This window comes from Helianthus annuus, chromosome 17, assembly GCF_002127325.2.
Source record: "Helianthus annuus cultivar XRQ/B chromosome 17, HanXRQr2.0-SUNRISE, whole genome shotgun sequence".
Lineage (NCBI taxonomy): Eukaryota > Viridiplantae > Streptophyta > Magnoliopsida > Asterales > Asteraceae > Helianthus > Helianthus annuus.
In genome coordinates, this window is record NC_035449.2 from 128450646 (window position 1) to 128522734 (window position 72089).

Sequence of the window (72089 nt, forward strand, 5' to 3'; positions counted from 1 at the left end):
AAAGGACAGGGAGAAAATTCCCAGGGTTACATGGGAATTTAAAAGTGGGGTTGGATAAGTCAAAAATAAAGTGCTATAAGTGCAACAGGCTAGGTCACTTTGCTAGGGAATGTAGGAGTCAAACCACTGGTCCAATAGTTACTCATCCTAGCTCAAACCCTAGACCACAAAACCAAAGCCATGTGCACTATTCCCATTATACCCCTGCTACCCATGTAAACACTGCTCATTATGCAAACCCTGTTCCATTACATTATGTTCAAACCGCTGTCCCACAAATTCAGTATATTCAAGCTCATGTCCCTCAGGTTCAAGTGCAACCAGTTGCACCACAACAAGCTGCACCACCAACAGTGGTTCAACCAGATCAGCAAAGCTTCTTTACACAAGGCTTTGTTGACTGGAGCAGCTTACCTAAGGAATTAGGTGATGAAAATTTTGCATTCTATGCTGCTGATGATTCTTTCAATGATGATTTCTGTTTCATGGCATTAGAGTCAATACAGGAAGAGCTAGAAATAGAAGATGGACAGTCAAGTGCTGAAACAGTGGATGAAGTTGCTGAAGCAGTGGTTACTGCTGTGGATGATTAAATACTTTTGGAAGAAAATTCAGAACCTCTGTTGGAACCACTGTCTGACCCTTGGTCTGAAGATAAAAAAAAAAGAAAAGCATGGGGAAAAGAAAGAGAGGGTGATTGATGAGGAAGAGCATGTTTGTGATTGTGCCATGATGGCTGCAGCTAAGGTATCATCTCAGGTTCTTGAAAATCTGTGTTCAAACAAATGCATTATAGCATTTGCTAACATTAAAGAGGTGAATGAAAACCTTAGGGATAGAGTATTGAATGATGAGGTCAAATTTGAAAAGTCTTTAAAAGAACTTAAAAACAAATTGGCTGAAAAAGACAAAGAAATCTGCAGCTTAAAAGAAGAGCAAAGCACAACCAAGAACCAACTCTAAAGTATGATAGAAAAATATCAGGTTTGCAAAAAGGAGTTGGAATCCACCCAAATCACTTGTGAGAAATGGGTGGAGTCCTGCAAAGGTTATGAGGTCATGCTTGAAAAACAGATTAAAAGCAATGTGAAATTTGGTGTTGGGTTTAGAAAACATGATGAATTTGAAAACAATGCTTCAAAAGAATCTGTTCAATCCATTGTTGAATTTATTCCCACAAACAAGGATGGCCAAGAGGTTAAACTAACTGACAAACTCGGTAACAAAATAACTCTGGAAAGATCTGTTGGGTCCTCAACTTTTTAGGAAATTGAGAAATACCAATTTAAACCCACACGGTCTGATAAGTGTGACATCCTTGAAAACTTTAAACCAATGGATTTCACAACCACTGATGGTGTAAAAGCTCTGTAACACCCCGAAAGACGGGTTTGGTAATTAAACCCTGTTAATGCTAAGAACGGGTAAAATACCATTAGTGGTAAAAATTAACCTGGTGAAAACTAGGACTTGAATAAATAATTTTATGTTAATAAAATTGAAAAGAGAATAAACACTGTGAGAAAACGAAGTGTATATAAAGCCCGAGTTAACGGGACTTAAGAATACTACGGGTTATGACTTCCCCAAACCCATTAAGTAACTAGGGATATCAACCTAGTTGGTTAAGTATTGTTAAAACAATAAGAGAAACAAGAAATAGATAACCCTTTTAATAACTTGGGTAAATTAGAGGGGCTAAACATGGACAAATGAAATTGAGTTTTAATTAAATCAAATATTAAAACATAAAACACACACATGCGTGTGTGTTTCCTGCGAATTCAACCAGAGCCAAGAAAGGCTCTCATGTTCCAACCCTAAACTTCAGAAATCCATCAAATTGAAAGGGGAAATCAAGCCCAAATCGAAATCCAAGCACAAATTAGTGATCACCTTAGTAAAGGGATCATAAGGTATGTGAAATTTTACTATTTGGTTCCATCTCAAATTCTGGATGAACACATAAGATTCGAAATTTGTGCTTGCATGATTGTTGTTTTGATGAAATTGGAATGAAATCATGTCTAGGAGGTAACCCTAGCCATTAGCTTGTTGAATGTTGCTCATCATGATGAAGTTCATAATCACCAATATGGGTGTTTAGTGGGTTTTGTAGAAATATGTTAAACACTAGGATTTCGATTGTCACTCTAGTGTATTTTGATCTCTATGAAGTAAGTCTAGGTGTTGTTATGCATGCTAGACATAAGAACTTGTGAATGATGTTAAAACTTGGGTAAATAACTAGTCATGAAAAATGGATTGTTGATTTTATAGAATATGCCCACAAGGTGTTTGTTAAAATGCCTAAGTGAACGTTTATATGTTGAAAGTACGAATCAAGCGCGTAATTGCCTAAATTGACTAATTACGTGAAATATGGGTTAAAACGGGTTTTAATCATAATGTTGATTTGACTTAATTGTGTAAACCAAGTGATCAATAAGTAGTTAACTTTTGATAAGCTAAGTTAACTAATCATGAAGTCGAATAGTAGTTTTGGCATGAAACCCGTAAAATGAAATAGTCATAAGTAAAGATGACTAATCTAATCATCTTACGGATTATAATAATAGTTTGACACTCTCTACGAGCTAGGTGGAGGCTTGGGAAAGAAGCGGTCAAACGAATCAAGCACGAGAAGAAAAAAAAAAAACGTATTCGGGTGCGAGGTAAGTATGGCTTACACTAGTCTTGTATTTTAGAATATCCTCTTATCGTATTAGTTACAAATAAGATAAATACATAAATTGCGGTATGATGTTCCGGTGTGTAGACGCACGGAACAAGTTAGATAAGCATGACAAGAAACCATGCTGATGGATTAGAAAAGACTTAAAATCAGTAATTCGATTACTTTATGACAAATGGAAATGAAACGTTGGAATGGTTGCCTTATAGGGAAAACCAAAACAAACAATAAGGGTAAAACGGTAAATTGGTCACGCGTTGACCATAATTATTGATTTTGAAAGGCACCGTATGACGTAAGCTATGATAGGCAAAAAAAAAGCGTTAGGGAACGGTCAATAGGTGAAATGACCGCACGGTGTAAACCGGGGCGAGTCGTATAGATGAGTTGGTAATAAATGCCATCTCGTCAACCTAACCGGTCACTTAGACCGAACGGGTCAAAAGGTGAAGATATCACCTCTTGACAATAACGACTAATGATTATTGTCGAGTTATATTATTTCAGGAGTAAATGTGAAATGGGTATTAGCAACGCCATGGATTAGCGGTTATAAAAGCAAGGTATTAAAAACGGGTTGATATATTGATCCGCGCCAGGTATGTGAAAAAGGGTAACACTCATTTAGAATATGTGGTTCAACGAGTGCTATTAGAAGTCAAAATAAACATTTGGTTACTTGATAAGTAAACCGAATGTTTAATATAGTGAACATTGCGTTGGGAAGCTTAATGACTTTTCAAACAAAATCATAAGTTAAAAGAGGGATTGCGGGTCGAATATACTTCCAAAAGTCCTTCATCGTAAATGATTGGCTAAACGGACTAAAACGCCCTTATAAGCTAAATTGGACAAACTACCTTTAAAGGTAGTTTTGAAACCAGTTTTACGATCAAGTAAGTAATTGAAATAAGTATTAAGTCGCAAAGGATGTAAACCTTTGGTCAAATGACTCCATACGAGTCTTTGTCGTGAATTTAGTAATCCAACGAAAAAAAAAACTCGGATTATATAGATTTCCCCCTTAAGTCCACCACAAATAAGTTTGTGGTGGAAGATCACTTGATAAGAAATGTTGTATGTTAATGCTAGAAATGAATGAGAGCGTTTCATGATCAAAATATGCATAAACACCCTTAACGGGTCAAAATATGCATATGAGCGTAAACGGGTTTAAGATACGTAAGGAACCCGTGACTTGAACCTAATATGATAGGAATTATTGAAATTCTGATTACCGTGAGAATAAGGATCAAACAAACATGTTTCGTTTGATAAAAACATGAATGGGTCAAAATTACGGCAAATTGGAAAAGCTGGATGCAGAGTCCACCGTAAATTACGGTGCCACCGTAATTTACGGTGGAGATGAAAAGTCTTACGGTAGTCTTCTACTGGTTTACGGTAGGGGCATGTAAAACCAGTGGCCACCGTAAATTACGGTGCCACCGTAATTTACGGTGGAGGTCTGGTTGAAATCGTTGTTTTGTTATCAATTGTTTCTCGGACCCGTTTAGACACGTTTAAAACCCTGTATGACTAAGCATTTCATGTTTATGAAATGTAGGTACACTATGGGATGCTGGAAGACGATCAAACTGAAGAACCGAACACAATAAAGACTCATGCTTCCGCACATTGCCTCGTTGTAAATTTTGACGACGGACCCAATCACGTTCGTAGAATAGCTTAAGAATTGTAAAAGTTTTAATTTACTCGGAATTTCCTAAGGATACATAACACTAAATACTTGTCTGTATTCGTAATTTATACGAAAACCTTTAAAATAATAACTAGAGTGTTACAAGTTGGTAATCAGAGCTCATGGTTAAAGAGTAAGGTGTGTTCGGTTCGAGGCTTGATCGCAAATCCGGTAAGTGTATGTATGTTAATCGTTTAGCGTATTAAAGTGTTGTAAACAACACATAGGGTTATCGTGAAATACACGTTACCCCAAATTAAATGATAGATATGGTTAACAACATTTCGTGCGTTGACACATATAGTACAAAAGCCTTGTACTATGATACGGGCATTTAGTAAAGTTGACATTACTAACTTTGTGAATGTCTTGATTGAAGGACACTTACATTTAAAGATGGCAAAGGTTAAACAAATGCAAGATGTGATAGAGGAACAGTCCGAGGCATGACAAGAGGAACATGCCCATCAAGGACTAAATCGCGTAACGACCGCGAACAAGGCTAATGGCAAGAGAAGCCCGTTAGGGCAAGCATTATCAGGTGCACGTTTTAAATCATTGCATAAATAGTAATATGCAACAGATATGTAGAGATTGAAAGTTGCATATGTAGATTGAAAACTTGGAAAGACCTGAATAGAAAACCTATCCGGGATATTGTTTCCAAGAAAAACAGATAGAGGTATTACTTACATAGGGCGTGATGTGAAAACTGTAAAAAGGTCATGCGCGTCATGTGTTAATCGCTTACTCTGGCCAAGTAAGTAGCGGCATATGATACCATGAACTTCTTATGGCGGACACGTTTACATCCGATGTAGTAAGGGCAGGGTGAATGGGACTAATTGAAAAGTACCCAAATGAATCAGATAAGCAAAATATTTGATAATAATGTAAACGCACAACCAAGTGACGGGTGTGACAACCGGTGATTTACGGCCCTTAATTACGTGATTAACAAGCGATTAACGCGACAATAATTAGTGTCTACAAAGCAAATTAATGTAATTAGGCCTTTGGAAGTGCCCAGGAACGTTTATCCGACTTTACAGTGAGCGAACGGTGGTTTACAGAGCAGCTTGTGAAACGTTAAACGGTAACGGGTTGAAACCGTACAGAATACTGACAACGCCGACAAATATTAAATTTTTACGATAAATTTCAGCTCCTAAATTAAATTTTAGTGATTACAGTGAAACCGGATCGAAAAACGGATTTAAACAGTGAACGGCGTCTTCTACGGAATTTTCGCGAATTTGTACCCTAAGCGACGATCAAGCACGTCACACGCACTACCGACACTACGTTGCGTCTATTTAATTTAAAACAACAAATTTCGACATTTTTATGACGTCGGATTTTGACAACGGGTCTCGTATGAATTACGGACCACTTACACACGAAATGGGCTCGTGGGCCCTGGGCCCAAGCCCAAAAATCCGCAAGCCTAAACCTACAAATAATATATTAGATCTTTACTACAAGTTTTTCTTGTAAATCTTACCAAAATCTTTTAAAATCTATACAAAATCTGAATAAAATCTATTCAAGATTTTTAAAATCTCTATGGATCTTAATACCCAAGACATAAGAAAATAACATTGGACATTACCCACAAAAGTGCTTATAAAACCCCACCTCCTCTCGATTGTATTCACAGAAAACACAAGGAGCTCACCTTCACAAACCCACAATACACACATATGAACCCTGTGCCTTACCCTCTCTCTCTATCTACAGTATACACAAACAAACAATATACATACAGACACACACACACTCGAACCCCTCCCTCTCTCGTTTACACACCGGTGACCGGAGAACGGAGCTCCGACCGGCCACCGGCCTTTTTGTTTCTCCGACACTCACACCCGGCTCCCCTCTCTTCTCCGACGAAACAACCGGCAAGGAGCCGGTGGCTCCGACCACTAAAATACCCCCACCCCCTGCTTCGACATGGGTAACCGACCACCACCACCACCATCACGGTGGTGGTGCGACAACAAAACGAAGAGAGAGAAAGAGAGGCGATGAGAGAGAGGCGATGAGGGAGAGAGAGAGAAGCACCGAGAGAGAGAAAGGGCGAGCAGAAGAGGGTGACGTCGGAAGACGGCACCGCCGTCTGTGGCGGAGCGACGGCGGGGCATGGCGGCGACGGCGACAGTGGTAAGTGTTTACTCAGTTTGTTTTGATTTTGATTCGAGTTCTGGTTAAGTTCCGTCTCGCGTACAGTTCGGGTTCCGGGTCAGATTCAAGAGGATGGCTCGGTTCAGTTTCAAATAGATGGTTCGGGGTCGAGGTTTGGTTCGGATCAGTTTCAGACTTCATGTTCAGCAAGTCAACAATTTCGATTCGAGTCTAGCCGCTTCGGGTCAGTTGCGGTCAACAAGTCAAACCGAGTCAACCCACTGACTCGGTCAACTCAGCTGGTCAAACTGTGGGTCAACTCAGCTGGTCAAACTGCGGGTCAACTCAGTCTACGAAAGCAGCGCGAAAGTTTTGGTAAAGATTTTAGCATCGCGATTAATATTTACATTGTTTTGATTTAACGAGCTCGAACCGAACAAACGACGAATCATTAATTGAGTATTTACTTGGATTTGCTTATTGTTTCGTTTATATAATTTGGTTATATAAAAATTACCGAATAGCTGATTGCTTTTTGAAAATCGACACTTTAGTTGTCAGGGCCGTCCAAAATCAGAGGAAACTCTGCCCGTTTTTCGAGAAAATCCGCAAACACAAAAGGCGTTTTATTATAAAACGAAACTATCGGATCCAAACAACCTTTTATGAAAACAAATAAAAATATATACTTACTTTCGACGACATTACATAATCTACAAAGCATGTTTATAACATTTCGACAAACCGCGTTACAAAATAACCAAACTTGATGGTTTTATAAAATAAATATATTCAGTTATATTTATTTCCAAACAACGAACAACTCGGATTCTTTTCAAAATAAATATAGTTATATATTTATTCCAAATATCGTACAACACGAATTCTTTTACAAAAATAAATATGGGTTATATATTTATTTTCAAACATAACAACTCGACGATTCCTCTATAAGATAAATATAACTCTTCATATTTATTTTATACGCCTAAACGGCATATACGTATATTTTTGACAAATATACACAAGACGTGATATATATAATACAAGTTATTATATATTATTTTCATACGAAACGCGATACGAGTTTGTTATATGATATTTTCATAGAAATATTCTTTTTATACACGTACGACTACTCGAGACGTCTAGCGCGATGATAACGATATATTTATATTTATATAAATATTTATTTATTTATTTATTTTAAGTCTCTCGGAAACTAAGTCTTTTTCAAGACTTATTAAATTGCTGCTAACATTAAACGAGACTTAACACGTATAACTTAATCTTTTCCATTAAGTTAACAACATACCGTTGAATCGTTCGATTAACGATTTGGTAGAGCTCGGTAACACGTAGTTACCGTTTTTGGTTAGAAACTTATTAGATATTCCATGTTAGGAATATTGTAGAATGCACGCTAGCAAGTCAAGCCTTGGAAACGACATCGCAAAGTCGTATATAGCTAGCTTTGCACAGGAATATTCAGGCGAGTTCATAACCCCCACTTTTTACTACTGTTTTACATTCTTTTTGTAAATGTTTTCGGGGTGGAAAGACATGCACAATTTTCAGAAACATACAAAGTTTTGAACAAACGCAAAACTCGTATTTCTAAATCATATCACGAATGGATTTCGAGGAACTCAAATGATTTACGAAAGGTTTATACTAAACATACCGGTTTTTACAAAACAAATGCTTATTTTCGAAATATGAATGATTTTTCATAACTAAGGAGTCAGTCAGGGTGGCTGGGAAGGTTCAGTCAGGGTGGCTGGGAAAGTTCGGTCAGGGTGGCTGGGAAAGTTCAGTCAGGGTGGCTGGGAAAGTTCAGTCAGGGTGGCTGGGAAAGCTCAGTCAGGGTGGCTGGGGAGGTTCAGCCAGGGTGGCTGAGGTGGAATATATGTTACAGTAATTACGAGTAATTTTTACATGGTATGGTTAACGTAAGGAGGTGTTATACGATCATGTGAGTGGATAGGAACAACATGGGGCCATTAGTCCTCATGGAGGGACCGAGGGACAGGAGCGGTAGATCTATCTGGGTGTAGCGAGCCCAGCCCCCGGCCAAACTAGAAACGGACCGTGGGGTGACTTTGTCCACATACTTTGCCGTGGCGAAATCTGCTAGGTTTGAGTCTCCCTATTTGCACTTCACATATGTCAGTGGCCTTGCAAACCATTGGTGATCACAAGTCCTCTTACACTGCTACATACCAGGGATTTTATACTTACGGAAACTTCTTGTTCATACAAATTAACTACCATGTTTTATACAAATACAAAGAATTATGGGGGTATGGAGTCAAAGTCAGGGTGGGCATTGACGGTTATGCGAACATTACAAAGACAAGGCTTTACAAATACATGGTTTTATGAACATAACGTGTTACAAACACAACGTTTCCATATAACTTGGCAAGAAAATGATTTTTAAATTCATTTTCTCAATACTATTTCAAAAACCGGTTACCAAAGATTTATTTCAAACCTTTCACAACTCAAAAGATTTATTTCAGATCTTTTACAAACAAACTATGAACTCGCTCAACTTTATGTTGATTTTTTTTTCGCATGTTCTTTCTCAGGTTGCATTTCTAAGACAAAGCACGGTTGGAATAGGAGGACCATGAAGAGTCGAGTACTTAGTGGGCGTTCAGTTTCTAGAAAGACTTAGCTTATTTGCTTCCTCTGTGCAATGAAGATACCAGTCCAGTCACGCCAATGCTCTGATAATTTCGGGGTGTGACAGATTGGTATCAGAGCTATAGGTTACAGCGAATTAGGTTTCTGTTGTGATACCTAGGCTCTAACCTCACCTTTCCCCCTGGAGACTTAGATCATTGAGACGTTGAATACATACAGAACGCCTAGTACTCGAATATGGTCTCCAACCGTTGCTGAAAAACAAACAGTCAAAATTTTGTCTCCAAACACACGCTATTGTGGTGTTTTGCACACACAGTGCATAAAACAATTACATACAGTACACAACACTCTGAGAGTTTAGGAAACATGCATTTAAAACCTTCGGAAAAGGGAATTCAGTCTGAGAGGCTGGGAGGATAGTCTAGTGGGACTAGAAGATTCAGTCTGGGAGGCTGGAAGGATAGTCTAGTGGGACTAGGAGATTCAGTCTGGGAGGACTGGAAGGGCAGTCTAGTGGGACTAGGAGATTCAGTCTGGGAGGCTGAAGGATAGTCTAGTAGGACTAGGAGATTCAGTCTGAGAGGCTGGAAGGATAGTCTAGTGGGACTAGAGGATTCAGTCTGAGAGGCTGGAAGGATAGTCTAGTGGGACTAGAAGATTCAGTCTGAGAGGCTGGGAGGATAGTCTAGTGGGACTCGGAGATTCAGTCTGGGAGGCTGGAAGGATAGTCTAGTGGGACTAGGAGATTCAGTCTGAGAGGCTGGAAGGATAGTCTAGTGGGACTAGAGGATTCAGTCTGAGAGGCTGGGAGGATAGACTAGTGGGACTAGGGGAATTACTTGATTGCTTATTGATGACTAACATGCTTATTTGATTATATGATCGATTATTGGTGCATGGTCATCACGTAGGAACCGCGAATATTAACTCGGGCACACACTCTTATCCATATTGTCTATGATATTTTAACTTCCCGAGCAGGCAGCCTACGCATAACAAAACGCTAGCGCACGAGAACACATGGAACTCGATTTTTACGTCAACGGATGTCGGGGTACATCACCGTGGCACACGACGCTAGTGCGCAAGTATACGTGAAATTTAAGCCTACATCAACGGAGGTTGAAGTACGGCACATACGACTATCGAGGCGAGGCCTTTGAAAAGACGCGATAGCGCAATTCAACGACGACGCTAGATTCCTGTCAGCAGGAGAACTAACGGCCAGGAAACGACAACTTGTCACACGATCCTGCAACGACACGAATCACTCCAAGGAAAAGACGTATGTCTCCACATCCCCCCCATTTCGGTTAACGATGAATACGATATGTTCGACATTCCATGGTAATGTCACCTAACAATTGGTCGTCACACGAAACCCCAGGTAAAGTCCTCAAAATTTCTTTTATTGAAGTTTCGACTTTTACATTTACTGAGTAGATTTTCGTATCTCTACTCCTCTTAAGGGTCATTGTATCACGATCATTTCTTTACGAGTTACATACATGGTTTTTCGTTGTGACCATGCCGAAAGTTTTCTTGTTGATACATATGTTTATTGTCGGATTGCGCTAAAACCAAGTTCAATTGTTTGAACTTGTCCATTACACACGTTCGATTCAAAACACCATATGATGTATTGAAAACATCATATACAAAAATCGTTTTAACAAATGTTTTATTTGTTCCGAGTCGAAGTAAACTTGTTTGACATTCGACTCCACTAAATTGTTTGTTGATTTCGACACCTTATGGTGGTATCTTTCACTTATTTGAAGCTTGCGCTAAACTCGTTTAGACATCTCATGCACGGATTTAAATATTACTTATTGATTGCTTTAAATCCGCTTTGATTTATCATAATTTAAACAGTCTTAACACAATCGTGTGATAAGACAAGGGTACACAAAATTCGTTTCATATTCCGGTGTACCTTCTAACGGTCCTTTCAACATTGATCGAATGTTTTGCGATATTCATTGCTTCTTCATCTTCGATCAAGAACATTATTTGGTTGATGTTTCATTTTCAATTGAAAGTTCTATGATGTCATTTGAAACAAACTTTCAGATTCCCTTACTACGCATTCATTTGACCTCAAACACGGTGAAATTGTTTGATCACCGCTAATATTGGATTGTTTAAATCATTACGACACCTTGTGGTGTTGGTACAAACTTGTAGCTTGGGCTAATCATGATCGATCGTTTCGTGCAAAACATAGGTGATACTTGTTCGATCACCGATATTATTGAATTGTTTCATTCATTGCGACACCTTGAGGCGTCGGTATAACTTGCAGCTTGTGCTGATCACAATCGAGCGTTTCATGCAAACTATTATATTTGAGATGGTTGATTCTAAGTTCATCCAGTGGATGTTATTGCTTCCAGAACTCGTTTACATGTTATAAACGTTCATATGGAATTCGATTGGTCGAAGTTCCTGTTCATTGTTGGATCCTGCTAACTTAGTCACACTAGTGACTGTATCTATACATCTTGTTTCCCTTGACATCAACTTTTGAAACACACTTCTGAAGAGATAACCTATTCTAAATTTCGAGGACGAAATTTCTGTAACAGGGGGAGAATGTGACAACCGGTGATTTACGGCCCTTAATTACGTGATTAACAAGCGATTAACGCGACAATAATTAGTGTCTACAAAGCAAATTAATGTAATTAGGCCTTTGGAAGTGCCCAGGAACGTTTATCCGACTTTACAGTGAGCGAACGGTGGTTTACAGAGCAGCTTGTGAAACGTTAAACGGTAACGGGTTGAAACCGTACAGAATACTGACAACGCCGACAAATATTAAATTTTTACGATAAATTTCAGCTCCTAAATTAAATTTTAGTGATTACAGTGAAACCGGATCGAAAAACGGATTTAAACAGTGAACGGCGTCTTCTACGGAATTTTCGCGAATTTGTACCCTAAGCGACGATCAAGCACGTCACACGCACTACCGACACTACGTTGCGTCTATTTAATTTAAAACAACAAATTTCGACATTTTTATGACGTCGGATTTTGACAACGGGTCTCGTATGAATTACGGACCACTTACACACGAAATGGGCTCGTGGGCCCTGGGCCCAAGCCCAAAAATCCGCAAGCCTAAACCTACAAATAATATATTAGATCTTTACTACAAGTTTTTCTTGTAAATCTTACCAAAATCTTTTAAAATCTATACAAAATCTGAATAAAATCTATTCAAGATTTTTAAAATCTCTATGGATCTTAATACCCAAGACATAAGAAAATAACATTGGACATTACCCACAAAAGTGCTTATAAAACCCCACCTCCTCTCGATTGTATTCACAGAAAACACAAGGAGCTCACCTTCACAAACCCACAATACACACATATGAACCCTGTGCCTTACCCTCTCTCTCTCTCTCTACAGTATACACAAACAAACAATATACATACAGACACACACACACACTCGAACCCCTCCCTCTCTCGTTTACACACCGGTGACCGGAGAACGGAGCTCCGACCGGCCACCGGCCTTTTTGTTTCTCCGACACTCACACCCGGCTCCCCTCTCTTCTCCGACGAAACAACCGGCAAGGAGCCGGTGGCTCCGACCACTAAAATACCCCCACCCCCTGCTTCGACATGGGTAACCGACCACCACCACCACCATCACGGTGGTGGTGCGACAACAAAACGAAGAGAGAGAAAGAGAGGCGATGAGAGAGAGGCGATGAGGGAGAGAGAGAAGCACCGAGAGAGAGAAAGGGCGAGCAGAAGAGGGTGACGTCGGAAGACGGCACCGCCGTCTGTGGCGGAGCGACGGCGGGGCATTACGGCGACGGCGACAGTGGTAAGTGTTTACTCAGTTTGTTTTGATTTTGATTCGAGTTCTGGTTAAGTTCCGTCTCGCGTACAGTTCGGGTTCCGGGTCAGATTCAAGAGGATGGCTCGGTTCAGTTTCAAATAGATGGTTCGGGGTCGAGGTTTGGTTCGGATCAGTTTCAGACTTCATGTTCAGCAAGTCAACAATTTCGATTCGAGTCTAGCCGCTTCGGGTCAGTTGCGGTCAACAAGTCAAACCGAGTCAACCCACTGACTCGGTCAACTCAGCTGGTCAAACTGTGGGTCAACTCAGCTGGTCAAACTACGGGTCAACTCAGTCTACGAAAGCAGCGCGAAAGTTTTGGTAAAGATTTTAGCATCGCGATTAATATTTACATTGTTTTGATTTAACGAGCTCGAACCGAACAAACGACGAATCATTAATTGAGTATTTACTTGGATTTGCTTATTGTTTCGTTTATATAATTTGGTTATATAAAAATTACCGAATAGCTGATTGCTTTTTGAAAATCGACACTTTAGTTGTCAGGGCCGTCCAAAATCAGAGGAAACTCTGCCCGTTTTTCGAGAAAATCCGCAAACACAAAAGGCGTTTTATTATAAAACGAAACTATCGGATCCAAACAACCTTTTATGAAAACAAATACAAATATATACTTACTTTCGACGACATTACATAATCTACAAAGCATGTTTATAACATTTCGACAAACCGCGTTACAAAATAACCAAACTTGATGGTTTTATAAAATAAATATATTCAGTTATATTTATTTCCAAACAACGAACAACTCGGATTCTTTTCAAAATAAATATAGTTATATATTTATTCCAAATATCGTACAACACGAATTCTTTTACAAAAATAAATATGGGTTATATATTTATTTTCAAACATAACAACTCGACGATTCCTCTATAAGATAAATATAACTCTTCATATTTATTTTATACGCCTAAACGGCATATACGTATATTTTTGACAAATATACACAAGACGTGATATATATAATACAAGTTATTATATATTATTTTCATACGAAACGCGATACGAGTTTGTTATATGATATTTTCATAGAAATATTCTTTTTATACACGTACGACTACTCGAGACGTCTAGCGCGATGATAACGATATATTTATATTTATATAAATATTTATTTATTTATTTATTTTAAGTCTCTCGGAAACTAAGTCTTTTTCAAGACTTATTAAATTGCTGCTAACATTAAACGAGACTTAACACGTATAACTTAATCTTTTCCATTAAGTTAACAACATACCGTTGAATCGTTCGATTAACGATTTGGTAGAGCTCGGTAACACGTAGTTACCGTTTTTGCTTAGAAACTTATTAGATATTCCATGTTAGGAATATTGTAGAATGCACGCTTGCAAGTCAAGCCTTGGAAACGACATCGCAAAGTCGTATATAGCTAGCTTTGCACAGGAATATTCAGGCGAGTTCATAACCCCCACTTTTTACTACTGTTTTACATTCTTCTTGTAAATGTTTTCGGGGTGGAAAGACATGCACAATTTTCAGAAACATACAAAGTTTTGAACAAACGCAAAACTCGTATTTCTAAATCATATCACGAATGGATTTCGAGGAACTCAAATGATTTACGAAAGGTTTATACTAAACATACCGGTTTTTACAAAACAAATGCTTATTTTCGAAATATGAATGATTTTTCATAACTAAGGAGTCAGTCAGGGTGGCTGGGAAGGTTCAGTCAGGGTGGCTGGGAAAGTTCGGTCAGGGTGGCTGGGAAAGTTCAGTCAGGGTGGCTGGGAAAGTTCAGTCAGGGTGGCTGGGAAAGCTCAGTCAGGGTGGCTGGGGAGGTTCAGCCAGGGTGGCTGAGGTGGAATATATGTTACAGTAATTACGAGTAATTTTTACATGGTATGGTTAACGTAAGGAGGTGTTATACGATCATGTGAGTGGATAGGAACAACATGGGGCCATTAGTCCTCATGGAGGGACCGAGGGACAAGAGCGGTAGATCTATCTGGGTGTAGCGAGCCCAGCCCCCGGCCAAACTAGAAACGGACCGTGGGGTGACTTTGTCCACATACTTTGCCGTGGCGAAATCTGCTAGGTTTGAGTCTCCCTATTTGCACTTCACATATGTCAGTGGCCTTGCAAACCATTGGTGATCACAAGTCCTCTTACACTGCTACATACCAGGGATTTTATACTTACGGAAACTTCTTGTTCATACAAATTAACTACCATGTTTTATACAAATACAAAGAATTATGGGGGTATGGAGTCAAAGTCAGGGTGGGCATTGACGGTTATGCGAACATTACAAAGACAAGGCTTTACAAATACATGGTTTTATGAACATAACGTGTTACAAACACAACGTTTCCATATAACTTGGCAAGAAAATGATTTTTAAATTCATTTTCTCAATACTATTTCAAAAACCGGTTACCAAAGATTTATTTCAAACCTTTCACAACTCAAAAGATTTATTTCAGATCTTTTACAAACAAACTATGAACTCGCTCAACTTTATGTTGATTTTTTTTTCGCATGTTCTTTCTCAGGTTGCATTTCTAAGACAAAGCACGGTTGGAATAGGAGGACCATGAAGAGTCGAGTACTTAGTGGGCGTTCAGTTTCTAGAAAGACTTAGCTTATTTGCTTCCTCTGTGCAATGAAGATACCAGTCCAGTCACGCCAATGCTCTGATAATTTCGGGGTGTGACAACGGGAGCGTATTACATTAGGATAATGAGCCCGGGTGAAGGGACAAACAAGCACGTAAAATGATTTAGACAAGCATTGGGAGGGAGTGTACTTACACTCGAACCCAGAAAACATCAAGCATGTAAAATGATTTAGACAAGTATTGGGAGGGAGTGTACTTACACTCAAACCCAGAAAACATCAAGCATGTAAAATGATTTAGACAAGTATTGGGAGGGAGTGTACTTACACTCGAACCCAGAAAACATCAAGCATGTAAAACGATTTAGACAAATATTGGGAGGGAGTGATACTTACACTCGAACCTGGAGAATGTAAACATGTAAGATAAAGTTAGAATATAAAAACCGAAGCGAGGTCTTAATGCATACCGGGAGGGTTGCAATAATAACAATTTCGGTAAAACACCCGGTGGATGGGTAAGAATTAAACACATGCGTAAACCAAGAGACGTGAACACGGGTTGAAAGATCAAAGTAACGTGGATTACGAGTTATGACTATAAAATCTCGTATATAGAAATTGTGAGTAAATATGTTCAACTATTCGAAGTCGAATGGGTCGAATAAAGAATAAAGTTGATTGTTTATAAGTGATGGATTTCACATTAATAGGTCAAACATGTTGAATACAATATAACGCCGAATGGCACAAATGAGCACTAGCCAGATAAAGGTAGTGTTAAATGCAAGAGAATAATGAGCCCGACAATGGGACATAATCAAACACGAATGTATGTAAACTGGATAATGGTAAGCATAAGATAAACCGACGCATAAATGACGTGAGAAATCATAAAGTCGGAAAATGTGCCCGAAAAGAAACGAATGTAGCCTTAGACTACGGTCAAGGTCAAAGATAATATCAAAACGATAATAAATGATGTTAAGCAAAAACATGGTGCCTTAACGCCGTATGCGTATATAAATGTATACACATTTGAAGGAAGACTCGAATAAAAGATGATCTACGGGATCATCATAACCTACGAGGTATTAATTAGAGCAAAAGGTCTACGGGGCCAAAACGACCCACGGGTCATGATTGGAAAGAAGTTATAAGGACTTCGCCTTAAAGAGGTGAATGTCTAATAAAAAAAATATATATATATATATAGCCCATAAGGCTAAGTGATAAACCTACGGGTTAGATGGAATAAAGCAAGGGAACAAGTTATGATTCCCCGCGTAAAATGTGAACGGAAAAAGAATAAATCATGGACTGTCAATATCCTGGTATGGATGATTGACAAAAGTTAAAGAGAAGATTCTAAAACTAAAACTTCGGTTTTAGTAAAAAGTAATGTTTTTACAAACACAAATTCTGATAGGAATTTTAATATGTAGCATGAGAGATACAAGTCTTGACACTGATAGGCGCAAGACGATATATTCGAAAAGTGATATTTTCGAAAATGAAAATTTGATATAAATTAAACATGAAGTACCAAAATCACGGTCAAGAAAAGTAATGTGAAGTGGAATCACATTATAACCAAGCAAGTGGTAAAAAGTAACTGGACTAATAAGTCTAAGTAGTAAGACCCGTCAAGGTCATTTAAATAAATTTGGTCTGCTTGTAAGCGGTATGTTCGGTATGACTGAACCGAATAAATAAATTTGAAAACAAAGAAATTTGTTGCAAAAAGTGAAAGATTTCACTAAAGACCCTTAAACGGGTCAAAATAACGGATTCATAAAGAATTCGATAGTATATAAAAGCGATGAATATCGCTAAGTTAACTAAACTAGTGGAAATAACGAGATTTCGTTATTTCAAGTTGCACTATGTCGAAAGAGATACGTAGATAATTAGTAACCAAAAAGACGTTACCATACTTTTCTGGTAATACTAACTATTGGGTAAAAGTATAAGTAATGTTTAAAGGAATTCTTGGATCGAATACATTGAGTTAAACTCAATGAATTAAGTAAGAAAAGGTTTCGAGGACGAAACCTCTTTAAGGGGGGTAGACTTGTAACACCCCGAAAGACGGGTTTGGTAATTAAACCCTGTTAATGCTAAGAACGGGTAAAATACCATTAGTGGTAAAAATTAACCTGGTGAAAACTAGGACTTGAATAAATAATTTTATGTTAATAAAATTGAAAAGAGAATAAACGCTGTGAGAAAACGAAGTGTATATAAAGCCCGAGTTAACGGGACTTAAGAATACTACGGGTTATGACTTCCCCAAACCCATTAAGTAACTAGGGATATCAACCTAGTTGGTTAAGTATTGTTAAAACAATAAGAGAAACAAGAAATAGATAACCCTTTTAATAACTTGGGTAAATTAGAGGGGCTAAACATGGACAAATGAAATTGAGTTTTAATTAAATCAAATATTAAAACATAAAACACACACATGCGTGTGTGTTTCCTGCGAATTCAACCAGAGCCAAGAAAGGCTCTCATGTTCCAACCCTAAACTTCAGAAATCCATCAAATTGAAAGGGGAAATCAAGCCCAAATCGAAATCCAAGCACAAATTAGTGATCACCTTAGTAAAGGGATCATAAGGTATGTGAAATTTTACTATTTGGTTCCATCTCAAATTCTGGATGAACACATAAGATTCGAAATTTGTGCTTGCATGATTGTTGTTTTGATGAAATTGGAATGAAATCAAGTCTAGGAGGTAACCCTAGCCATTAGCTTGTTGAATGTTGCTCATCATGATGAAGTTCATAATCACCAATATGGGTGTTTAGTGGGTTTTGTAGAAATATGTTAAACACTAGGATTTCGATTGTCACTCTAGTGTATTTTGATCTCTATGAAGTAAGTCTAGGTGTTGTTATGCATGCTAGACATAAGAACTTGTGAATGATGTTAAAACTTGGGTAAATAACTAGTCATGAAAAATGGATTGTTGATTTTATAGAATATGCCCACAAGGTGTTTGTTAAAATGCCTAAGTGAACGTTTATATGTTGAAAGTACGAATCAAGCGCGTAATTGCCTAAATTGACTAATTACGTGAAATATGGGTTAAAACGGGTTTTAATCATAATGTTGATTTGACTTAATTGTGTAAACCAAGTGATCAATAAGTAGTTAACTTTTGATAAGCTAAGTTAACTAATCATGAAGTCGAATAGTAGTTTTGGCATGAAACCCGTAAAATGAAATAGTCATAAGTAAAGATGACTAATCTAATCATCTTACGGATTATAATAATAGTTTGACACTCTCTACGAGCTAGGTGGAGGCTTGGGAAAGAAGCGGTCAAACGAATCAAGCACGAGAAGAAAAAAAAAAAAAACGTATTCGGGTGCGAGGTAAGTATGGCTTACACTAGTCTTGTATTTTAGAATATCCTCTTATCGTATTAGTTACAAATAAGATAAATACATAAATTGCGGTATGATGTTCCGGCGTGTAGACGCACGGAACAAGTTAGATAAGCATGACAAGAAACCATGCTGATGGATTAGAAAAGACTTAAAATCAGTAATTCGATTACTTTATGACAAATGGAAATGAAACGTTGGAATGGTTGCCTTATAGGGTAAACCAAAACAAACAATAAGGGTAAAACGGTAAATTGGTCACGCGTTGACCATAATTATTGATTTTGAAAGGCACCGTATGACGTAAGCTATGATAGGCAAAAAAAAAAGCGTTAGGGAACAGTCAATAGGTGAAATGACCGCACGGTGTAAACCGGGGCGAGTCGTATAGATGAGTTGGTAATAAATGCCATCTCGTCAACCTAACCGGTCACTTAGACCGAACGGGTCAAAAGGTGAAGATATCACCTCTTGACAATAACGACTAATGATTATTGTCGAGTTATATTATTTCAGGAGTAAATGTGAAATGGGTATTAGCAACGCCATGGATTAGCGGTTATAAAAGCAAGGTATTAAAAACGGGTTGATATATTGATCCGCGCCAGGTATGTGAAAAAGGGTAACACTCATTTAGAATATGTGGTTCAACGAGTGCTATTAGAAGTCAAAATAAACATTTGGTTACTTGATAAGTAAACCGAATGTTTAATATAGTGAACATTGCGTTGGGAAGCTTAATGACTTTTCAAACAAAATCATAAGTTAAAAGAGGGATTGCGGGTCGAATATACTTCCAAAAGTCCTTCATCGTAAATGATTGGCTAAACGGACTAAAACGCCCTTATAAGCTAAATTGGACAAACTACCTTTAAAGGTAGTTTTGAAACCAGTTTTACGATCAAGTAAGTAATTGAAATAAGTATTAAGTCGCAAAAGATGTAAACCTTTGGTCAAATGACTCCATACGAGTCTTTGTCGTGAATTTAGTAATCCAACGAAAAAAAAAACTCGGATTATATATATTTCCCCCTTAAGTCCACCACAAATAAGTTTGTGGTGGAAGATCACTTGATAAGAAATGTTGTATGTTAATGCTAGAAATGAATGAGAGCGTTTCATGATCAAAATATGCATAAACACCCTTAACGGGTCAAAATATGCATATGAGCGTAAACGGGTTTAAGATACGTAAGGAACCCGTGACTTGAACCTAATATGATAGGAATTATTGAAATTATGATTACCGTGAGAATAAGGATCAAACAAACATGTTTCGTTTGATAAAAACATGAATGGGTCAAAATTACGGCAAATTGGAAAAGCTGGATGCAGAGTCCACCGTAAATTACGGTGCCACCGTAATTTACGGTGGAGATGAAAAGTCTTACGGTAGTCCCCTACTGGTTTATGGTAGGGGCATGTAAAACCAGTGGCCACCGTAAATTACGGTGCCACCGTAATTTACGGTGGAGGTCAGGTTGAAATCGTTGTTTTGTTATCAATTGTTTCTCGGACCCGTTTAGACACGTTTAAAACCCTGTATGACTAAGCATTTCATGTTTATGAAATGTAGGTACACTATGGGATGCTGGAAGACGATCAAACTGAAGAACCGAACACAATAAAAACTCATGCTTCCGCACATTGCCTCGTTGTAAATTTTGACGACGAACCCAATCACGTTCGTAGAATAGCTTAAGAATTGTAAAAGTTTTAATTTACTCGGAATTTCCTAAGGATACATAACACTAAATACTTGTCTGTATTCGTAATTTATACGAAAACCTTTAAAATAATAACTAGAGTGTTACAAGCTCCAAAGGCAAAAGTCATTCCTCTCAAGGATATCCCAACAGTGGTTCAAAACTCTGTTGCTAAGGAGTCTGAGAAAAGGAAGAAAAGAGAAAAGATCAAAAACTTGTTTTGTGATTTTTGTGAAAAGAAGAATCATCTAACAAAAGACTGTTTTCATCTAAAAGCATATGATCTAAACAAAACAAGTGTCATTATACCTGCTGAGAGCTGCACCATCTGTGGTAAAACAAACCACAAAACTCAAGAATGTGTGTATCTCAAATCCTTTGATGAAAAAAGGAATGAATACACTACAAAAACATCCTTAAGTTCATCAGCATCATCTGCCAAGTTCACCAAGAAACAACCACTGTTTGTGCCAATCCAAACAGCTGTCACAAAACAGCTGAACCAAACATCTGTCAAAAGAGATGTTCAGGTGACTGATGCACCCCCTGGCAATCAATACAGAAGAGGCAAGGGACAACCATCATACCAAAGGATCCCACATGTTGATGATGTTTACAAAAAGCCTTCTAAACCAAGAGTGAACAGGTATCCTTTTGGTTATCAGCAGGTGATTGGTCAAGACCCCCAACAGTGGTTAGAGAAAAACATTCCCAAAAATGTTCAAACCCCTGAGCTAACCATTGTTCATGCACCTGAATTCATCCCAGACACTATTGAGACCCCGTCCAAAGCCTTATTGGCTTTGGAGACCCTGATGAACTAATCCTTTTACTTCATGTGCAGGGAGCTTCTGCATGCTTAGATAGCCTTTGGTATGTAGATAGTGGAGGCTCCAGGCACATGACAGGATGTAAAGCCCTACTCAAAGATTTCAAAATCCATGGAGGGGGTGATATATCCTTTGGTAATAATAGTAAAGGGAAAGTTCTGGGGTCTGGTACAGTACATTCTGGTAATGTAAAATTTGAAAATGTCAATCTGATAGACAATCTAAAATTCAACCTCCTAAGTGTCTCACAAATGAGTGATAAGGGCTATGGCTCATTCTTCACAAAGGATTGTTGGACCAGAAATGGTTGAAAAGATTGAAGCAATAATAAAAAATGGAAAAACCAAACTTGTTGCTCAAAGAAGTGGCAATGTTTATGTAGTTGATATGTCAAAAGAGAGCCCCAGAACTGATGCCTGTCTGTTCTCAGCTACCTCTAACAAAGAGACAAAATTATGGCACAGAAGATTGGGGCACATAAATCTCAAGACAATCACTGCCATTTCAAAACAGGGATTAGTAAGAGGTTTACCTCAAAAACTGTTCCCCTGTCCTGAGTATTGTGTTTCCTGCCTAAAAGGAAAACAACATAAAAGCTCATACAAATCAGTTGATGAGTCCAAAACAACCAAATGTTTGCAAATGCTTCATATGGATTTGTTTGGCCCAGTTAAAGTCATGAGTCTTAAGAAAAAGAGATTGTCTGGTTATTGTTGATGACTTTTCTAGGTTTACATGGACTTACTTTTTACACTCAAAAGATGAGACTGCAGGGATTCTGCAAGACTTTGTGAAACAGGTTGAAAAGCAGTTTGACTTGCCAGTCAAAATCTTCAGAAGTGATAATGGCAAAGAGTTCAGAAACAAGGAGTTAGAGGATTTCTGTGTGTCAAAAGGAATTGTAAGGCTGTACAGCATTCCTAGAACACAAGAACAAAATGGGGTTGTGGAAAGGAAGAACAGAACATTGATAGAGGCTGCCAGAACCATGCTTGCAGATTCAGGTTTGCCATTGACTTTTTGGGCAGAAGTAGTAAACACTGCTTGCTATGTCCAAAACAGAGTTTTAATCAACCCCAGGCATCAAAAGACTGCTTATGAACTGCTGTATAAAATAAAGCCATTGATTTCATATTTCAAGGTTTTTTGCTGCCCATGCTTCATTTTAAACTTAAAAGATTCTATCTCAAAGTTTGCAGCCAAAATTGATTGTGGTTTTCATCTGGGATACTCAACCACTGCTAAGGCCTACAAAGTGTTTAACACAAGGACTAAAACAGTGGAAGAGACCTTGAATGTAAAGTTCAATGAACTTTCATCAATGAAAATCCCAGCAAACCCTGCAGAGTTGTTTGATCTTGATAAATTTACTTTTGAAAATACTGCTGTCAAGACTAACAATGCAGGTCCATCAAAAGATTCATCATCAGGCTACGGGTATGAAGTCATCATTCCTCAACAAAAGTCCGTCTCCATGGGAAGAGCAGCAGATGTTCAAAACAGCTGTCAAAGCTCAACCACTGCTACCTCAACAGTTGTTGATCAAACTAGCCCTTTAACCCCTGCTTCAACATCATCAAACACTGTTGATAGTCCTCCATCAGTGGATAAAAGTCAACATGTTTTGACACCAGTACCACCAATTCCTCTACCTCCATTTGAAGCCACTGCTGGATCATCAAAGTCACCAGCAGTGGTTAGCTCAGATGATTCACATCTGCAGCCTTCCCCACTTAATGCCATTGTTCCATACCAAGGAGAGTTAATCTTCTTGAAATCTCATCCACCAGACCAAATTATTGGCAACATCAATGAAGGGGTGCTCACAAGAAGTCAATCCCAAAATATTTGTCTTTTTGCTGGTTTCTTATCTATCCATCAGCCAGTCAAGTACCAAGAGGCACTAAAAGACAACAGCTGGGTAGAAGCCATGCAAGAGGAGCTCCAACAGTTTAGAAGACAACAAGTTTGAAAGCTTGTTCCATTGCCAGAAGGTGTAAGTCATATTGGCACAAAATGGGTCTTCAAAAATAAAACTGATGAAAGGGGTATTGTTGTCAAGAATAAAGCCAGGCTTGTGGTTCAAGGGTTCAGACAGGAAGATGGCACTGACTATGATGAAACATTTGCCCCTGTAGCAAGACTTGAAGCTATCAGACTATTCCTGGCCTTTGCTATCAACCACAACATCAAGGTGTATCAAATGGACATCAAATATTCCTCTATGTTAAAATTCAAGAAGAGGTTTATGTTTGTCAACCTCCAGGCTTTGAGGATCCATTTAATCCAAATCATCTCTACAAGCTTAATAAAGCTTTGTATGGCTTGAAACAAGCACCAAGGGCCTGTAGATAAAGCATTGTTTTTAAAATGGAGAGGAAAGGATTTGATGATTGTCCAGATTTATGTGGATGACATCATTTTTGGAAGCACATGTAATAAAATGTGTGAAGAGTTTAGGCAGCTCATGACAGCTGAGTTTGAAATGAGTGCAATGGGTGAACTCCAGTGCTTTCTTGGTCTCTAAGTAAGGCAACTGCAAAATGACACTTTTATCCATCAAGGCAAATATGCAAAAGAACTGTTGAAGAAATTTGAGATGGATGATTGTAAGCCATGCGGTACACCCATTGCAACCAATAAAATAGTCATGTCTGATGAAAAGGATGATTTGGTTGATCAAACTTTATATAGAAGCATGATTAGGTCTTTATTGTACCTAACTGCATCTAGGCCAGACATCATGTTTGTATCATGTGTTTGTGTAAGATCCCAATCAGCTCCAAGAAAGTCAAACCTCATTGCTGTAAAAAGGATATTCAGATACCTAAAAGGTGCTCCCACACTTGGTATCTGGTATCCAGCTGATGGTAAAATTGAGCTTTCAGCTTTCTCAGATAGTGACTTTGCTGGATGTGATAAAACAAGGAAGTCCACTTCAGGAGGGTGCCAATTCCTAGGAAATTGCTTAGTGTCTTGGCAAAGCAAAAAGCAAGTAGCTGTTTCCACATCCACTGCTGAGGCAGAATATATAGCTGCTGCAAGCTGTACAGCCCAACTGCTTTGGCTTCAAAATCAGTTGCTGGATTTTGGTATCACTGCCTTAAAGACACCACTCATGTTGGATAGCCAGGCAGCAGAAAATATCATCAAAAATCCAGTTTCCCACTCAACCACCAAGCACATTACATCACTTTGTGAGGGATTGCTATGAAAAAGGTTTGATTTCTCTGCACCATGTTCCAACTAAAGATCAGCTGGCAGATGTGCTAACCAAAGCATTAGACACATCCACCTTTGAAAGCTTGATCTTTAGGATTGGCATGCTAAACATGGAATAACAGGAAAAATCCCGTTTTTCTATGAATAAAAGCATTAAAATGTTTTCCAGAAAATCAAAAATCCAACCTTAAAAATAGCTAAAATTAATTTTTCATTAAATCCTTAAAAGTTTGCCATAGCCACTGCTTTGTTTAAAAAGTCTGTTCTACTTAAAAGTCTGCCCACTGCTAAAAGTCAACCCCTGTTCCCTCATTTCCTTGATAAGCACTTTTGTTCAAAGTCAGTGTTTTTATCCCCTGATATGCTATCCACTGATAGTAAAAATCATCCACTTCCTTCATTTGTAACCATTACAACCACTGATCTTCTTCCATTAGTGGTTTTCATAAAGTACTTGTCCTTCATTTCATCAGGGGTTGGCACGTGGACAGTACATAGTGGTCAGACCTTTTGTAACCGCTGCCACATCAGCATTCACTTTTTCCTCTATAAAACCCCCTTCAAAACCCCCCAAACAGGGTTTTAGTGTCGAATTGAATTCATAAAAATTCCTTTCTCAAAGCAGTTTCTATCTTCGTCTCTCAAATCCTTCATCGATCTTCTTTCCAAAATGACAAAATCAAAGTCATCGGCAAAGTCCGCTTCAAAATCATCTTTTAAAGAGGCCACTCAAATGGCTTCAACACCCATTGAAATTCCATACAAAGCTCCTCACAACTATCTGGGTCTTCTTTCAAAACCGACACCATCGATATCTACGATTCAATCATTGACCTGCATCAAAGTACAAAACTTTGCTAACAGCAGATGCTCCGATTTACCTAAAAACCCAGAGAGAGTTTTGGAAAAATGTTACTCTTGAAAAACAAGGTGAAGACGTCACAACCATTAACTCCTCTCTAATGGGTAAAGCGGTACAAATCACACCAGAATCCATCTCAGAAGTCTTTGAACTCAATGATCAGCAAGGTAAAACTTTCTTTCCAAAAACGAGTTAAAAATTGATTTCCTTGAAAGGGGGTATACAAAACAAACAAAGAGGGATACCTTACAAAAAGGTTACTTTACTCCTGCAACAAGATTTTTATTCCATACCCTGCTAATGTGTGTTTCAAATAAAACAACTGCTTTTAATGAGATACCATTAAAGATTCAAAACCTGGGATATGCCATTTTACAAAATGAAAATTATAATTACTCCCAGGAAATTTTTAATGATTTGGTTAAAAAAACTGATAAAAAGCCTTTCTTACTTTTTCCAAGATTTCTAAGTTATTATTTTACAAAGAAATTTGGTAAGGATGATGCTCATGTGTACCAACAAGGTGACTCTTTTCAAATAAATGGGCTTCAATCTGAAACTTTTACAAGATTATCAACACCTTGCAAAACACAAGCATAGGTTCCTGAGCAGAATTTAGCAGCTACCACTGCTCCTCAGGTATCTACTGCTGAGCCTACTGCTCTAGGTGATCAAATGTAACACTACGTAAAAACGTGTCCAATTATGTGTAGACACGTGTCCTAAACTCTGAATATGTGAAAGATTGAGTTTGAAGGAATAAAGTTGACAAACAGTGAAACTATGTATTCAAAGGGACTAAAAGTGTCATCATGCCAAACTTGAGGCTCTGAATGACTATACGTGAAGAATATATCCTTAAATGAGTGATTTATTGGATATAAGAAGCCGTTTGTGAAAATGATCGGAAGATTTTAAAACTACAAGGGTTAAACGTGTCAACGTGTTAATTCTGACCTCTGAGTGACCTTTTAATGAACCCAAGGCTTCGAAATATTCAAATATACTCTCAAGAGTTAGAGATAAAAATTTCACGTGGTTTCGAGATCGTTAAGCATGTTTTCAAGACTTTGGGTAAAAAGTGTCAACTTGATGAAACTTGCATTTATTGTGATATTTAACGAAACCGAGCCTAATGAAGTTTGTTTATACATCCTTGCACTTCATCAAACTGACTACAAGGGCCTTAATGCCAAAAATCATGTTTAAATGGGTTTTAAACGATCAGGGACTAAAGCTGCCATTTCAGAAAATTGTTTTAACTGGTTATCAGGTCTACGCGGCCTGCGTAAACCACCTCTTGGTTTTACGCGGCCCGCCTGAATGTCACCAGCGCAGAAAATGAAGGACAGGTGCAGGTTATTCAACTTTAACCGCCTCAAACTCGTCTGTATCGATCCTAGGGGCTCTCAAACGGTTTTATAAATCAACTAGGACACCTGGAGTGATCCAAGGATGTCCCTTAACACCTGGAAGTGATCAAAACTCTTGGAAATCACTATATAAAGGGCACTAGTCTTGTGTTCTTATGCACATAAGTTGCAATAACTTTCAAGAACTCTCATTTCTGGAGCTTGCATCAGTAGGAGAAGACTTACAAGTGTAGAAAAGATAGCAAGGACCATTAGTAAGGGTTTAATTACTTGCTTAGTCGTTTTAATTAGCTTAATTACCGAAAAGTCAAACTTGTCGTAATTAAGATTTGACTTTCGTTTTAATCTCAAATGGTCCAGCCACTGACCGAAACGAAAGTGGTTATGAAACCATATTAATGTAGGTGATTAACCCTTAAAAGGGCACCTCCTAATTATCTCGTTTGACTAGTTAATTGTCGGGTCAAACTAGTTTGACAAAAAGTCAAACTGGGCAGAATGTTTAAAAATGATTTAAATTAATAAAACAGAAGTTCTAAATTATATTTTATCATTCTAATGACATGGTAATTAATATTAGAACATGTTTTATTAGTCCTAACTCGACAATTAACAATCTAAGGTCAGTTTATAACCGAAACTCGCAAAAGCTTGACTTTTGCTTTGACTTTCAGTTCTGACCCGTTCAAGCTTAATTCTCCCATGTTTTAAGCTTCCATTAGGACCACATTACTCAGTAGTATAACCCTATGAAGTTATATTGCATGATTCTTAGTGGTTTGAATTATATGCTCTTGATCGTTAATATGCTTAAAAATGCCATAAATGCCCTTTTGACACACAAATGAGATTTTTAGCAATGTGAGTGGACAAACACCTTTTCTACTGATATTTAGACTTGTCCCGAAAATTTGACATCAGTTTGAGGTCTAGATTAGGAGTTATGCTCATTAGCGTAATTAGAAAGCTTTTTATTAATTAATCGGCGTAATTAGCATAAAGCCTATCTAAACCCAAATTTTGACACCAAACTTTTTACCCACTGATGTAAATTAATATTTTGGGATTTTTGAAGATTTTAATTTATTTTTATGCTGAGCATAACATAGGGTTCTAGCCTTGATTCGGTAAATGTCGGTTATACTCTTTTCTTGAATACATGAGTTTTACATAACAGTTTGATACCAAACTTTTTGCTACTGATTTTATATGATAAATAAAACAATTTGAACTTTATAAACTGATCAAAAACTCAGATTTCCTATTTTAACCCGAAAATCGTTTAAAACCGACTTTTACGCGTCTTAAGCACATAGTATGAGTTAAAACTATTTTTTGGCACATAAAACTTATTACCTAATGATGTTTTAAGTTAATTTATGTAATTAAACAGTAAGCCAAGTTTTAAACTCATAATTCTAATTTTGACCTTTAAAGCTTATGTGAAATTACCAAAATGCCCTACGGTGCGTAGTTTGGTTATAAAAGATAAATTTCACATACATACAATACCCTACTGTTATAACTTACAAAAATGCATATTTTTACTGATTTATATCAGACCTGAAACTCAAACTAATATTTAGACTATTTTATAAACATTAAAATTACCAAAATGCCCTTATGGGACTTAAATTGGTTTTAAATACTTTTTGGGCATATATTTTAACATCCTACTGATGTGTTAACATATTTCAAGCATATTAACAATTAAGACTTGTATATAATTCATTTTGGTTGCCCGTTACGCGTTCACACGTTCGGATCGGTTTACGTGACTAGTTTACGTATAATAGCCGAAACGGGTCAAACCTTATCATTAAATCCTCAATTTCCAGAATGTGTTTAGTTTACCCACATTATACAAGTATCCAAGCTTGTCGGGTCTAAACCACATTCTATTCCGGTCTCCGCTTAATCTAGCGTTTAGAACCGTAAAGTCTCTTTCTAGCTAGCCGGTCTAATTCTTTGACTTAGCTAAAGACCCGTTAGCATCCTAATAGGTTATTAAACCTTCTATACAGATTAGTAGCATCCAGTAGAAGGTACTGTGTGACAACTGGCACAAAACCGGTAATTTCCGTACAATTTAATTAAGACTTGATAACTGCAATTATGTGCTTAAATGTCAACATTGTCTGATTACATGCTATACAAGTGAATTCATGCACGTTTTATACTACAAAATATTGCTTTATGCATTAATGAATAGCGTTGCCTCAGAAATACTAGTAAACTCACCGGTAAGACACATTGTGTCAACAATTCTGCAGAAAGCAGCTAGACAATAGAATTGGAGCCTAGGTGTAGGTCCAACGTCAAGAATACATTAAAACCCAAGAGTACATACAAGGGTTAACATATAGACGTTCCGAAAGCTAGAATATGCACTAAAAAGCACCCGAAATACACTTTAAATGCTGAATTTCACATATTTCAGCAAAATTCAGCATTATAACGAGATTGTACCATGTAAAAAGATGACAAAATTATCCAGAATACTTTCCTAAGTGTCGGGAATTGAAGGTATCACAAAAGGATACATAAAGGACACTAAATGGTGCAATTTAGCATTTTAACGAACCGGTATTTAACCAAACAGCCAGACATTACTCAGAATACCAAAATATTTCTAGAAACATTGTTTAATTATTTCTTGGCTAGTTATGGTCGCCGAACACACTAACATGTTAGATAATGCAAGATACACATAAAACACTAGACTTTACACTTAACACCCCACTAATTAACCTACTTACCATCTAACTTACACTTTACCCCCCCCCCCTTGATATTTTCTGCCCATGTAGTGGCCCCACCATACAAGATTTACAAATTTTCCTAAATCCCTTTAGATCCTCCATAATCTTGTGTAGGATTTGTCTTGTATTTCACAAACATAAAGACCATTGGGTAATAGAAATGTGATTATAAGTAACCCTTCATCTTCATCAACACACATCACACAACTCCCACTCTCTCCCTCATAAAGCTTCGGCCGAACACCCTACTCCATACACCACCATTTTTCATTTTTAGTTCAAGCATTCCAAGCTTCACACAAGGTGTAACGTGCAAGATTAGAAGGTTTGGTGCTTGAAGAACTTGAAGGACCTCCCTTGTGTGCTTTTATCCACTCCATATTCTTCATTTTTTTCCCTAGCTTGAAGCTAGTAGTAAGCTTCTTGTAACTCTTGTTACTTCATATTTTTAGTGGATAAAAGATATATTATGTTGAAATAACAAGAACACTAAAAGACTTGAACTTGAATCTTGAAACATAAGCTTTACATATGACGAAATTCCTGTTGAAATGATATTGTTTAGTGCATGAGTAATGTTTGTTTGTTGATTTCTCGAGATGATGAGGTTAATCATCATATGAAGCTTGCTAGATGATGTTTAAACACATAATCTAGCAAGTGGGAGGATGATTATGTAACAACCTTGAATAATCATCTTCTTGTAAAGACATGAACTTGATGAATAAAAAAATGATTTCTTTTAAGATGATAAACAAAGTAAACTAGTGAACTTGTAGATCCAAGATTTATAAATGATTTTCCAAGAAAACCAAGTTTAAAATATGATTTTTGAAAGATCATGGTTTTTACTTAAACTTACACTATTTTTGGTGGTAAAATAAGTGTACAGATACTAGTGAAACAAGAAGATGTTATAAATAAACATTTTTGTAAAAAGTGATTACAATTTGTAAACACTTAGTTTCTTTAAGAATGAGATTATTTAAGGAATAAACACACTTTTAAGGGTAACTAAACCTACTAAATAACATGGTAAGTTACTGATGTTGAATAAGTTGATTTTGACACTTTACAAAAACTTCAAGTTCATGATGTAGTGAAATTTACTTGATTTTGACACTCGGTAAGTGTTGAATAAGTTGTTGATGTTTGATGATGATTTAAAAGAAAATAAACACATGTTTTGAAAACATGGGAAACTTCCATTTTTAGGGGAAACTATGTCAAAATTTTTATAAATTCTGACACTTAGAAAAATATAAGTTTTTGAGAAACTTATTCCCTAAAAATGTATCTAAAAACATTTACCAAGGTTTCCCTAATTTTTGTGTTAAGAAATGATGATTTCTTCAAGATTAAAATTGATATTAAGTATGTATATTTTTGAGAAAAATATATATATTTATTGATCACCAAATTTTGTGCTAAGTGTATGTATTATGTATTACATGTAATAGTGTATTAGGACTTGAAAAGATATTAAATACTCCTAAGGAGCGAAAATACAAAAATACACATACAACATGCTTAGACAAATACAAGAGAATATATTTATGAAAATATATTTCTTCATAGAATAAATAACTTGGACAAGTTGTGAACATGAAATGAAATTTTTGGACAAGATACATAATTCGGGTGAAAAATACAGGATACTTATATTTATTTTTGAGAAAATAATATAAGTAAGACACATAGTTAAAAATATAAATTATTTTTAACACACAAAGAATAAATACATAAAATATGGTGACTTGTACTTGTGCGATACAAGTCTAGTTACTAATGTTAATAAAACACGTATAGGTCACGACGCTATATAAGCAAACCCGATGAAGTTTACGGCGCAAAACACAAAGTTGTGACTTCATGCTCCCCCTTTTCTTTTAACTGTTTTCAGTTCTATAACTTCGGGGGTGAAGTACATGTTACTAAATGTTACAGAAAAGTGAGTTGTGTCCCCAGTTTAAACTTTTACACACTTTTTAAACTTGGGGAATATACATGTGTTATTATATGATGGATACAAGAACTAAGGAATGATACTAGAAATCATGTCATGAATAGGGTACCAGAAGCACCATTAATCGTGTACATACTAAGACCGCAGAACAAAAGATTAGATCTAACTGGTTTTCGGGCAGCCACACTCTTGGTGAAAACTAGTACTAAGTAGTGCTTTTGTATCTCAGTCGTGAATCGACAACTAGAAAAATGCCTATGGTTTTGATGCTTCCTATGTCGTGTCACATGTTAATGGTCTTGCAACCCATTAACAACCTTGATACATACAGAAATACTTGATTTATACAAGATACATACCATGTTTTCATACAAAGTATACAAGCGTTCAATACAAGAACTGCATGAATTCACACCAACATTATGTTGACGTTTTTCCAAAAACTTACATGTATTTCAGGTAACTAAAGTGGATGTGCGCGCGGTCTTACTCATGCTCTTGGATGTTGTTTATGTTTATCCTTAAATAAAGTTGTAAACTTTCAGACAATATGCTGTCTCGTGATGTAAACACTTAATCTATGTTTTCAGTAACGTAATGTTATGGGTATTTGAAGTTATTTTTACGAGCATGTAGTATGTTTACCTTTCGTATGCAATGAGAACCTTTCATGATCACACCTCGTGCTTCCTCCTAAGAAAGGGGTGTGACAGATTGGTATTAGAGCTGCGATTGTAGTGAACCAGGATTCCTTCTCGAGTCTAGTCTACAATCTCTAGGATCCTTTCACGAAAACAATTTTCAAAAGTTTTTCTTTGCATAAAACTTTCTGCGGCATCCACTACCTGAAACTGTTTACAAAGAGTCAAGAACAGACACTACGAGACTTAGGGTGCACTGGAGTAGCACTTGTTTTTTACTAGAATTGCTTGCGATTATGTGCGATAATTGACATTTACATATACTAGAAGTAGAATGTCACAGGTATACGTGACTTCGTTTGAAAACAATGGCCTATCTGAAGGAAGTGATATGAGGATGAGACAAACTGTGCGGACTGTGCAAGGAGTTACGTAATTATGGATGCATACATAATTATGGAATTCAGTGCACAGAAACCACAGCAAGTCTTGTCACGTATAGATCCCTCAGTACAAGAAAAGGTAAAAAATGAACACCTTTGCCCCAGCCTATTAAATACTCTTTTGGAGTAATGACTTAGGGTATAAAGACAAGAATCGCCAATCTTATGACACAACAGTAATTATCTATTTATGCATGTTTGTTGCTGTATGAATTGATACATTTGGCGGATTGTTTGATGTCACTTATGTGGTATATGCCTGTATATATATACTACTACTGTCTCGTATGACGATATCAAACAAATTTCTAACCCTGTTGTGTTATGTTCCGACAGAACATGGCACCTAGAAGAGCTGTGAATGCTCGTGATCAACCTCCTCCTCCCCCACTGCCAATGACTGCTGAAGAGCTGGACGCCCTACTGGAAGAAAGGATCTCCGCAGCTATCGCCCAGTACGAGGCGAACCGTACTGAAGACAGTGGAGGACCAAGCAATGCAAGACGTAATGGGAATGGGGATTCAATTGGAGGAAACGCAGCTTAGGGCTGCACTTTCAAGCAGTTTCTCGACTGCAAACCGTTGAACTACGACGGCACTGGAGGTGCAGTGGCGTTTGTATGCTGGACGGAGAGGACTGATGCCACTATCCGTATGAGCAAGTGTATCGCGGATCAACAAGTCACTTTTGCTACTGGGTTGTTTGTTGGTGAAGCTCTGACTTGGTGGAATTTGCAAGTCCAGACTCTGGGTGATGATGCTGCGTACGACATGACTTGGGATGAGCTAAAGGAACGTATAAGAGAGAAGTATTGCTCTCGTGCTGAACTCCAAAGGTTGGAGACTGAATTCTGGCACTTGACCATGGAAGGTGCTGACATTACTGGGTATACTCGAAGGTTCCACGATTTGTCGATAGTGATCCCCTACATGGTGACTCCTGAATTTAAGCGCGTTGAATTCTACATTTGGGGATTGGCCTCAGAATTTCGCAGCATGGTAACTTCGGCCAAACCCGCAACAATCACTGAGGCTGTAACTCTGGCTGTCAGCCTTACTGAAGATGCTGTCCGTATGAAGAAGTTGTCGCTGAACCCTACTGAAAAGACCGAGACACATGCTGAGTCGTCTGGTGACAAGAAAAGGAAGCATGCGAACCTGAATCAAGCAACACACAACACCAAGGGTTCCAACAATAAGAAGCGTGACCCCAACCCGCCTCAGGAGGCGAAAACTCTTGCAACCATGAATGACGCTCCTGCCAAAAGATACCTAGGCACTCTGCCCATTTGCAACCAGTGCAAGCGTCATCACAAAGGAGTTTTTCGCATTCCAAAATGCGACAAGTGTGCCAAAACTGGGTCACCATACTGAGGACTGTTGGGGAAAAGGAAGGAACGGGAATGGAAACTGCAACGGTGCTGGTAATAGAAACAATGGGGGAAATGGAAATAGCAATGGTAACCGGAATGGGAATGGAGCTGGGCAGAACCAAGGATACTTCAGTTATGGAAGCAAGGATCATTTCATAAAAGACTGCCCAAAGGGGAACAATGCTCAGGCACGAGCATTCGTGATCGGAACAAGGAACGCGCGCAAGGACCCTAATGTGGTCACCGGTACGTTTCTCGTTAACAATCACTTTGCATCCATATTATTTGACACCGGTGCCGATTATAGTTTCATGTCTTTGGAATTTAAACGTATGCTTGGGATAGAGTCTAGTAGATTGGATATTCCTTATTCCATAGAACTAGCCAATGGTAAACTTGTTGAATTGGGCGAAGTTGTTAGAGGCTGCACACTAGAACTCGGTGAACGGAGATTTAGCATCGACCTCTTACCTATTCAATTGGGTAGCTTCGACGTAGTGGTCGGAATGGACTGGTTGTCCAAGAATAAAGCTGAAGTTATTTGTCATGAGAAAATCATTCGCATCCCTTTGGCGAATAGTGAAACTCTCATCGTGCATGGAGAGAAACGAGACGCGCCTCTGCGAATCATCAGTTGTATAAAGGCACAAAAGTGCTTAAGGAAAGGATGTGTTGCTTTCCTGGCGCACGTTGTAGATAAGAAGGCTGAGGAGCCGAAACTCGAAGACATTCCTGTGGTGAAGGAATTCCCTGATGTTTTTCCCGAAGATCTGCTAGGACTACCTCCGCAACGACAAGTTGAATTCCATATAGACTTGGTTCCAGGAGCAGCTCCTGTAGCCAAGGCACCCTATCGGCTTGCACCATCTGAAATGCAAGAATTATCTACACAACTCCAGGAGTTGTTGGATAAAGGATTCATAAGGCCAAGCTTCTCACCTTGGGGAGTTCCAGTATTGTTCGTAAAGAAGAAGGATGGAACACTGCGGATGTGTATCGATTATAGAGAACTGAAGAAGCTCACGATCAAGAATAGGTACCCACTACCGAGGATTGATGACTTATTTGATCAATTGCAAGGATCGAGCTACTATTCCAAGATCGATCTTCGATCTGGATACAATCAGTTAAGGATTCAAGAGGAAAGCATACCAAAGACTGAATTCAGAACACGTTATGGGCATTACGAGTTCCTTGTGAAGCCATTCGGATTGACGAACGCGCCAGCGGTATTTATGGATCTGATGAACCGCGTATGCAAACCATATACCGATAAATTCATGATTGTATTTATCGATGATATCCTGATTTACTCACGAACGAAAGAAGAGCACGAGCAACATCTCAGAACCATTTTGGAACTACTGAAGAAAGAGACACTTTATGCAAAGTTTTTAAAGTGCAAATTCTGGATTCGCGAAGTACAGTTTCTTGGTCACGTTGTGAATGAGAAGGGCATTCATGTAGACCCAGCCAAGATTGAAGCAATAAAGAATTGGGAAGCCCCCAAAACCCCAACTGAAGTTCGGCAATTTTTGGGCTTAGCGGGATATTACTGGCGATTCCTTGAGAATTTCTCCAAGATAGCTCAACCGCTAACTACCCTTACGCAGAAACAACAAGAAGTACGACTGGGGTGATAAAAAGGAAGAAGCCTTCCAACTGCTCAAAAATAAGCTATGCGATGCATCGATACTATCCTTACCCGAAGGTACTGAAGACTTCGTGGTATACTGTGATGCTTCATGACAAGGTTTGGGTTGCGTGCTCATGCAATGCCAAAAAGTAATCGCTTACGCTTCAAAACAGTTGAAGGTGCATGAAAGAAGCTATACCACTCACGACCTGGAGCTGTGCGCAGTGGTATTCGCCTTGAAGATCTGGCGACATTATTTATATGGTACTCGATGTACAATCTTCACAGATCACAAAAGCCTACAACACATATTTGATCAGAAGGAATTAAACATGGTCAGCGACGATGGGTCGAGCTGCTGAACGATTACGACTGTGAGATTAAGTACCATCCAGGAAAGGCAAACGTTGTAGCAGACGCGTTAAGCCGAAAAGAAAGGGTTAAGACCCTAATGGTTCGAGCATTGGAAATGACTATTCAAACGAACCTCACTACACGCATTCGTGACGCACAACAAGAAGCCCTGAAAGGGAAGAATCGTAAAGCTGAATACCTCCGACGTATGCTGAAGAATTTGGTGCCAAACAAAGAGGGAACCTTATACTTTATGGGGCGTATTTGGGTTCCGCTCTATGGCAGTATTCGAGAAGTCATCCTTAATGAAGCTCACAAGTCAAGATACTCGATCCACCCAGGATCGGACAAAATGTATAAAGACTTGAAGGACTACTATTGGTGGCCGAGACTTAAAAGTGATGTTGCTATATATGTTGGAAAGTGTCTAACCTGTGCTAAGGTTAAGGCTGAATATCAGAAACTGTCTGGCCTACTGCAACAACCAGATATTCCCATGTGGAAGTGGGAGCAAATCTCAATGGACTTCATAACAAAATTACCCAAGACCCCAAGAGGGCACGATATGATATGGGTGATAGTTGATCGATTGACAAAATCTGCGCATTTCCTACTGATCCGAGAAAAAGATAGCACTGAAAAGCTCGCTGAGCTATACCTGAAGGAAATTGTGGCACGTCATGGAGTGCCAATCTCAATTATTTCAGACAGAGATGGACGTTTTGTCTCAAGGATCTGGCAATCCTTTCATGAAGCCTTTGGATCTCAATTAGATCTAAGCACGGCCTTCCATCCGCAAACAGACGACCAAAGCGAACGAACCATACAAACGCTAGAAGATATGCTTCGCGCATGTGTTATGGACCTAGGCGGCAGCTGGGATACTCACCTACCCTTAGTTGAGTTTTCCTACAATAACAGTTATCATACAAGCATAAAAGCCGCACTGTTCGAAGCTCTGTATGGCCGCAAGTGCCGCTCGTCCTTATGTTGGGCAGACGCTGGTGATAAATGTATGGTTGGTCCTGAACTTGTACAAGAGACAACCGACGAGATTATGTAGATCCGAGAGCGCATTAAGGCGGCTCGAGATCGAAAAAAGAGCTACGCTGATCGAAGACGAAAACCATTAGAATTCGAGGTGGGAGACAAAGTTTTGTTAAAGGTCTCACCTTAGAAGGGCGTAGTAAGATTCGGAAAACGTGGGAAGCTGAATCCCCGATACATCGGACCATTCAAGATCTTGGAAAGAATTGGTACCGTGGCATATAAGTTGGAATTACCGGAAGAGCTTAATGGAGTACATGATACGTTCCATGTATCCAACCTCAAGAAGAGTCCAACACAAGAAACAGTGATCATCCCTGCGGATGAAGTGCATATTGATGACGCCCTCCGATTTACAGAACAACCCGTTGAGGTTACCGACTGGAAAGTCAACAAGACCAGGAGGAGCAGTGTGAAACTTGTTAAAGTACGTTGGAACTCTAAGCACGGACCCGAGTACGCGTGGGAACGTGAAGACCAGTTTAAAGAAAAGTACCCCCATCTGTTCAAGAAAACTCCTGCGAAAGATAGATCAGCCTGAATTTCGGGTCGAAATTCTTTTAACGGGGGGAGACTATTACAACTGGCACAAAACCGGTAATTTCCGTACAATTTAATTAATACTTGATACTTGCAATTATGTGCTTAAATGTCAACATTGTCTGATTACATGCTATACAAGTGAATTCATGCACGTTTTATACTACAAAATATTGCTTTATGCATTAATGAATAGCGTTGCGTCAGAAATACTAGTAAACTCACCGGTAAGACACATTGTGTTAACAATTCTGCAGAAAGCAGCTAGACAATAGAATTGGAGCCTAGGTGTAGGTCCAACGTCAAGAATACATTAAAACCCAAGAGTACATACAAGGGTTAATATATAGACGTTCCGAAAGCTAGAATATGCACTAAAAAGCACCCGAAATACACTTTAAATGCTGAATTTCACATATTTCAGCAAAATTCAGCATTATAAGGAGATTGTACCATGTAAAAAGATGACAAAATTATCCAGAATACTTTCCTAAGTGTCGGGAACTGAAAGTATCACAAAAGGATACATAAAGGACAACAAAGGGTGCAATTTAGCACTTTAACGAACCGGTATTTAACCGAACAACCGGACATTACCCAGAATACCAAAATATTGCTAGAAGCATTGTTTAATTATTTCTTGGCTAGATATGGTCCCTGAACACCCTAACATATTAGATAATGCAAGATACACATAAAACACTAGACTTTACACTTAACACCCCACTAATTAACCTACTTACCATCTAACTTACACTTTACCCCCCCCCCCCCTTTATATTTCCGGCCCATGTAGTGGCCCCACCATACAAGATTTACAAATCTTCCTAAATCCCTTTAGATCCTCCATAATCTTGTGTAGGATTTGTCTTGTACTTCACAAACATAAAGACCATTGGATAATAGAAATGTGATTATAAGTAACCCTTCATCTTCATCAACACACATCACACAACTCCCACTCTCTCCCTCATAAGCTTCGGCCGAACACCATACTCCACACACCACCATTTTTCATTTTTAGTTCAAGCATTCCAAGCTTCACAAAAGGTGTAAGGTGCAAGATTAGAAGGTTTGGTGCTTGAAGAACTTGAAGGACCTCCCTTGTGTGCTTTTATCCACTCCATATTCTTCATTGTTTCTTCCCTAGCTTGAAGCTAGTAGTAAGCTTCTTGTAACTCTTGTTACTTCATATTTTTAGTGGATAAAAGATATATTATGTTGAAATAACAAGAACACTAAAAGACTTGAACTTGAAACTTGAAACATAAGCTTTACATATGATGAAATTCTTGTTGAAATGATATTGTTTAGTGCATGAGTAATGTTTGTTTGTTGATTTCTCGAGATGATGAGGTTAATAATCACATGAAGCTTGCTAGATGATGTTTAAACACTTAATCTAGCAAGTGGGTGGATGATTATGTAACAACCTAGAATAATCATCTTCTTGTAAAGACATGAACTTGATGAATAAAAAAAATAATTTCTTGTAAGATGATAAACAAAGTAAACTAGTGAACTTGTAGATCCAAGATTTATAAATGATTTTCCAAGAAAACCAAGTTCAAAATATGATTTTTGAAAGATCATGGTTTTTACTTGAACTTACACTATTTTTGGTGGTAATATAAGTGTAGAGATACTAGTGAAACAAGAAGATGTTATAAGTATACATTTTTCTAAAAAGTGATTACAAGTTGTAAACACTTAGTTTCTTTAAGAATGAGATTTTTAAAGGAATAAACACACTTTTAAGGGTAACTAAACCTACTAAATAACATGGTAAGTTACTACAAGTTTTTGCAAAAACTTCAAGTTCATGATGTAGTGAAATTTACTTGATTTTGACACTCGGTAAGTGTTGAATAAGTTGTTGATGTTTGATGATGATTTAAAAGAAAATAAACACATGTTTTGAAAACATGGGAAACCTCCATTTTTAGGGGAAACTATGTCAAAATTTTTATAAATTTTGACACTTAGAAAAATATAAGTTTTTGAGAAACTTATTCCCTAAAAATGTATCTAAAAACATTTACCAAGGTTTCCCTAATTTTTGTGTTAAGAAATGATGATTTCTTCAAGATTAAAATTGATATTAAGTATGTATATTTTTGAGAAAAATATATATATTTATTGATCACCAAATTTTGTGCTAAGTGTATGTACTATGTATTACATGTAATAGTGTATTAGGACTTGAAAAGACATTAAATACTCCAAAGGAGCGAAAATACAAAAATACACATACAACATGCTTAGACATATACAAGAGAATATATTTATGAAAATATATTTCTTCATAGAATAAATAACTTGGACAAGTTGTGAACATGAAATGAAATTTTTGGACAAGATACATAATTCGGGTGAAAAATACAGGATACTTATATTTATTTTTGAGAAAATAATATAAGTAAGACACATAGTTAAAAATATAAATTATTTTTAACACACAAAGAACAAATACATAAAAGATGGTGACTTGTACTTGTGCGATACAAGTCTTGTGACTAACGTTAATAAAACACGTATAGGTCACGATGCTATATTAGCAAACCCGATGAAGTTTACGGCGCAAAACGCAAAGTTGTGAGTTCATGCTCCCCCTTTTCTTTTAACTATTTTCAGGTTTATAACTTCGGGGGTGAAGTACATGTTACTAAATGTTACAGAAAAGTGAGTTGTGTCCCCACTTTTAAACTTTTACATACTTTTTAAACTTGGGGAATATACATGTGTTATGGTATGATGGATACAAGAACTAAGGAATGATACTAGAAATCGTGTCACGAATAGGGCACCAGAAGCACCATTAATCATGTACATACTAAGACCGCAGAACAAAAGGTTAGATCTAACTGGTTTTCGGGCAGCCACACTCTTGGTGAAAACTAGTACCAAGTAGTGCTTTTGTGTCTCAGTCGTGAATCGACAACTAGAAAAATGCCTATGGTTTGGATGCTTTCACTCAAACACTCAGACATTATGGTTTGTAATAGTTTATTCACCAAGCCTTCCGCTGTGCTATTATATTGTGTGTATTGACAATGATGATATCAACTAAGTCACGATACTCCCCGCCGGGACCACCGGTAATATGTGGAAATATCGGGGTGTGACAGGTTGGTATCTGAGGCAACATTGAGTAAATTAAACACTAACCTTTTGTGTTTAATCTCAATGACACAATAAGCACATTCCTTAGACTTCTGAGTCTAGGCCAATGACCTAGGATTTATTCTTAACTTTCCTTTGCCGTTTATATTTTATTTTGTTTTGTTTTACTTGTTTTGACAGGAATAATCAGCTACCATGCTGCCAAGAGTTACGGGTAAAGGAAAGGGTCCCATGCGAGGGGGACCATCAGCAAGACCTTCACATCGACGCACTCCGTCTGCGTCATTTTCCAGTTCTGACTCCCGCAATCAGTGGGGTCACTCTTTCGAGCCAGCGAGACACTCTATCTCGTTGAGCTCATCTCCTTCATTCTATCCATCTTTCGGGCCGCCTGTTCCAGACGAGCCCCAGCATTCGCAACATTCTCAACACTCCTATCACTCCCCTGAATCTCACCAATCTTACCATTCGTTGCACTCTCATTCCTTCCATCATTCAAATTCTACCTACTCCCCGACACAGTTTAATCCGAATGATTATATCAACGACTTTTTGGGCTACAACCCTTTGGGTCCTGAGGATCACTTTTCTCAGGAAATGGAGATGGACGACGACCCGAACCCGGAGATGCAAACCGGAACACTGGGCCACCCAATTAGCATCTCAAGCGGTTCCCCATTCCAGGGATCACTGTACCATGGGCCCAACTCATACCAAGAGAGGATGGCCGCATATGATTGGTACTTTACTCCTTCGTACCATAGTTCTCCTGCTCAACCTCCTTTGGTTGAGCTTCAAGCAGTTTCACATCCACCACTTCCTGTTGAGGAGCCACCTCAAAAGCCACCTCAACCACCTCCCGAGCCTCCGAGGCGAAGGAGGAATGCACGCATTTCAGTGTGAGGAGGACCTCGTTTTAGTTCTCCTCAGGGTTCAAGTTCTTACCCTCCAATTCCCGAGGACCCCCAATTGGGTGGACCCTCGCATGCAATGCAGGAAGATGCTCCTCCACCGGTTTCACAGGCACCACCGCCACCAATGGGTTTCGAAAACCCAATCCCGACTTACCCAGGTTCTTCTGGGTACAATCCTTTCGAAAACCCATCTGGATACCCAACAGAGTATGGAAACCAAGATCCCTACCTTACAGCTGCTCAATACCATCATCTTTACCCTTCTTCTTACCCTCCAATTTATCCAACTGGATACCCGGTGCAGGGTTATCAATACCCGCCTTACCAGCAACCTCCTCCTACCCAGCAGCAGCAAACTCAGGAGATCCTGGAAAGGTTAGATAGGGTTGAGCATGAGGCAAACAAAACTAAGAAGCAGCATAGTAGCTTTCTCAAAGGCCTTGCGAGCCTTATTAAGGGCAAGAAGAAATAAGGAGTTATTTTATCTGGTATTGCTCTTTAATTTAGTCCCTGCGAGGAAATTATTTTCATTTTCTGTACCAAGTCCCTGCGAGGACTTATTTCTATTTCTGTAAGCCCCTGCGTGGTCATTGTGATGTTTCAAGTCCCGTTTAGGGCAACCTTGTATTGGTTTTTAATTTAATGAAGTATATTTTTGTTTTTTTAAATGTACTTTATTATATCATCACATTATCTCATCTCAATTTTAAATTGATCCGCTAAAAAGTTCTTAAAGGTATAGCCTAGCCAAAATATTAAATGGCTATAATGGTATAACCTTTTTAAGACAATAAATTCTTGTTAACATCTGAAAAACATGTTAACATTCCTAGCTGTGCGGTACGAGAAACCACACAAGCTTCCAAATGTACTTGGGTTTTCCAAATCACTTATATATAGCCTATATGATCAATGCGAATCATGGCAAATAAACATTAATATGATGTATACACCAAAACATCCATCAGAGATGTATGCTTATAAGCAAAGGTGTAATAATGACAATGATAGTATTATTTATAAACTTCTTGTAAAAAAAGGGCCATGAACTTCGTTCGACCCTTAAAAGATCGCTGATCCAAGAGATCGTTGGTTATATTTTAATCGTCCCTGTAACAAGCTTTCTGAGCTATCTGACGAACCTAAAAGTTAAATAAAATGTCTTTTATGACATTGACAGTTGTGAATTAAAATTCCCCCTGTCAAATAGATATAAAAGAATATTATATTCTATTGATTATTAATTAATTATTATTTAAAATGGTCTTTATATGGTTTAATAATACCATGACCATCGAAATCATCAATATGATGAATTATTAAAATGAATCATTATTGTGTGATCTAGTACTCCAATAATGGCTGGATCTGATGAGGCAAATAGCCATCCGCAAGGAGAAAACAATAATGCAGCAAGAGTGAATCTTACAAACTGGACTGTAGGCAATGATTGACACCGTAGTTGCTCAAGCGGTAGATAAGATATTCAAAGAGCCGAGTAATGTTCGGTCTAAAAGTCATTCAAAATCCCATTCTCAATCTCATACTCATAAGAAAAGTGAGTCTCAGCACTTATCTAATCAGGGAAGTGAGCCAAAGAGGCAAATTATCCTTGAGCCGACTCCCAGGTACACCAAGGGTTGTACCTATAAGTACTTTGTCTCCTGTAAACCGAGGGATTTTACAGGAGAAAAGGGAGCAATCGATTGTATGAAATGGTTGGACGAAATGGAGACAGTGACAGACATCAGCGAATGTGCTAAAGAGGATATAGTGAAGTTTGTATCACATCCTTCAAGGGCGATGCCCTCACTTGGTGGAAAGCATTAGTACAAGCCACCGGAAAGGTTCCTTTGTATAATCTTTCATGGAGTAAGTTTGTTGATCTAGTGAAGGACACATATTGTCCTCAACATGAAGTCGAAAGGATAGAGACCGACTTCCTCACCTTAGTAATGAAGGATCTGGATTGTAGATCCTATGTGACTAGCTTCAACTCAATGTCAAGGCTTGTACCATACTTAGTCACCCCTGAACCCAAATGCATTGCACGTTTCATCGATGGCCTGGCCCCTGAAATAAAAGGGGATGTTAAGGCTTCTAAGCCAGCCACATATAGATCTACTGTGGATCTATCTTTGTCCCTCACTCTTGATATTGTGAGGAGTAGGGCCAAGAAAGTTACCGATGAAGGGAAGAGGAAAAGAGAGGAAGACAAGTTTCCTCAGTCGAACAAAAAGAGCAAAGGGAACTCTGGTTCCAAAAAAAGGCAGTCAAATGACAGGCCCATGTGCAAGATATGTCACAAAAGGCACTTTGGAAAGTGCAACCAAGACCCACAGGCTAAACCATGTGGGATCTGCAAAAAGAAAGGGCACAAGTCTGTTGAGTGTCGAAATATCAAGGATGCAACCTACTATGGTTGCAATGAAAAAGGGGCACATCAAGACAAATTGCCCCAGGAATGCCAAGAAGCCCGAGGAGGTGAAGAAAAACAATACGAGAGTCTTTCATATGAACGCGAGGGAAGCGGTGAATGACGAGAACGTCATGACGGGTACCTTCCTCATCAATAATAATTATGCTAGAGTCTTATTTGATTCCGGGGCTGATAAGCCTTTTGTAGATCATAAGTTCTGTAAGTTATTGAATTTGCCTATTAAGACTCTAGACATAAAATATGAGGTAGAACTTGCCGATGGTACCTTAGAAACAGCTTCAACTCTTCTCGATGGATGCTTTATATCCATTAAGAATCATTCTATCCCGCTATCCCTCTTGCCAATGAAATTGGCTGGGTTTGATATAGTTTTAGGTATGGATTGGTTGTCGCATAACCAAGCCCAAATTGCCTGTGATAAAAAGCTAGTTATTATCAAAACCCCTTCTGGTGAATCTGTCACCATTCAAGGAGATACGCAATATGGATTGCCCAGCAATGTGTCTATTCTCAAGGTAGCGCAGTGTTTGAAGAGCGGACGTGTCATCTACATGGCACAAGTGTCTGTGAATTAACCGAAACCCAGGATCGAAGACATTCCAATCATCTCTGAATATCCTGATGTCTTTCCTGACGAGTTACCTGGATTACCTCCTGAGAGGCAAGTAGAGTTCAGGATAGACATTATCCCAGGAACAACGCCTATTGCACGAGCCCCTTATCGTCTAGCGCCTACTAAAATGAAAGAGCTCAGAACTCAATTGGATGACTTACTGGATAAAGGTTTCATTCAACTCAGCTCTTCGCCCTGTGGAGCTCCAATACTGTTTGTGAAGAAGAAGGAAGGGTCAATGCGCTTATGCATTGATTATCGTGAATTAAATAAGGTAACTATCAAGAATCGTTATCCTTTACCCAGGATCGACGACTTATTTGATCAGCTCCAAGGGGAGAGCTTTTTCTCAAAGATAGATCTAAAATTTGGGTATCATCAACTCAAAGTTAGAACTGAAGACGTGCCAAAGATAGCTTTCAGAACGAGGTATGGACATTTTGAGTTCTTAATGATGCCTTTGGACTCACTAATGCACCAGCAGCATTCATGGAGAAGTTGTATGCTAAGTTGATCACGAGAAGCACCTTCGATGTATCTTAGGATTGCTTCAACAGGAGAAGTTGTATTCTAAATGCGAGTTCTAGCTTCGCGAAGTCCAATTTCTTGGACATGTTGTTAGTGAGCGTGGCATCCAAGTTGATCCCGCCAAGATAGAAGCCATTATGAATTGGGAAGCACCAAAGACGCCTACAGAAATTCGCAGCTTTCTGGGTTTAGCTGGATATTATAGAAGATTCATTGAAAACTTCTCAAGGATAGCTGCACCATTACCTTCTCTGACCCGCAAGAATGTGAAATTTGATTGGGGTCCAAAGAAACAAGAATCTTTTGAGATTCTTAAGCAAAAATTGAGCAATGCTCCAATGTTAACCTTACCCGAAGGAATTGAAGAGTTTGTCGTATATTGTGATGCTTCACACATCGGCATGGGATGTGTACTTATGCAGTGTGGCAAGGTGATTGCCTATGCATCACGACAACTGAAGGTGCATGAAAAGAATTACACTACCCATGACTTGGAATTGGGTGCCGTTGTATTCGCACTTAAGTTATGGAGACATTATCTATATGGAACAAAATGTGTGATCTATTCAGATCACAAAAGTCTCCAACACTTGTTCAATCAAAAAGAGCTCAATATGAGACAGCGTCGTTGGATGGAAACTCTAAATGATTATGATTGCGAAATTCGCTACCATCCAGGTAAAGCGAATGTGGTCGCTGACGCTCTAAGCTGAAAGGAGAGAGTTAAACCAGTCAGGATCAATGCCAAGAGCATTGAATTAAAGAATAGTCTGAATGAAAGACTATTAGCTGCACATAAAGATGTTGTTTTGGAAGTTAACCTTCTAAACAAAAAGTTAGGTGTAACTGCTAGCATTTGGCACCTGACAAGGATGGAATTCTCAGAATGAATGGAAGAATTTGGGTTCCTATTCATGGAGGACTTCGAGATGTAATCCTCCAGGAAGCTCACAACTCTAAATATTTAGTTCACCCTGGAGGTGACAAAATGTATCAGGATTTGAAGGCGAATTATTGGTGGATAGGTTTGAAGAAATCTATTTCCACACATGTAGCTAAGTGCCTGACTTGTGCTCAGATTAAAGTTGAACATCAAAAGCCATCAGGTCTGCTTCAACAACCAGAACTTCCCACATGGAAGTGGGAAATGGTAACCATGGACTTTATAACCAAGTTACCTAAAACAAGGCACGAAAATGATACCATATGGGTTATCGTGGATAGACTGACGGAGTCAGCGCATTTCTTACCCATCAAGGAGACTCATAGCTCTGATAAGTTAGCCCAGTTATACGTAGATAAGATTGTGCCTCTTCATGGAGTGTCGGTGTCTATTATCTCTGACAGAGATACTAGGTACACCTCCCACTTTTGGAAAAGTTTCCAACAATCTTTGGGCACACGTTTGAATTTTAGTACTGCTTACCATCCTTAGACAGATGGACAGAGTGAACGTACAATTCAGACGTTGGAAGACATGTTTCGTGCATGTGTTATTGATTTAGGTGGTAGTTGGGATGACCACCTGCCCTTGATCGAGTTTTCCTATAACAATAGCTACCATACAAGCATTCAGGCTGCGCCTTTTGAGGCATTATATGGTAGGAAATGCAGAACGCCTGTTTGTTGGGCAGAAGTAGGAGAAGCTCAACTATCAGGACCTGATATAGTCCTTGAAACGACGGACAAGATTGTCCAGATTCGTGATCGCCTGAAAGCTGCCAGGGATAGGCAAAAAAGTTATGCTGATAAGATGCGAAAACCTCTAAAGTTTGAAGTTGGCGATAAAGTCTTACTAAAAGTATCACCCTAGAAAGGTGTGATGCGTTTTGGTAAGAAGGGCAAGTTAAGTCCTAGGTATATAGGACCATTCAAGATTATTGAATATGTCGGCAGTGTAGCTTATAAGCTAAACTTGCCTGAGGAGCTGAGTGGAATCCATAATGTGTTCCACATTTGTAATCTCAAGAAATGTCTAGCTGATGAATCGCTAGCTATGTCTCATAAAGATGTGCAAATTGATGAAAGCCTGAAGTTTGTTGAAAGACCTATATCGATCGAGGATCTTCAGGTTAAAAAGCTCCAAAGAAAGCATGTGCCTATAGTAAAGGTCAAATGGGATGCCCGTAGAGGACCCGAATATACGTGGGAAGTCGAGTCCACTATGAGACAGAAGTACCCTCACTTATTCCAGTAAATCTCGGGGTCGAGATTTCTTTTATGGGGGTGAGGATGTAACACCACGTAAAAACGTGTCCAATTATGTGTAGACACGTGTCCTAAACTCTGAATATGTGAAAGATTGAGTTTGAAGGACTAAAGTTGACAAACAGTGAAACTATGTATTCAAAGGGACTAAAAGTGTCATCATGCCAAACTTGAGCCTCTGAATGACCATACGTGAAGAATATATCCTTAAACGAGTGATTTATTGGATATAAGAAGTTGTTTGTGAAAAAGATCGGAAGATTTTAAAACTACAAGGGTTAAACGTGTCAACATGTTAATTCTGACCTCTAAGTGACCTTTTAACGAACCCGAGGCTTCGAAATATTCAAATATACTCTCAAGAATAAGTGATAAAAATTTCACGTGGTTTCGAGATCATTAAGCATGTTTTCAAGACTTTGGGTAAAAAGTGTCAACTTGATGAAACTTGCATTTATAGTGATATTTAATGAAACCGAGCCTTACAAAGTTTGTTTATACATCCTTGCACTTCATCAAACTGACTACAAGGGCCTTTAATGCCAAAAATCATGTTTAAATGGGTTTTAAACGACCAGGGACTAAAGCTGCCATTTCAGAAAATTGTTTTAACTGGTTATCAGGTCTACGTGGCCCGCGTAAACCACCTCTTGGTTTTACGCGGCCCGCCTAATGTCACCAAGGCAGAAAATGAAGGACAGGTGCAGGTTATTCAAGTTTAACCGCATCAAACTCGTTTGTATCGATCCTCTGGGCTCTCAAACGGTTTTATAAATCAACTAGGACACCTGGAGTGATCCTAGGATGTCCCTTAACACCTGGAAGTGATCAAAACTCTTGGAAATCACTATATAAAGGGCACTAGTCTTGTGTTCTTATGCACATAAGTTGCAACAACTTTCAAGAACTCTCACTTCTGGAGCTTGCATCAGTAGGAGAAGACTTACAAGTGTAGAAAAGATAGCAAGGACCATTAGTAAGGGTTTAATTACTTGCTTAGTCGTTTTAATTAGCTTAATTACCGAAAAGTCAAACTTGTCGTAATTAAGATTTGAATTTCGTTTTAATCTCAAATGTTCCAGTCACTGACCGAAACAAAAGTGGTTATGGAACCATATTAATGTAGGTGATTAACCCTAAAAAGGGCACCTCCTAATTATCTCGTTTGACTAGTTAATTGTCGGGTCAAACTAGTTTGACAAAATGATTTAAATTAATAAAACAGAAGTTCTAAGTTATATTTTATCATTCTAATGACTTGGTAAATAATATTAGAACATGTTTTATCAGTCCTAACTCGACAAGTAACAGTCTAAGGTCAGTTTATAATCGAAAGTCGCAAAAGCTTGACTTTTGCTTTCACTTTCAATTTTGACCCGTTCAAGCTTAATTCTCCCATGTTTTAAGCTTCCATTAGGACCACATTACTCAGTAGCATAACCCTCTAAAGTTATATTGCATGATTCTTAGTGGTTTGAATTATATGCTCTTGATCGTTAATATGCTTAAAAATGCCATAAATGCCCTTTTGACACACAAATGAGATTTTTAGCAATGTGAGTGGACAAAAACCTTTCCTACTGATATTTAGACTTGTCCCAAAAATTTGACATCATTTTGAGGTCTAGATTAGGAGTTATGCTTATTAGCATAATTAGAAAGCTTTTTATTAATTAATCGGCGTAATAAGCATAAAGCCTATCTAAACCCAAATTTTGACACAAAACTTTTTACCCACTGATGTAAAATAATATTTTGTGATTTTGAAGATTTTTATTTATTTTTAAGCTGGGCATAACATAGGGTTCTAGCCTTGATTCGGTAAATGTCGGTTATACTCTTTTCTTGAATAAAATGAGTTTTACATAACATTTTGATACCAAACTTTTTGCTACTGATTTTATATGATAAATAAAATATTTTGAACTTTATAAACTGATCAAAAACTGAGATTTCCTATTTTAACCCGAAAATCGCTTAAAACCGACTTTTACGCGTCTTAAGCACATAGTATGAGTTAAAACTATTTTTGGCACATAAAACTTATTACCTACTGATGTTTTAAGTTAATTTATGTAATTAAACAGTAAGCCAAGTTTTAAACTCAGAATTCTAATTTTGACCTTTAAAGCTTATGTGAAATTACCAAAATGTCCCTACGGTGCATAGTTGGGTTATAAAAGATAAATTTCACATACATATAATACCCTACTGTTATAACTTATAAAAATGCATATTTTTACTGATTATATCAGACCTGAAACTCAGATTAATATTTAGACTCTTTTATAAACATTAAAATTACCAAATGCCCTTATGGGACTTAAATTGGTTTTAAATACTTTTTGGGCATATATGTTAACATCCTACTGATGTATTAACATATTTCAAGCATATTAACAATTAAGACCTGTATATAATTCATTTTGGTTTCCCGTTACGCGTTCACACATTCGGATCTGTTTACGTGACTAGTTTACGTATAATAGTCGAAACGGGTCAAACCTTATCATTAAATCCTCAATTTCCATAATGTGTTTAGTTTAACCATATTATACAAGTATCCAAGCTTGTCGGGTCTAAACCACATTCTATTCCGGTCTCCGCTTAATCTAGCGTTTAGAACCATAAAGTCTCTTTCTAGCTAGCCGGTCTTAGTCTTTGACTTAGCTAAAGACCCGTTAGCATCCTAATAGGTTATTAAACCTTCTATACAGATTAGTAGCATCCAGTAGAAGGTACTGTCACAAAGCTTTAGGACTATACTGCTGAGTTACCTTTCACATTGGCTCAGGTAAATACTTTTAACTTATTTTCCCTTATACGGGCTTGGGATATGGTATTATAATAATACCACTTGGTTGGGTATGAAATCATTTAATCGAATTGTGATTAATGTGACAACTCGTATTTCGGACCCATTTTGTGCAACGTATGTGAACGTGTTATGATCGTACGAACTTTGATTTATTGAATGTTATATTGTGCATGTATGTACGTTATTGAATGTGTGTATGTATTTAATGACCCGAGCGCACAACACATATAGATCGCACAAGCCCATTTGGGCTATACTTTGTATTTGGACCAATGGGCGGCCCATTGAGGGTTCGGCCCATCCTCTACTCGTATACACCTAGGGTAGGGCAACTACTTCTCACTTTTACAAAACACAATACACACACTCAAACCCTAGATCTTCCTCTCGTTTGTTTGGAACCCGACGGTAACAACACCTTTACTATCGAAGATATCTCCTGATTTGGATTAATCCTTGTTCACTCTCTTCATCGGTTAGTATCTTGTTTTCTTGTTGAATGATGATATGAATCCATGCTAGACTAAACCGATTAGGGTAGTATGTGTGATGATAAGCTAATGATGTTAGGTGGTTATGTTCATATGAATCTGTTATAATGTTAACTAAAGAATCGAAAGATGCATGTAATCGGCTGTGTAATTATGTGCTCGGATTAAAACCATGATCGAGTATGATATTCGAATGATTGTTGTGTCAATATGTAGGGTACATGTTAGGAATCAAATTCACGAGTATGTTAGTGTGTTTGAAGGTGATCGATTGTTCATGTATTACTATGATATGAGTGTTCATGTGAATTAATGATAAGTCTCTTGTTTTGATCGAATATGGATTGGTTTCAAAACTGTTAATTGATTGTATAAATTTGGAAAAACTGATTAGTTGTTGATTGACATGATAAACTTGGAAACTTGGATAATTGTAACTGACTTGCATAATATTCGGTAATCAAGTCAATCACACAAAACCGATCCAGCCGCACAAGGAGTCTGTTCGCACAAGACTCCGGACCACACAAGCCGTTCTAGTCGCACAAGTCCGGATGGGCTTGTGTGAATCGCACAAGCAAAGGCCCAGTTGTATCATATATTGGGCTTGAGTACTGTCTGGGCCGCGGACTTGCTTTCAGTCGCACAAGTGGATCCAGTCGCACAAACGCAGCCTGGTCGCACAAGGCTCACTATAGACGGATCACACTTTTGGGCCAAACCTGTCTGGGCCGAATGATATATTGGGCTGGGTATTAGTCGGATCGCACAAGAAGTATTAACTTAACATTTGGGCCGGATATGTTGTACCGTTCACTTATGCTAGTTGGGCCGGGACTATGCGGATCGCACAACATGTTGTGGATCGCACAACATGTTGGGCCGATTTCTATTGGGCTATTTTACTCGCACAGGTTGAATACGTTGTTTGACTGTTATGTGTTTACCATGATATTCGCATGTTCGTACTGTGTTAACCTATGTGAAACCAATGTGCATTACTTGAGTTAAAAACTGACTTGTATGGTAACCCTGATAGGACGTGGTTGACCACTTTAGTTCAAGAACCCTTTAGTGTGTATCTGCCGAGCAACCCAAGGTGAGTTCACACTCTTACCAAGGCATGGGATTCCCGGGGTGTTGGGAATGGGATTGATAAGGATAAGGTTGTATAGACTCATACGGACACTGTTACTAGACTACCATACCATCGTCCTCGGTTGTGCAGGACACATACGTAAAACCTACGTATAACTAAGTTACTCGCTATCCTCGGTTGTGAAGGATACTCACGTAAAGCCTGCGTGAACGGATACTTACTACTGCCTCGGTTGTGTCAGGCACTTACGTAAAACCTACGTAAACCCCCACGTACCCTATCCTCGGTTGTGAAGGATACTTACGTAAATCCTACGTAAACTTGTACGTATTACTGTTCTCGGTTGTGAAGAACACTTATGGTTACACATAGTCTAGTGGATTAATAACATGGGAAGCCCCCACCAATAGAAACCTATATTGGCCCAGTAGAGCCACTTGATACTCATGAACTTACTGTTACGCATTTACTTTCTGTGAACTCGCTCAACTAGTTGTTGACTCTCTGCTGCATGCCTTGCAGGACCTTAAGTACATTATGGAGCTTGCACAGGGAGGAGCAGGTCGTTGTGGGATACGGATCGTGAACGATATTTGAACTTAGAACTTAATTTGGGTTTTCATTATTATGCTTCCGCTACTTAAACAAAGTTTGGTTTTGAACATCAATCATGTCGTGATGATTTACTTTATCTACTTCTATTATTAAATGCTATGTTTGATATGATTGATGGCTTGATCCTGGTCATGTCACGCCTCCAAGCGGTGGTACTCCACGTGTGGGATTTTGGGGGTGTGACAGATTGGTATCAAAGCCATTGGTTATAGAGAACTAGGTTTTAATATGGGAAAACGTTTTATTAAAACCAGACTATAACCAGAACAGTGCTCTCAACGATCCACAACGACGCTTCGCTCCACGTGCAAGACTCGACATCCTAGGTAATAAGGTTTATGATTATTACCTGCATGCTAGAACTATATAGAACTTTGCTCGCATTACGTTTAGATACACACGACTTTATTACATGAGAATACCTATGTGCTTACACTTTTCTGTCATCGCCCTACTCGCGAACCACTCTCACTTACGTTACTTTTACTATGAAGATCATGTCTGGACGAATCAACATGACTCAAGCCCAGCTAGAGGCTCTCGTTCAAGCTCAAGTTGCTGCGGCACTTGCAGCTGCTCAAGCAGGTAGTATACCCTGCAGTATAGACTCATACTAGGATCCTTAGATCCTGCATTAACTCTCGTATTTAATCTCGTCCTATTCATACACAATAGGTCAACACGCGCAGCAACCTGTCTGCACTTTCAAGAACTTCATGGACTGTTGTCCAAGTACCTTTAGTGGCACTGAAGGAGCAGTTGGACTCCTCCACTGGTTTGAAAAGCTCGAGTCAGTTTTCGAAATGTGTGAATGCCCTGAGGCTCGCAGGGTGAAATACGCCACTGGCACGCTGGAAGGAATAGCACTAACTTGGTGGAACGCCCAAGTTCAGATCTTAGGGTTGGCAGCTGCTAACGCCACACCCTGGAATGATTTCAAGGAACTGATCAAGAGGGAGTATTGTACTCGGGAAGACATCCATAAGCTGGAGGATGAGTTTTACCATCTGAAGATGACTGGATCAGAGATTGAAGCTTACACCAAAAGGTCAAACGAACTGGCCGTGCTGTGTCCAACTATGGTGGACCCTCCAATTAAGCGCATTGAGTTGTATCTAAAAGGGTTGGCGCCAGAGATCCAGAGCCACGTTACTTCGGCTAATCTTGATAACATCCAGGATATTCAACGCCTCGCTCACCGCATCACAGACCAGGCAGTGGATCAGAACAAACTGCCTAAACGTGTCAGCGCTACTGCTACCGTTACTACATCAGCTACTCCTGCTACTCCCAGTGACAGTAAGAGAAAATGGGATGGGGATTCCAGCAAGGGATCAGCTTCAGTTCAGTCTCAGGCCCAGCAGCGGAAGACTGACAGTTATCAGAGTCCCAGCCAGCATTCCTCAGGTAGTCACAGGCAGGGCGGATATCGAGGAAACCTCCCAAAGTGCAACAACTGCGGCAGACACCACGATGGCCAGTGTAACAAGGGTCGCTGTCAAAGATGCCTCAAGATGGGTCATGAGGCTAAGGATTGTAGAAGCCCTCGTCCTGCGAACCAGAACCAGCAGCAGCCACAGGCACAGAAGAATCAGCAACAGGGCAACAAAGGATGTTTTCATTGCGGCGCAGAAGGGCACTTCAAAAGGCACTGTCCTCAGCTGAACAGGAACAATAACAACAACAACAATAACAACAATCAGGGCAATGGCAACAACAACAACGGAGGAATCAACAACGGCAACGAGGCAAGGGGTCGTGCATTTGTGTTAGGGCAGGGTGATGCCAGGAATGATCCCAACGTCGTTATGGGTAAGTTTCTTCTTGACAACATTTACGTTACTGCTTTATTTGATTCGGGTGCGGATACAAGTTACATGTCTTTGAAAATGAGTAAATTGTTAAAACGTACATCAACACCCCTAAACAACAAACACGTCGTAGAACTAGCTAATGGTAAGAGTGTAGAAGCCACGCAGATAGTCAGGGGTTGTAGTATTGTCTTAGCCGGTCAAGTTTTCTCCATCGACCTTATTCCCATAGTCTTGGGAAGTTTTGATATCGTTATTGGGATGGATTGGTTATCCCAACATCAGGCAGAGATCTTATGCAGTGAGAAGATTATTCGCATTCCACGTTCTGGTCAAGAACCTCTCGAAGTTCAAGGTGACAAGAGTGGTGCAGTAGTAGGCATCATCTCTTTCTGGAAGGCTCAGAAGTGTCTGCGGAAGGGTCACACCGCAATCTTGGCACTCGTTACAGACGCATCAGTGAAGGAAAAGAAACTGGAGGATATTCCAGTTGTACGCGACTACCCTCAGGTGTTTCCTGAAGACTTGCCTGGCTTACCGCCTCATCGTCAGGTCGAGTTTCAGACCGAGCTCGCTCCAGGAGCAGCACCCATAGCTCGCGCACCATATCGTCTAGCTCCATCAGAGTTGGAAGAACTGTCAAAGCAGCTACAAGAGCTCTTGGAAAAGGGCTTCATTCGTCCAAGCTCTTCGCCTTGGGGAGCTCCAATACTTTTCGTGAAAAAGAAGGACGGTACCTTCAGGATGTATATAGACTACAGGGAACTCAACAAAGTGACGGTGAAGAACCGTTATCCTCTTTCACGCATAGACGACTTATTCGACCAGTTGCAAGGGTCGTGCTATTATTCGAAGATAGACCTGAGGTCAGGTTATCATCAGCTGAGAGTCCGGGAGGAGGACGTCTCCAAAACCGCATTCAGAACTCGCTACGGCCACTACGAGTTTCTTGTCATGCCGTTCGGGTTAACGAACGCGCCTGCCGTATTTATGGATCTTATGAACAGGGTGTGCAAGCCCTATCTTGACAAGTTCGTCATAGTATTCATCGACGACTTTCTGATTTACTCCAAGAGTCAGGAAGAGCACGAGCAGCATCTACATCTTATTTTGGAACTTCTTCGAAAGGAACAGCTGTACGCTAAGTTTTCAAAATGCGACTTCTGGCTTCAAGAAGTCCACTTTCTAGGCCACGTAGTGAACAAGGATGGGATCCATGTCGATCCATCCAAGGTAGATTCGATCAGAAACTGGCCTGCACCACGTACACCAACGGAAATACGCCAATTCTTGGGTTTGGCGGGTTACTACAGACGGTTTATTAAAGACTTTTCAAAGATTGCTCAGCCGCTTACACTACTGACACAGAAGGGTGTCACCTACCGTTGGGGCAACACGCAGGAAACTGCTTTTCAGTACTTAAAGGATAGACTTTGCAGTGCACCTATCCTCTCTTTGCCAGAGGGCACAGACGATTTCGTAGTATATTGTGATGCATCCATCCAGGGTCTTGGGTGTGTATTGATGCAGCGGGATAAGGTTATTGCTTACGCTTCGCGCCAACTTAAGTTTCATGAAAGGAACTACACGACGCACGATTTAGAGCTGGGAGCTGTTGTTTTCGCGCTTAAGATATGGCGACACTACCTGTACGGTACCAGGTGCACGATTTACACCGATCACAGGAGTCTCGAGCATATCCTTAAGCAAAAGGATTTGAACATGCGTCAACGAAGATGGGTTGAATTACTGAACGATTACGAATGCGCTATTAAGTACCATCCAGGCAAAGCCAATGTCGTGGCCGATGCCCTCAGTCGGAAAGACACCTTACCTCGGCGCGTGCGAGCGCTACAGCTTACGATTCAGTCTAGCCTTCCAGCACAGATACGAACTGCTCAGATCGAAGCACTAAAACCCGAAAACGTCAGGGCTGAAGCCCTACGCGGCTCACGACAACGATTGGAACAGAAGGCAGACGGCGCTTACTATGTAACGGGGCGTATTTGGGTCCCACTTTATGGCGGTCTACGCGAACTTGTGATGGATGAAGCGCACAAGTCTCGCTATTCGGTACATCCAGGATCGGATAAAATGTACCACGACATCAGAACTACTTATTGGTGGCCTAGCATGAAGGCCCACATCGCTACTTATGTCGGCAAGTGCTTGACCTGTGCGAGAGTTAAGGTTGAATACCAGAAACCAGCGGGTCTACTTCAGCAACCCAAGATACCGCAATGGAAATGGGAAGAAATTTCCATGGATTTCGTTACGGGCTTACCTAGATCCCAACGGGGAAATGATACCATATGGGTGATCGTGGATCGACTCACCAAGTCTGCACACTTCCTGGCTATAAAGGAAACGGATAAGTTCTCCACGCTCGCAGACGTCTATCTTAAAGAAGTTGTTTCGAGGCACGGGGTGCCCACCTCCATCATTTCGGATCGGGATGCACGATTCACGTCAGAGCTATGGCAAGCAATGCACAAATTTTTCGGCTCACGATTGGACATGAGCACAGCGTATCACCATCAGACGGATGGGCAGTCTGAGCGTACGATTCAAACTCTTGAAGACATGCTTCGGGCATGCGTTATTGATTTCGGCAACGGCTGGGAAAAGCACCTCCCTTTGGTGGAGTTCTCATACAATAACAGTTATCACACCAGCATACAAGCCGCTCCATTCGAGGCATTGTACGGACGCAAATGTCGGTCACCTCTCTGTTGGGCAGAGGTGGGGGATAGTCAGATTACGGGTCCAGAGATTGTAGTGGACGCCACAGAAAAGATAGCACAGATACGACAACGCATGGCGGCAGCACGCGACCGTCAGAAAGCCTACGCGGACAAGCGTAGAAAGCCTTTGGAATTTCAGGTCGGGGACCGGGTTTTATTAAAAGTCTCACCCTAGAAGGGTGTGGTTCGTTTTGGCAAACGGGGCAAACTGAATCCGCGGTATGTCGGACCGTTCGAAATCATTGAGAAGATAGGCAAGGTAGCCTACAAGTTGAACCTACCAGCTGAACTCGGTGCAGTTCACAATGTCTTTCACGTGTCGAATCTGAAGAAGTGCCTATCAGATGAGACCCTTATCATTCCTTTTAAGGAACTCACTATCGACGAGCGGTTGCAGTTCGTCGAGGAACCAGTTGAAATCACGGACCGGGATGTGAAGGTCCTCAAAAACAAGAGAATCCCTCTTGTTCGAGTACGTTGGAACTCCAAACGTGGCCCAGAGTACACCTGGGAACGCGAAGACAGGATGACAGAAAAGTACCCCCAGTTATTCGGAACCAATGCAACCACTACTGAGGCTGAAGCTACTACTTCGGAATTTCGGGACGAAATTCCAGATCAACGGGGGGAGGATGTGACACCCCAGGAAAACCAGTGAACGATTGAACTTATCTAGCTTCCTCAGTGAGTGCATACCAAATTTCGGGACGAAATTTCTTTTTAGTTGGGGATAATGTGACAACTCGTATTTCGGACCCATTTTGTGCAACGTATGTGAACGTGTTATGATCGTACGAACTTTGATTTATTGAATGTTATATTGTGCATGTATGTACGTTATTGAATGTGTGTATGTATTTAATGACCCGAGCGCACAACACATATAGATCGCACAAGCCCATTTGGGCTATACTTTGTATTTGGACCAATGGGCGGCCCATTGAGGGTTCGGCCCATCCTCTACTCGTATACACCTAGGGTAGGGAAACTACTTCTCACTTTTACAAAACACAATACACACACTCAAACCCTAGATCTTCCTCTCGTTTGTTTGGAACCCGACGGTAATAACACCTTTACTATCAAAGATATCTCCTGATTTGGATTAATCCTTGTTCACTCTCTTCATCGGTTAGTATCTTGTTTTCTTGTTGAATGATGATATGAATCCATGCTAGACTAAACCGATTAGGGTAGTATGTGTGATGATAAGCAAATGATGTTAGGTGGTTATGTTCATATGAATTTGTTATAATGTTAACTAAAGAATCGAAAGATGCATGTAATCGGCTGTGTAATTATGTGCTCGGAATAAAACCATGATCGAGTATGATATTCGAATGATTGTTGTGTCAATATGTAGGGAACATGTTAGGAATCAAATTCACGAGTATGTTAGTGTGTTTGAAGGTGATCGATTGTTCATGTATTACTATGATATGAGTGTTCATGTGAATTAATGATAAGTCTCTTGTTTTGATCGAATATGGATTGGTTTCAAAACTGTTAATTGATTGTATAAATTTGGAAAAACTGATTAGTTGTTGATTGACATGATAAACTTGGAAACTTGGATAATTGTAACTGACTTGCATAATATTCGGTAATCAAGTCAATCACACAAAACCGATCCAGCCGCACAAGGAGTCTGTTCGCACAAGACTCCGGACCACACAAGCCGTTCTAGTCGCACAAGTCCGGATGGGCTTGTGTGAATCGCACAAGCAAAGGCCCAATTGTATCATATATTGGGCTTGAGTACTGTCTGGGCCGTGGACTTGCTTTCAGTCGCACAAGTGGATCCAGTCGCACAAACGCAGCCTGGTCGCACAAGGCTCACTATAGACGGATCACACTTTTGGGCCAAACCTGTCTGGGCCGAATGATATATTGGGCTGGGTATTAGTCGGATCGCACAAGAAGTATTAACTTAACATTTGGGCCGGATATGTTGTCCCGTTCACTTATGCTAGTTGGGCCGGGACTATGCGGATCGCACAACATGTTGTGGATCGCACAACATGTTGGGCCGATTTCTATTGGGCTATTTTACTCGCACAGGTTGAATACGTTGTTTGACTATTATGTGTTTACCATGATATTCGCATGTTCGTACTGTGTTAACCTATGTGAAACCAATGTGCATTACTTGAGTCAAAACCTGACTTGTATGGTAACCCTGATAGGACGTGGTTGACCACTTTAGTTCAAGAACCCTTTAGTGTGTATCTGCCGAGCAACCCAAGGTGAGTTCACACTCTTACCAAGGCATGGGATTCCCGGGGTGTTGGGAATGGGATTGATAAGGATAAGGTTGTATAGACTCATACGGACACTGTTACTAGACTACCATACCATCGTCCTCGGTTGTGCAGGACACATACGTAAAACCTACGTATAACTAAGTTACTCGCTATCCTCGGTTGTGAAGGATACTCACGTAAAGCCTGCGTGAACGGATACTTACTACTGCCTCGGTTGTGTCAGGCACTTACGTAAAACCTACGTAAACCCCCACGTACCCTATCCTCGGTTGTGAAGGATACTTACGTAAATCCTACGTAAACTTGTACGTATTACTGTTCTCGGTTGTGAAGAACACTTATGGTTACACATAGTCTAGTGGATTAATAACATGGGAAGCCCCCACCAATAGAAACCTATATTGGCCCAGTAGAGCCACTTGATACTCATGAACTTACTGTTACGCATTTACTTTCTGTGAACTCGCTCAACTAGTTGTTGACTCTCGGCTGCATGCCTTGCAGGACCTTAGGTACATTATGGAGCTTGCACAGGGAGGAGCAGGTCGTTGTGGGATACGGATCGTGAACGATATTTGAACTTATAACTTAATTTGGGTTTTCATTATTATGCTTCCGCTACTTAAACAAAGTTTGGTTTTGAACATCAATTATGTCGTGATGATTTACTTTATCTACTTCTATTATTAAATGCTATGTTTGATATGATTGATGGCTTGATCCTGGTCATGTCACGCCTCCAAGCGGTGGTACTCCGCGTGTGGGATTTTGGGGGTGTGACAATTAATAAACTTACATAACCCGTTTTAATCTGTCTTGTTTGATAACATAAACATTGGGGGTTAATTCGACCGTGTCCTGGATATCCTCGGCTCATTTCATTTGAAAATGGCCACGACCTATGCACGGGGTGTAGGCACACACCTGACAGATGCAAATGCTAAATAATATATAAACCCACATGTTGGGGATAACTCCTTTGTGGGTTCTATAAGTGGTGAGTCGGTTAATCACGACCGGCTTCCAACCGGCCCAATTGTATGACAAACATATAAATCTGTATACAAGATTATTTATAAATAATTATCCCAAGTTATAAAAGATTTGTGCCATGTGCACTTAAATCAATTTTCACAAAATGTTTTCAAAAGAGTCGGTTAATTGTATTTACCAGTGTAAACTGACGTATTTTCTTAAAGACTGAATTGGCAGGTACCTCTCGTAATAGGCTGGAGCTATTAGGTGTCATAAGAGGATCTTGCAAATCCATAGATACCTGAAGTCTGTTGTTTTTGTTTCTTTTTACTTTTATGATCCGCCTGTGGATCTTATTACATTCCAGTCTGTATATTCTTTCACTCAAACACTCATACATTATGGTTTGTAATTGTTTATTCACCAAGCCTTCCGTTGTGCTATTATATTGTGTGTATTGACCATGATGATATCAACTACGTCACAATACTCCCCGCCGGGACGACCGGTAATATGTGGAAATATCGGGGTGTGACATCAAAGCAGCAAAACAACTGCTTTGAAACCCACACCTAAAATCACCAAAAGGCCACAACAAAAGAAAACTCAAAAGCCCCCCAAACCCAAATCAAAGGCAACTCTGGAAGATGAGATCCTAGAGCAACTGCCAGTGACAACACAAAAGTCACATGAAACCACTGCTGCTACTTCCTCACAGCAGTTGGTAGAAAGATCTCAACCCTTGCTTGAAACTCTTCCTGCTTCTTCTCAACAAGAACAGGTTGTAACAATGGGGACACCACAATATGATGCTCTGGAATCACTTGCTTCCATCATCCACAACCCAAAGCCCGAGGCCAATTCTCTTTCTACACCCAACCTCACCTCCACAATTCCCCCACAAACAAAAATACTGTTGGATGCTCTTGATTTGAACCAGGCACAAACCAGTCCTTCTCAATCACCTGTCAATGAGAACATACCTCAACAAATGACTGGGTCTGATGTATCAATCATTGCTAACCCACCAACACAGCCTGAGGAGGTTACACCACTTAAGTTACAAGTAACTCTTGGTGGTAGTTCAAGTGAAGCAGCCACTACAAGTGTTGAACCCACTGGTTTACATTTGGACAGTTGTTACATCTATAAGACTTCCTTGAAGGAAATTTCTTCTCTGGGAACTCCTGTGTATCCAGTATTTACTGGTTCACTAAAAAGGGTCTCTCAATTTGAAGGAAGAAGTCCCCAGTTCCAAGACAAAGGGGCATCAGTGGATGATTTTTGGAGTACACTCCCTGAGTCAACCACTGTTACAACCACTGCTAGTGGGAAATCAGATGATCCCATTAACTTGGGTGATGGTTTAATATACGGCGAATTGATGGACATAATTGAAAAACTGGATACTTCTGTTGTAGAAATTAAAGATATGCTGCAACAATTCAAAAGGTACCAACCACTGCTGTTCCAGCTCAAGCATCTGCACAATCTGCACCTGCTGCAAATGAGTTATGGAACTTATTTCAACCACTGCTCCAACATCAAAGACAATTGGTTGATCAGCAGCATGAGATCCATGTTAAAAAGCTAAGAAACATGATGAAGTCCAGGTTTAAAGATACCCAAGCTGACATCAAGGCTATCAAGGCGCACATACTGAACGCCACTGGCACTGCTCCTCCCACTGTTCTCTTTATTGATAATCCACCTCCAGATAATGCCAAAAAGGGGGAGAAAATCAAGCAGTGGAAGAAGAAGGGAATTGAAGATGGTCTTTATATTGAAGCAGAAAAAGATTGCATGACTAAAAACATTCCCTTGCCAGATGGTAGTAAAAAGATTGATGTTACCACAAATGCTATTGCTGAAGCATTAGCTGAGGTGCAAAGGGATAGGAAGGCAAAGGATAATGCCAGGTAGGAACAGGAGAAAAGAGCTTTTATGGAGCTGAATGTGCAGGGTCCTTCTGAACATGGATGATGAAAATCCCAAGGATGAAAAGAAGAAGAAGAAGCCCATTAGACAAGTGAGGCAACCCAAACACACACCAATCAGACTCACAAAGCATGCCTCCAAACCACCTTCCAAACGCTCCAAACCTCAAACTTCTACCCAAACAGCTGTTGTAACTCATGTTGTATCAACAACTACTGGTACTTCAGTGGTTTCAACAACTGCTAGCCAAACACCTACCATCACTTCAACACACACCACAACTACTGCTTTACCACCACCACCAAAAATCACCTCACCACCTAAAACAACTCAACCACCATCATCACCTCCTGCTAAAAAGCAGAAGACATCAGATGTTACAACATCTGCTTGTTAGTGCACTATGTCTGTTGACTTCGTCTTGTATCATGTCATGTAATAGAATTGATAGATCAGGGCTTGTAGAACGAGAAATTAGGTTTTATGAGATTTAGGGTAATTCCGCACGAAATTACCATCTTGGTAATTCCACTTGGAATTGTTAATTTCATTTGAAGAGTTAATTCCGCTTGAGATTAACATGGTTAATTCCGCATGGAATTAGCTTTAGCTAATTCCGCTTGAACTGAACCTGTTAATTCCACACGGAATTACTCATCTATATAAACCCTTGGAACGGAATCATTTGTAACGTTCTTCTGATTTGGTACCGAAGTGCTGCCAAATTGTCTCCAGGTGCTGTAAGACTATTATATCAATACAAGAGACATTATAATTGAATCGAGCATCCGTTTCATTGATCCGTTTCATTGAATTTCTTCTAATTCCGCTTGAAAAGAGTAATTCCGTTTGAAAAGGTTCACACGGAATCAGTTATTCCGCATCAAATTGTAATTCCGCTTGAAGATTTCGTTTGAAACAAGTGATTTCGTTTGAAAGTCCTTATTCCGTTTGAATGTACTGACTTCGTTTGAAGTTGTCATTCAGGAATTCCGTTTGAAAGTGTAATCTCGTGTGAAAGGGTATTCTGTGTCAAATTGATTTCGCTCCAAAGTGATTCCGTTTGAGATCACTATTCCGTTTGAAAGTAGACATTTCGCGTCAAGATCATTTCACGTCAACCGAGTGTCAGTTTATTTCAAGTTGTTTGATATTGTTTAAACTGGTTGTGTTTGTTTGTCTGTTTTTGTCTCCAGGTAATTCAAGAATTTCACATCATGGCTGAAGAGTTCTACAATACGTTTTACAACGCATTTATATCCGAGTCTTCTGAAATCTCAACTGTCACACCAAAAACGATTACAAAAGCAATCAATGAAAATATTAAACATGATAACTTTTACGGAACACACTCGAAGCCACCAACTCTTGAAAGTATTGAAGACTATACATGGTGGAAAGAGCGTTTCATCAACTGGGCAAAAGCCTATGCACACGAGATCTGGTTCTGTATGGAGTTTGGATATGAACGACCAAAAGATGATAAAGGAGAAGATCTTCCACTCAGAAAATTATCCAAAGAAGACAAATCCGAATTTGCAGTTAACAAAGAATGATTGCCTTAATTCAATCATCCATCCGAAATGACATGTTTACTTTGTTACAACATGATGGATCTTCAAAATCCATTTGGGAAGCTTTACGGGTTAAGGCAGAGGGGGTAAACAAATCAGGAAAAACAAAATTGCTTTATTAAAGAAAGAATTTGATTTGTTTGATAGTCTTAACGGTGAATCAGTTCGACAAATGATTGAACGTTTTTGTCATCTAAAAATCGAACTTGAAAGATTTAAAATTGAAAAAACAAGAGAAGAAATAATCGATAAGATCATAGAAGCGTTACCACGGGCTGATCAGTGGCAAACGTTTGTGTTAATTTTGAAAATATAGAAGCGTTACCACGAGCTGATCAGTAGCAAACGTTTGTGTTCATTTTGAAAAATGATGTTTTGTATGAAACAATTTCTCTTGATGCGTTAATTGAAAAGATTGAAACTCATGAGCTTGAATTGTAGAAACAAAGCAAGATGAGCAGTTCTTCACATCAACAGAATGTTGGTTTGTATTACAAAGGTAATTTACCTTCAGTGAAAGCTGGTGAATCACCAAACACAACATTCAGTAGTGAGAAGACAAAAGAGCCACACAAAAGTTCATTAAGCTACAATTCGGGTTATCATTCATCGGCTTCAAAAGCTAGTTCTGAAGAAGCAGAGGAGATATTGTGCAACATTGCTCTTAAGTCGAAAAATTCTCCGGCTATGAGGATTAATGCGGCTAAACAGCAAATGAGCTTTCTTGCATCAGTTCTGGAATCGTATGAAGGTCTAGTTGCAGGCAAAATTGGAAATTCCGAATTGACCAAAGAAGACTACGACCAGATTGATCTAGAAGAAATGGAACTCATCGATATTTGCTGGTGTTTAGCAAGTTGCATTCGCAGAGCTCAGAGATACATGGAGATTACTGGGAAGCAATCATTAGGTGGTCTGTCAACAAGGCTTGGATTCGACAAATCCAAAGTGACTTGCTTCAGATGTAAACAAAAAGGTCATTTCAAAAGAGAATGTAGAAATTCTGAAGTTGCTGAAACAGAGAAACCTTTCAATGATGATTATTATCAAAAGGCGATTTACCACCGTAGTAGAGAAGAGCCAAAGATGATTGAAAATAATCCCAGAGAAAAATCAAGAGCACTTGCTGTATTTCATGATGATGAAGGATATGATTGGAGTCAGGTTCTTCCAGAAGAAGATTGTTTGGAAAATATAGTTACGGCTCATGGTAGAAAACATCAAAAAGTCAACATTATGTTTTCGTTGCTGAAGTCAAAGAGAAAACTAGAGAAGAAATTCTGAGCGAGAAAACATACCGAGAAAGAAACATTGTTTTGAACAGAATGGATGAAATGCAAGAAGAGTATGAGAGTGCTGTCATCAATAAGAGATGGGATAAGAAGAGGGAGTGCTATTTCAACAGAGAAGGTGAACCTGTTGTTCCGAGTTTTATACTAGATATGTTAGATCAGGACACGTTGTACGAGAAAATAGAAGGTTTAAGTGTAAATTAGTGTGATTCCGCTTGAATGAGCTGATTCCGCTTAAAATGACATTTTGTCATTTTCAAGCGAAATCAACAAGTTCTTATTCCGCTTGAAATGCACATGTTATTTTCAAGCGGAACCTCAAGTGTATAAATAGGTAGTTCAAGCGAAATCATAGGAGAGAGTTCTGAATTTTGATACCGAGGTGCTGCCGGTTTGTTTTCTGCATGTAATCTGTGTTATAACAATCAGAAAGAAGTTTAAAGTGATTTGCAAGCTGTTTCGAAGTCTATTTCTTTGTTTCCACCTTTGAAATAGATAAAAACTCCTCTGAACGACTCGTTCGGGTCTGAAATCGATCCTACAAGTGGTATCAGAGCTCAAGAAGAGGAGTTCTTACCGATTTAGCTCTAAATTTCTGTTTTCTACACATTCTTTTCAAAATTAACAACTTTTCACGGTTAAAATCGGCTCATTTTCTCTCATATTGTGTAAAACGGAATTTTAACAAACCCTTGAGAGTTTCAGAACTTAATTCGGCTTAAAAATGGTAAAAATGGACCTAAGTTGTGATTCCGCTTGATCGATCACATTCTGTTTCCGCTTCTAGTTGATACTCCGCTTGAAATTTCAAGCAAAATCTGTTATTCCGCTCCAAAGTTGACTGATTCCGCTTGACATTGTCTTATTTCGCTTCAAATGGGCTATTCCGCTTGAAAGTTCAAGAGAAATCAGTGATTCCGCTCCAAACTGGTTATTTCGCTTGAAATTGTTAGTTGGTGATTTCGCTTGAAGACGTTATTCCGCTTGAACAGGGTTTATGTTTGAAAGTTTGATTTCGCTTGAGAGGGTATTTCGCTTGAATTGGCTTATTTCGCTTGAACTTGTTACCAAATCATGAGTGAAGAATTTTACAACGCGTTTGCCACATCTTCGACTACTCCAGCTACCATTGCTCAAAACATGAATTTGGAGAATGAAACTAGAACTACACAAAAACCTCCGAAGCTAATGAGCATTGAGGAGTATTACGGATGGAAAAATAGGTTTGAAAACTGGGTTCAAGCTAACCATTTGAGATCATGGGAGTGTATTTTAAAAAATTATGTTCTACCACGAACAGATCTGCAAGTTGAAAAAGAAATCTCAGAATTCAATGACAAAGAACGTGACATGTACATAGCTGAAAAAATGATGATCAGTCTTCTTCAGCAAGCTATTAAAGAAGACATCTTTGTATTTCTTCAACATGACAAAACGTCGAAATCAATTTGGGATGCTCTTAAAATCAAATTCGAGGGAAGTGAAAAGATGATTAAGAGTAAAAAAGCATTACTTAAGAAAGAATTTGATCTCTTCACCAGTTTGCCCGGGGAAGATACAAAGAAGTTAATTGAAAGATATTGCCATTTAGTGCGTTCAATGTCGTTGTTAAGCATAACCAAAGATAGAGAAGAATGGGTAGACAAACTTGCCGATGCTTTACCTCAGAAGGAGTGGGGTACTTACTTGATGATCTTAAAGAACACTGGGATTTATGATGGCTTGACAATTTCTCAGTTTATTGAGAAGATTGAGGGTCAAGATCTTGAACAACAAAAGATTGCGAGGATGAATAATCCGAGTGGTCAACAAGATGTGAAAATGTACTACAAAGGCAGTGTTCAAGATGTTGAAAGAAGTCCGAAAATACAAACTGTGTTTAGTGCTGAAAACTCATCTGAAACTGTTGAACAAAGTCCTAACAGCAGCAGTGGTTTTTCTTCATACCCAAGTGTCAATCCAAAAAGTTCAACTTCGAGTTTTCATTCTCAAAGTACAAAAGGTGGTGGTTGTGTGATACAGTGCAACATTGCATTGAATCTTCCATAAGGTCAAAGCTTTTCTGAAGAAATTGCCAAAGATCACATGTCTTTACTTGCAACTGTGCTACAATCCTATGAACGTTTGGTTGCAGGGAGGATCGAGAATCCTATGCTGACAAAAGAGGATTACGATCAGATAAATGCTGAGGAAATGGAACTAATGGACATCAAATGGTGTCTAGCTAGTGTCATGAGAAGAGCTGAAAAGTTTAAGATGATTACTGGAAGAAATGATTTTCTTGATGCACATGTTTCTACCTTAGGTTTTGATAAATCTAAAGTTACTTGTTTTCGATGCAGGGAGAAAGTCAATTTCAAGAGGGAATGCAAGAATAGAGAAGCAAATGAAGCAAAGAATCCGTTTGGAAAGGATGACTGCTACCGAAAAGCCATATATCAACAAGTTGGTCAGCAACAACAACAAGAACCACAAGTGGCTCATGGTAGAAAAGTGTTAAGAGGATTCTTCAAAGAGAGCATGTTTAGTCAATCAAGAAAATTTCAACTGGAACAAATACATTTCATCCGACAACAAAGCATGCCTAATCAATCAAGAAGATGAAAGGTTACCTGAAGGTTTCAGCTGGGATATGTTTGTGGATGAAAAAGGAGATTTTAAAGCTTTCATTGCTAATATTGTGAAAGAACCAGATATGTTTACCGAGTGGAAGAAAGCTATTGGTGTTAGTGTGAAGAATGAAGAAGAAAAGTATGTTTCATCGGATGAAAGCTCACAAAATTCAGATGAAAGTTCAGAAAGAGAAACTGATTTTTATCAAACACAATCTGATTCTAGTTCTTCAGATGATAGATCTGACAAGTCAATTGAGTTTGATCAATCACCAACTGATGACAGTGGTGATGATGAAGAAGAAAGACATATTAATGTTGCAAAAAATCATTTATTTCCTGAAAGCTTTCATTTTTATTTTGCAGATCGCTTGGAGAAGCTGAAGGAGAAACGAACAGCAAAGGAACAAAAGCAAATGAATTCTGAAAGTGTTGTTCAAATAGAAGAGATTGTTCAAAATGAAGAAGTTAACATTGAAGTTGAAGAAGTTGTTGAATCTGAGAAGATCATTGAAGAAGAAAAGATTGTGGAAGTCATCAAGCCGTGTTCAAAGTGTCTTGAACCTTGCAAGGAATGTGCAGATAAAGATGAAAAGTTGGCTGAGCTTGAAAAGATGAAGGAACAATTACTGTTCAATCTCAACTACGTAAAGGAATCTTATGATGTATTGAATAGAACAGTAACTGGTCTTCAAAAGACAAATTCTGAGAGAGAAGACGCTTTGACAATGATGAATGTAACGATGATGACGATAAACTATTACATTGAGGAATGTGCCAAACTGAAACAAGAGTTGGAGACTGAGAAAATTGAGAATGAGAGAATCAGACGCTTATTACAAAGTTATTCTAGTTCTGATTATCTTATTGATCGAATTTATCCAACTGTTGCAGGTTTCGAAGCATTTCAGGATGAAAAGCCAAAGAAGAAGGATACTGGTAAGAAACCGAGTGTTAGCTATAACAAGTGTCCACCTCCGATCTGGGAAGGATATTCTCCCAGAAAACCAAATGAGGAGCAAGTTCAAAAGGCAGTCAATATAAAACTAAAGTCCAATATAACCGATGAATTACCAGAAAACATTGATGTCACTTTCACATCGTCTGACACTGATCATGAGTCTGAGTTAATAAAAAAGGTGGTCGATCAGGTGTTGGATACAGATGAGGAGTCTGAGTCAAAGTCTAAGTCTGGAGGTTCAAGTTCGTCAGTCAACAGTCCAAAACCGTCGTTAAACGGGCTTACAGTAAAGAATTTTTGTTATCAAAATCAAATTTGAATAATGAAACATTCGAAGTAGCATATACTTTGAATGATTCTGACAAATTATATTCTGACAAAGAGTTTCCAATAAGAAGTGTTAGAATTGAAATGATCAAAAAGGTTTTCAAAATGACAGAAATTAATATTTCCGAAATAAAAGATTTAAATCTTACTGGAAAACCTAAAAAATACACTTCAAGAGTTCAACAACGGTTAAACAAGAAAAAAGGTTACACTTCTGGTTCTGGTTTTCAAAAGAAATCAAACCATAATGGTAACTACAAAAAGAAAGGATTAGGTTTATTCCACCTGAAAATTATAAAAATGACAAAATTTCTAAAACAAACACAAAATTTGTTTCAGGAGGAAGTGCTGAAGAAGAATAGAAGAAATCTTTCTGGAGACAATCAAACCAGGAGTTTCTTGCTGAGAGGAAAGGAACTGGAGTTTTTCATAGAAAAGAGACTAGAGCCTGTTACAAGTGCAATGAAGTTGGTCATATTGCATGGAACTGTTCTCTAGCTACAAAATCAAAACAGGGAGTCTCTGAAAAACTTAAAGAAAAAGTTGTAGATGTTGAACCACCAACTGAAAAGTTCAAAATTTTTGAAAATTCAACTTATGAAGTTGGTGAATGTTCAAAGAAAAATTTTTACAAAAAGAGAGCCAAAGACAACCAAATGTGGGTTGTTAAAAAGTTTTCTGAGAAAACCGGCGATGAATCTGATTCCATAAAATCAGTGGAGCCACAAGTTGAGATCTCAAATCAATTCTATTCTGTGAAGAAAGAATTTAATGTTGAGAAAGCATTCAATGGGAATGTTAAGAAAATTTTTAGGAAAATGATTAAGGGTAAAGTTCAAGGGGTTAAAGAATTTTATGCTACAAAGAAGGCAACTTATAATCCAACTGAATCAGAGTTAAAATCACCCAAGGTTGGTAAAACTTGGGTGGAAATTCTTTTCCCTTAAAAATCGGATTTGACGGAGCTCCCAAGTTTGTAATCGTGGAGCAGGAATCGGCATCATTCTTGATATAGTTTGTTTTTGTGAAAGATCTTAAAAATTGTTGAATCTTACAGGTTGTGACTTGCCGGAGCTTCCAGGTTGGTAAGTGTGAAGCAGGAATCGGCATCTTCATTGGTAAAAGGATTTTGTGTAGATGTTTTATTTCTACAAGAGGTACAAAGGTTTGCTCTTAAAATTGGTAAATCAGGGACATTAAGTTGTACTTGATTTTCTTACAAGTAATACAGAGGTTTGTTTTGACATAGTGATTACTCAAGGTCATTAATTTGAACTTGATGTATTTCTCATTCATGTAGTTTAAAATGGACAATGTGATGAGTTTACCCCGAACCTACAAGTGGTTAAAACAAAACTTATTTCCGGAAAAACCATTTTGATTAAAACAAACTTAAGTGTTTTGAAATCTAAATGGGAAAATAGTTTGTTGAGAGGGGGAGTTCTGATTGTTTATGCCTAGTGGATGGCGAATTGAAGCGATTCAATATCAGTGGTCAATTTTCTTGTACAGATTTTTTTCAATTTTTCTTTAAATGTGTTTGAATTTTAGGGGGGGGGTAAGAAATTTCAGAAAATCCAAAAACATTAGAAAATTTGAAAAAGCCAAAAACATGATAAAATAAAAAAAATGAGTCTTGTTGTAAAAAGAGGAAATGATAGTACATCAGTGGACAATCACAGCATGCTAAAGAAATGGAAAGTTAAAAATGTGATAAACAATCTCACTGATGATATGCCAGTAGGTTTTTGCACTTTTAGTAGATTGTGACAGGATATAAACCTAAATTTCAAACTTGCTTGTTTTGTGGGGAACATTTTTCTTGAATATATAGGTAACCCCTGAAATCTTGTTTGAAAGGTCCCTCTTTCTGAGATACTAGGTCTTTATACTCAGTGATATCTGGGGTATTATCCCAGGACTTCTTTCTGCAAATGCTTGAAATATAGCACCGCCCTCAGCATAAAATATGATGAAATATTGAAAAATGCTAATCATGTGATGTTGTAGAAAAGATCCTCTAAAGGGGACACACCAAAAGTCGAGCCGTCATCTCTCTGCTGAACGGAAGTTCTGACCTGAGCTCTCACGGTTTCGCATCTAACCCCTTACAGATATCATCTAGGTATACTCACCTGTAAGACTGAATATTGGGATCTGGATACAGGAGTATATTCAAGTAGTGGGATACGCAAATAAGTTTAAGTGCTTAAGACACTAATATCATATCTCGAAACAATTGAACTTTGTGTGAAAATTTAAATGGATCAATATACTGGCAATCTAAGTAAATTGTTTAGAACTTCAAATGAAATGAAGCTTAACGGTGTTGGTGATTTGTCTCATAAACTGATATGATCCTCTTACACAAACTCACAAAAATATTGTCTGTAAATATTTCTTTACTGCATTTCTTCTTATTTATAAAATCCAAAAAGATTTTCAGTGTGTTTTAGCATAATTTTTGAAAAATCAAAAAAGATTTTAGACAACTGATGTTGGAAAGTTGATTTTCAAAATTCCGAGTGCTAAACATGATGAACAGGTTTGGGAAAGTTTGTTTAGTGTTGATCATTTTGAGGGAGAGTCCGTTAAATCTAAAAATGTTTGAATATTCTTTTGCAAGTGATCACATATTTTCTAGTTATTTTGAATAGGAAAGTCTGAGTTGGTGCATACATCTTAATAGTAAATTGTTAATGGAGCTTATGTTTATGGAAGAGACGGTGCAGATTTGAGTAAGAGCTGGTTTAATCGATCCTGAGAAGCTTGTGATTGGAGAGAGCCAGGTTTCGATAGCTGAGTAGAATGAGAACCAGATTATGATCCTGAAGCTGATGATGCTGATGAACTTAAGGAATTCTAGCACATCGAAAGGGGGAGTCTGAAGTCATTCGAGAGAAGGATTAGATCTAAGGGAGAGTGTTGGTGCTGGTTGAAAGAGTTA